General features: G+C 63.5%; 6 protein-coding genes across 8 annotated transcripts in view; 4 read left to right on the forward strand and 2 right to left on the reverse strand.

The window, feature by feature from the left end:
• The first annotated feature begins 5,237 nt into the window (after positions 1–5,237).
• Positions 5,238–7,001, forward strand: NTMT1 (N-terminal Xaa-Pro-Lys N-methyltransferase 1). 2 transcript variants are annotated; one of them, XM_054174398.1, is made up of 3 exons: positions 5,238–5,426; positions 5,798–6,050; positions 6,613–7,001. In XM_054174398.1, the coding sequence occupies exons 1-3, from the start codon at positions 5,265–5,267 to the stop codon at positions 6,867–6,869; spliced, it is 672 nt and encodes a 223-aa protein (XP_054030373.1). In that variant the 5' UTR covers positions 5,238–5,264; the 3' UTR covers positions 6,870–7,001. The 2 variants fall into 2 exon arrangements, with proteins under 2 accessions (XP_054030373.1, XP_054030374.1); XM_054174399.1 differs by having other exon boundaries at positions 5,891–6,050.
• A 1,841-nt stretch (positions 7,002–8,842) lies between these two features.
• On the reverse strand, positions 8,843–12,113 carry ASB6 (ankyrin repeat and SOCS box containing 6). The gene is made up of 6 exons (XM_054174356.1): positions 11,879–12,113; positions 11,044–11,225; positions 10,630–10,736; positions 10,173–10,281; positions 9,738–9,824; positions 8,843–9,595 (listed from the first exon to the last, which is right to left on the reverse strand). Exons 1-6 carry the CDS (start codon positions 11,989–11,991, stop codon positions 8,919–8,921), a joined length of 1,275 nt encoding a protein of 424 aa, XP_054030331.1. The 5' UTR covers positions 11,992–12,113; the 3' UTR covers positions 8,843–8,918.
• On the forward strand, positions 11,990–13,108 carry LOC128898634 (basic salivary proline-rich protein 1-like). Its single transcript, XM_054174166.1, has one exon. The coding sequence runs from the start codon at positions 11,990–11,992 to the stop codon at positions 13,106–13,108; it is 1,119 nt and encodes a 372-aa protein (XP_054030141.1).
• Positions 13,109–19,662: 6,554 nt separating this feature from the next.
• On the forward strand, positions 19,663–36,905 carry PRRX2 (paired related homeobox 2). Its single transcript, XM_054174358.1, has 4 exons — positions 19,663–19,906; positions 34,579–34,763; positions 34,920–35,098; positions 35,607–36,905. Exons 1-4 carry the CDS (start codon positions 19,663–19,665, stop codon positions 35,740–35,742), a joined length of 744 nt encoding a protein of 247 aa, XP_054030333.1. The 3' UTR covers positions 35,743–36,905.
• A 4,687-nt stretch (positions 36,906–41,592) lies between these two features.
• PTGES (prostaglandin E synthase) lies at positions 41,593–47,587 on the reverse strand. Of its 2 annotated transcripts, none has more exons than XM_054174490.1 (5): positions 47,140–47,587; positions 46,528–46,709; positions 45,049–45,131; positions 42,984–43,229; positions 41,593–41,832 (listed from the first exon to the last, which is right to left on the reverse strand). In XM_054174490.1, the coding sequence occupies exons 2-5, from the start codon at positions 46,633–46,635 to the stop codon at positions 41,682–41,684; spliced, it is 588 nt and encodes a 195-aa protein (XP_054030465.1). In that variant the 5' UTR covers positions 46,636–46,709; positions 47,140–47,587; the 3' UTR covers positions 41,593–41,681. The 2 variants fall into 2 exon arrangements, with proteins under 2 accessions (XP_054030465.1, XP_009894490.2); XM_009896188.2 differs by having other exon boundaries at positions 47,089–47,587.
• Positions 47,588–63,678: 16,091 nt separating this feature from the next.
• Positions 63,679–65,037, forward strand: part of TOR1B (torsin family 1 member B) — a 3,009-nt gene continuing 1,650 nt past the window's right edge. The window contains exons 1-2 of the mRNA XM_054174167.1: positions 63,679–63,868; positions 64,365–64,630. Coding sequence (XP_054030142.1) covers positions 63,688–63,868; positions 64,365–64,630 — 447 coding nt within the window. The 5' untranslated portion in view covers positions 63,679–63,687. The remainder of the gene's footprint in view (positions 63,869–64,364; positions 64,631–65,037) is intronic.

Consider the following 65,037-nt stretch of genomic DNA (forward strand, 5'->3'; position numbering starts at 1 on the left):
CCTGGAGTGCAATGCAGCTCCTGCAGCTGGGAGCAGTTGTGGCCTTCCTCTTCCTCCCTGCTGTGTGCCTTCCTCTGCATCACTCTCCCTGTCCCTCCTCTCTCTATCCTCTCCCTTCCTTCCCTCCTCTCCCTTCCTTCCCTCCTCTCCCTCATCTTCTTTCTCTCTCTTCCTATCACTACAGGCCCTTGTCAGGAGCCCCTTACCCAGCTCTTCCCCTCACCCTGTTTCTCACACGGTGCAGAGGATGCTTACACAAACACTGCCACACACTCTGCTCTCTACCACCCAGCAGCTCCAGCACACAGCTCCAGCAGCCTGGCTGTGGCACCCTGGGTACAACAAATACATTCTCTGTACTGCTGGGGGGTTCCAGCAGTGCCAGTGGGGCTGCCTCAACCTCCCAGTGAGAGCCAGCAGCCAAGGGAGCGAGGTGAGACGGCCCAAGCCATGCTGGGTGGCCACCTGGCCAGCAGAATTGCCTGACAGGCATCACCTGGGGACAATGACAGGTGACAGGACACCCTGACAAGCTCCTGGGGATGAGCATGGCACCCTCCCCCCAGCTTAGCCCCCTCCTCACCGGGCACTAGGGACCTGTGTTTGCTTTTGGGACAAAGAGGGAAGTGGTGCTGGCCTCTGTCCCCAGGACACCTGAACTTCTTTTGGGGGCAGGATCACCCAAACCACTTCAGGCTTTGGCTCCAAAGGCCCTGGGTGATGTGGGCTGCATCCTGCACCAGTACCCAGCAGAAGGCTGGCACCAGTGCTGGAAGATGAGTGATGAGAAAGCATGGCCAGTGCCAAGGGACACACGCCTCTGCCACCCCTCAGAGCACCTCGGTGGCTCTTGGCAGAGCGAGGAGCAGCCCTGACCTAATTCCTTCTGACTTCCCGAGCCTTGGCCAGGCCGTGGGGGCAGCTGAAGGAGCCGGGTGGACGTGGGCAGGTTTGGCCAGGCTCAAACCCTGCCACCTTGGCGGGGCCAAGTAGGTGGCAACATCTTGCCTGGGTCCTAGCAAAGGACCTCGGGGCTCTGCCCCGGGCCTCGGAGCTCGATTACTCGGCTAATTGCCCTTAACGGGCAGCGGGTGCCCGGCGGGACCCGGGTCAGTCGACACCGAGGGAAGAGCAGTGCCAGCGGCAGGACCTGCCTTGCAAATCACCTGCGACAACATGTGCCAGCCTGGTCACCTCTCCTCCAAAATGATAGTGCACAATTAATTAGAATTAATTAATCAGAAAAGGGTAATAAGGGTGATTAAGCACCTGGGGAAAAGAATTTAACCCCCGCCTGCTCCCGCGGAGCACCGGCAGCGCCGGTGATTGCCCCGAGCCACGGCCAGCGGGCGGGAGGAGAGGTGAAGGGAAAGAACTGGGCTGGGGTCCGGGGGGGTGTTTCTGTCTCGGCACGCAAGGAATGACCCAGGGACAAGACTGAAAGTGGGCCGAGAAGAAGCATTTCCCAGCAGCAGCGACCGCGGGGAGGGGAGCAGACAGCCCCGCGGCGCGGCCAGAGCTGCTGCTGCTGCCACATGGACTTGCAGAGCTGGCTTGGCACAACCTGCCCCCAAGGGTGGACCTGTCCCCAGCAGAGTGGGACTCAGAAGGGTGTCCTCCGTGGTAGAACTTCCTCTCCAGCCCTTTGCTGGGCTCAGGAGCGCGGTGAGCCGAGGGACACCAACAGAGCTCCTTCACTCTCAAATTTCCAGCTGCAGGCTCTTGCCGCAGTGACAACAATCACACAGACCCAGAGGGGACACCGCAGGGGACATCGCCCCCACGGAGGGGCCAAAGGGAAGCCTCAGCACCAGAGCCGGGGCAGGAGCACAGACACCTCCCTACCAGCACGAAGGGCTCTGGAGTGGGGAGGGAGGGGGGTGGCTGGAGCTCAGGGGAGGTGATGGACTCTGCTGTCATCCCGCGACTGGAGACCTTCACCAGGGAGGGTGGCAGCAGCCCCAAAGGGAGCGGTGCCGATGACACAGGGAGAGCACAACTGAGGATGAGCCCAGAAGCTCTCAGCATGCCCGGTTGGCGGGACGGGGTGAGTGGGGTGAGTGCGGGGTGAGCGTAGGAGCGGGCACAGAGGTGGGCACAGGGAGGTGCAGGGGTAAGCACAGTGCTGGCGGGGCGCAGGGGTCGGTGCGGATCCGGTTCCCCCACAACGACGCACCGAAGTTCCCGCGGCGGCCGCAGCGCAACAGCAGGACAACAGCGCCGCCGCGCGGCCGTGGAGGGAACAGGAGGGACCGCCACGGGACAGGGACAGCGGTGGGACAGGGACAGCGGTGGGACAGGGACGAGGAGAGCAGTAGGACCAGGCCGGGGCAGGGAATACAGACGGGCAGCCGGACCACGACACCCCCCCTGCTGTCTTGTGCTGCTCACCCTGACCCCGCCGCCCTGCCCCGTGCCATCCCGCCGTGGCCCTGCGGGCACCGGCCCGTGGGAGCCACCAGTGCCAGGTGGCGGACCGGAGCCGGGGGCCGTTCGTTACACCGTGCGGGCACACACGGGGCGCGCTGGCCCCTACACCGGGGCGGAACGGGGACCTCCCACTGCCTTGGAGCGAGCTGCGGCTCCTACCAGGGCCACCCCGGTCTGTCCTGGCCGTCCGCGGTCTGCCCCAGCGCTACCCAGTGCCAGTGCTCGCCGGTGTGTCCCAGTGGCCCCTGGTCTGCCCCAGTCCGCCCCTGCCTGTCTCGGTGCCCCTCGACCTGCCCCAGCGCTCCCCAGCCTGTCCCAGCGACCCCGCTCCATGCCGCCCCCCAGCGGACACGGCCAGTAGGGCACAAGAGAAGTCCCACCCCCCGCGCTGACCTCACATTGACGTCATCGCGAGCGCTGCCGTCTGGTTGGTGGCCGCAGCCGCCCGTCACGGCCGGGGCGGGGCCACACGGAGCGCGGCCGCCGGCGGAGGTAACCGGGGGGCGAGCGGCAGGGGGGACTCGGGGGTCGCGGCAGGACCAGGCACTGCCCAGCCCCGGGGGCTGCTCCGCTGCCGGTGCCCGCAGCTGCCGGGGCACCAGGGAAGCTGCCGGGGCCGGGCCTGGCCTCCCCCGGCTGGCGGAGCCGCGGCCTGCGGAGCTGCCGGGAAGGGCCAACAGCACAGCGGTGTCCGGCCCCGGGAAGCGGCGGGGTTAGGCCTTGGACCAGAAGCAGCCCCTCGTACCCCCACCGGCAGGGCTGCTGGACTCCTCCCAGCCCTTGGAGGTGATTCCCCCCGCCCCCCGGCAGTGCAGGCCTCCTAGGGAGCACTCCCAGCCCCTGCCCCCCCATTCCCTACCGCCCCCCAGGCTGCCAACAGCCCCACGGGTGGGGAATGGTCCCCGCAGAGGGGCGACACCCCCACGCCCTCCCCCCAAAAGCGAGCAGCTGCCCCCTGTGCTCCGGGGAGCTGCTGCCCTCCAGGGGCTCGCAGGGCAGGGGGCAGCTGCCCGCACTGGGCTCTGGGCTTGGGTCACCTCGCTGGGCGTTTTAGCAGTGGCCTGTGACACCCTGGAAAACGGCACCAGGGGGTCACCAGGAAGGGGTGAGGCTGCTGGGAGCACAGATTGGGGTCCCAAGGTATGGCATCAGGCAGCAGTGCTGCTAAAAGGGGGGGGGCAGGAGGCTGAGCGTGGGGGCACCTGCCCCCCCAGCTGCCCCAGGAGGGTGCCCGCAGGGTGGGGGTGGCTCTTACCTGGGGCTCCCCGGGGCTGTGGTCGGCCTGGCTGCCCCTGGTGGGGCTGAGGGGGTGGTTTGGGGCTGACTCCCAGCTCTTCATCCCTCAGCTCCCGGCGCAGAGCAGCTCCCGGCCTCAAGCCAAGCTGGATTTCCCCTGGTGAGCTGAGGTGAGCTGCTGTGGCCCCAGCACTGTCCCCAACACTGTCCCCAGGCTCTGCAGGGCCCCCCAGGGCCACCCAACCTGCCTGAGCTGCCCTGGCGAAGGTTTTGTGCCTGAAGGGACATTTCCAGCAGGCTCAGGCCCTGGCTTCCAGTTCTCTCTCTCTGTGTAGGGATGGTTGAAGTCCTCACATTTACCCTGTGGCCACCTCAGATCCAGTTTCTAATCCCCAGTGCAGTTAATCAGCTCCACAGCAGTTTGAATTATGGGATGCCTGGGGAGGGGGAGGCTACAGCTGGCATTGCTGACTGCACCCTGACTTTGTTAGGTTGCAAACCCCTAGCCTGGGGTCACAGCTCGGATTTACACTCCTCAGGTAGCTGCTCAGGGTCACTTTTTAGCAAGGCAGAGTGTAATTGGGGGTGACTGATGGGGCTGTCACCACAGATCACAGCATGGTAGGGCTTGGAAGGGACCTCTGGAGCTAAGTCAAATGCCCCTGCCAAGCCAGGGGCACCCAGAGGAGGTCACACAGGAACACATCCAGGCAAGTTTGGAATGGCTCCAGAGATGGAGATTCCAGCACCTCTCTGGGCAGCCTGCTCCAGGGCTCCCTCACCCTTCAAGTACAGAAGCTCCTCCTCCTGTTCAGATGAACCTCTGATGTGCCAGTTTGTGCCCATGGCCCCTTGTGCTGGCACTGGGCACCACTGAAAGCAGACTGCTGCCACCCTGCTGCCACCCACCCTTGAAGTGTTGCTCAGATCCCCCCCAGGCAGATCTTTCCCAGGCTAATCAGCCCCAACCCTCTCAGCCTTTTCCTATCAGAGATGTTCCAGCAAGTCCCTGAAGCTGGCAGCCCAGAACTGGGCACACTGCTCCAGCTGTGGCCTCTGCAGGGCAGAGCAAGATGGCATTGGTAGAACATGAGGGCAGGCAGAGCAGGAGAACAGAATAGGTTGGAAAAGACCTTTGAGATCACCGAGTCCAAGCTCTCCCCCAGCACCATCTGACCGACTGAACCATGGCACCCAGTGCCTCCTCCAGGCTCTGCCTACACACCTCCAGGGATGGGGACTCCAGCACCTCCCTGGGCAGCACATCCCAGTGGGGGAGGCAGCCTTAAAGAGCTGGGTGCAGAGCTGAGCAAGGCTGCAGAGCTGGGCTGGTGCAGAGGCCCAGGCTGGCTGAGCCAGCCCTGCCCAGCCTGGGGCTTGGTGCTCCCCAGGAGGCACCAGGAGTTAGATCTTGCTCTCAGCTGAAGGGGTGCGAAGGGGCCCTGGGCAGGGGGAAGGGGCGAGCAGCAGAGCTTTGGGTACTCACAGAGCTGGCTGTGCCTGGGTCTGGGGGGGCTGTGCCGTGGCTCTGCTGGCCCTGAGCCTGCTCTGTCCCCCCCCGGAGGAGCGGCGAGTGCCAGGCGGGCCCCCGGGGCAGCATGACCAGCGAGGTGGTGGAGAACGAGCTGGAGTTCTACTCCAAGGCGGAGAAGTACTGGAAGGATGTGCCGGCCACGGTGGATGGGATGCTGGGGGGCTACGGCCACATCTCCAGCATCGACATCAGCAGCTCCAGGAAGTTCCTGCAGCGCTTCCTGCGGGTAGGTGCCCCAGGCCGGGGGGGGGGGCGCTCCGGAGCCCTGCCCCCCGCAGGCAGCTGGCCTCTGCCGGCCCGGGGGGGGCGCTGTCTGCGTGCACTGGGGGAGCCTTGCCCTGCAGTGGTGCCAGCCCCCCCCCCGTGGGCGCCCCGCAGCGGTGCCCAGCCCCCCGTGGGCGCCCCGCAGCGGTGCCAGCCCCCCCGTGGGCGCCCCGCAGCGGTGCCAGCCCCCCCGTGGGCGCCCCGCAGCGGTGCCAGCCCCCCGTGGGCGCCCCACAGCGGTGCCCAGCCCCACCCCCGTGGGCACCCCGCAGCGGTGCCAGCCCCCCCGTGGGCGCCCCGCAGCGGTGCCAGCCCCCCTGCCTCTCCTTGCAGGAGGGCCCCAACCGGACGGGCACCAGCTGCGCCCTGGACTGCGGGGCCGGCATCGGCCGCATCACCAAGAGGCTGCTGCTGCCGCTCTTCCAGACTGTGGACATGGTGGACGTGACAGAGGACTTCCTGACCAAGGCCAGGAGCTACCTGGGCGAGGAGGGCAGGAGGGTTCGCAACTACTTCTGCTGCGGCCTGCAGGACTTCATCCCTGAGCCCAACGCCTACGACGTCATCTGGATCCAGTGGGTCATCGGTGAGGGTCGCTGGGGGTCCTGCCAGCCTGGCCTCTGGCTGCCCCCCACGCTGGGGAGAGCGGCTTGAGGGCTGCCCCCCGGGGCTGCAGAGGCCAGGGCAGAGGGGAGGGGTGGAGAGAGCACATGGACACAAGTTAGACACCCCCCAAGCTCAAGCTGGCACCTGCAGGAGCCTCGAGTGAGAGCCACTCTGTTGCTGGGGGGCTCCTGCAGACCCTCTCCACTGAGCCACCTCCAGCCCTCCCCACCAGCAGGGCCCTTGGTGAGGGCAGCGAGGGGACAGGGGCTCTGAGGCCTCGAGCAGGGGACAGTGCCACCTGCAGTGCCCTCCCTGGGTTTCTGTGGCTGGTGCCAAGGCCGAGAGCCTGCAGCTGGAAATGGGAGGAGCAGCTGGGTTGGTGTCCCTCAGCTCAGAGCCCAGCAAAGAGCCAGGGCTGGGGCTGTAAGTCCCGCCCCAGAGGACCCCTTTTGGAGCCCCACTCTGCTGGGGACAGAGCCAACCTCGGGGCCACGCTTTGTGCCCTCCCCCCCAGCCCCCTAAGCGCCGCTCTGCCCCCGCAGGACACCTGACTGACAACCACCTCTCCGAGTTCCTGCGGCGCTGCCGCGCCGGGCTGCGGCCCAACGGCATCGTGGTGATCAAGGACAACATGGCCCAGGAGGGAGTGATCATGGACGATGTGGACAGCAGCGTGTGCCGGGAGCTGGCCGTGGTGCGCAGGCTGATCCGCAGCGCCGGCCTGCGCCTGCTGGCCGAGGAGCGCCAGGAGAACTTCCCCGACGAGATCTACCACGTCTACACCTTCGCCATGAGATGAGCCCGGCCGGGGGAGGGGCGAGGACGGAGCCTGCCCCGCGGGGAGGGTCCTGACCCTGCCCCCCGCCCCTCTCTCTCCAGGGCTTTGTCTTCCGAGCTGCTGCTGGTTGTGGTTTGCCAAATACATTCTCCTGCTGTTGCAGCTTCTGCACCTGGCCTTTGTGGGACAGGGCCCTGGCTCGGTGCCACCCTGCAGGGGCTCCCTGCCAGCCAGAGCAGAGTTCTGTGGGCACCAGCTGGTTGCTGACCATGGCTGCACAGGGCTCCTGCAGGAGCTTGGGGCTCCTCTGAGGGGCTCCTGTTACAAGAGCAGGAGCTAAGAGCACCTCTGAGGGTCTTGGGCTCCCTTCCTTGCTTGGGTGCTTGACCCCTTCCTGCCCCTGAGCTCACTGCTGCTCACTGCAACACCCTGGGCAGGGCAAGGTGGAGAAACCTCAGCCCCCCTCCCTGTGCTGGGGAAACACCACCAGGGTCTGAGGCTTTGTGGGGACCTCTCCTTTAAAGCCATGAGCAAGTGCCCCCCATGTGCAGCAGCAGAGGAGGTGGCTGTCACCTGGGTCCTCCACATCCTCCTCCAGGGACGGGGAGAGCTTGGGAGGAGCTGCTGTGCTCTGGGTGTTACTTGGGAGCCACTGAGCTGCCTCTGACCCCCACCTCCTCCTTGGTCACCTCCACAGTGAATCCAGCCTTGGCCACAGACTTGTGCCAACCTAACTCCAGCACTGGCACCACTGCTTGCCAGAGCCCACACAGACCCCAGCCACAGCCTGTGCCTCCACCCAGGCTCACACACAGCCCCCTGCTCCACCCCAGCTCTCCCCCAGGAGAAAGCAGCTCCTTTTGTTGCAAAAGGCCTCATTTAATTGCTCACTGCCCACTGCAGACCCCAGGGGAGTTCTGATCACATTATGGAACAGCTCCAGTTCCAGGGGAGGGGAGATGCTGCCAGGAGGGCAGTGGGGGGGAGACAACCCATCCCAGACCCACCTGCTATGAACTGTACCTGCTCAGAAGAGAGTTTTCCTCCTGCCATCCTCTCTTGCATCTGTCCCCCCTGAGAAACCAACCCCAAAGCAGCACAAACTGGGGGCTCAGCTCTGTGGCCAGTCTTTGGCACGTCACGAGGAGGCAGGAGCCAGAAGCTGTGGGACATGGAGACCCCCAGGTGCAACCCCCAGGATTTGGAGCTTCCAGTAGCAGCTTGGGAAGAGAAGTCTGAGTGGTGCTGCAGTTCCTTGTGGCTGGACAGGAGGCACTGGAGACCAAGGTCCTGGGAGCAGTCAGTGAGGAGGGAGGGAGGCCCAAGGCACTCAGCAGCCCCCTGCCCCTTCCTCCATGCACAGGGAATGACCACGAAGCCAAGAAACTTCCACTTGTGTGTCCTGGAGTCCAGCACCTGAGATGTCCTTTGTGGAGGGTGCTGTGTGCCAGGAGGATGGGATGCTGCCAGCAGAGCTCAGAGGGTGCTGAGCAGCCACCCACCATGGCCAGCCCTGCCCCTCAGCCCTGCCCTGCTGCTGCCTGGGCGAGCAAGGAAGGCATCCACGTGGAGATGCTGGACCTGCCTGCAGCACCAGAGAGGAAGCCAGGACAGGGATGCCAGCAGCCTCTTGGCACAGGAACATCTCCCAGCACCCCAAGGCATCTCCTGACTCCATCACTTGCCTAAGGCACTGCAGCACCTGCCCTGGACCTGGCAGGGCTAGTGCTGCCCATCCAGTCCAACCACCCCAACACAGCCCCCCAGCTCCTGTCCACCAGACACTGACCAGCACCCTGCTCCCTGGTGCCCAGGGACTCCACACCCCTGGGCGGCCACAGGGCTCTGCCCACCCTCCCAGAGAGTGCCACAGAGCCACCAACCCCCAGGTGTGTACCCAGAAAGCAGGCCCCCAGCAGCAGCAGCAGGCAGGGACAGCCTGGGCAGCACTGGCCAGGTGTGGGCACAGGGGCGGCGCGGGGGCAGTCCACCCCCTGCGGGGCACAGAGGTGGTGGCTGCAGGCACCCCCACGGCCGTCAGGTGGGCAGAGGGAGAGGCAGCAGTCGGGCTCAGAGGTCCTCGTGGCCAGCAGCAGTGTGGTCGATCAGGAGGTACCACTTGAGCCTGTCTGGGAGAGGCAGAGCCTTGATCTTGGCGTCCACCGGCCAGGGCTGCAGGCGCTGCCGGATGAAGACCCTGCAGAGATGCTTCAGCGCCTGCGGGGAGCGCTCCAGCTGCTTCAGCCAGCAGAAGAGAGTCCTGACCTTCTCCCCGTGGTACCTGCAGCTGCTGGTGTTGACCTCGAAGTTGGTGGGCAGCTGGATGGCCTGGGAGCTGGCCATCATCAGCTCCAGCAGGGTCTGGCCCTTCTGCAGCAGGTCTGCCGAGAAGCCGTCGTCCTCGGGGCCGCTGAGGTGCGAGCAGAGGCACTCGAAGACGATGTGGAAGCCTGACCAGCAGGAGGGGCCATGCAGGGAGCAGTTGTAGGCAGCCCCCGACTCCAGCAGGAAGCGCAGCAGCGGGAAGTGGCGCCGGAAGCTCTTGAAGCAGAGGTGGGTGAGGGACTCGGGGGCCGGGCACTCGCTGGGGTCGGCGCCGTGGGCCAGCAGCAGCTGCGCCACGCGGAAGCAGAAGCGGCTGATCAGCTGCGCCTCCTCCGCGCTGCTGCAGACCATCTCCCCCAGCAGGAAGATGACGTAGGTGAAGACGGTGTCACCCTCCTTGGTGGTGGCCCTGACGTCTGCACCTGCGGGGGGGACGCAGGCCGCCGCTGGCACCCCGCAGCCGGCACGGCCGGGCGCTGCTCTTGCCCCAGCAGGAAGGGGGGAGGGGGCCGGTGCCTGGGGCTGCGCCTGGAGGGAGCAGCTCTCCCTCTCCCTCTCCCTCACCTCCGTCCAGCAGCAGCCGAATGCTCTCAGTGTTGTGGATCTGGACCCCATCGCTGCTGGCCAGGGCGTGCAGCAGGGCAGTCTTGCCTGCAAGGCAGCACCAGGGCAGTCAGGGGGGAACACAAGGCACCCTGGCAACCAAGCACAGGCAGAGACAACCCTTCTCCTCCTGGCAGGCTTCTGCTGCCCCTGTGATGGTGGCACGGCTGTGGGGGCAGGGTCACGTGTGCCGGGGTGGTGGTGGCCACAGAGGGCACGTGTGCCACAGCAGAGCTTTAGGGAGTGTGGGCACCACCCATGCAGAGCTGCTTTCAGCCCCCTCCTGCCCCAACAGCCAGAGCAGGAGAAAACAGGACAGGGAGGGCCTGCAGCCTCACCCATACTACACCCCCTGCACCCCCAGCCTGCAGCCCCCCCCAGCCTGCAGGCCCCCACCGTTTTTGTCAGCTGCATTGACATCAGCTCCCAGCTGCAGCAGCCTCTGGAGGCAGGGCAGTCGCTCAGGCTCCTCGCTGGCCAGATCCAGGGGGCTGCTCTCATGGATCTGCAGAACAACAGGAGGGGAAAACCCCACAGCACCACTAAGTGCTAAAGACACCCCACGAGCCCCCAGAATGGAAGTGAACTTCCCCACAGGCAGAGGTTTGTCTGCCCCAGCCCCCTGCCACCCACCGGAGCCAAAGGCAGCCCCACGGCACTGGAGCCCTGCAGACACAGGAGGTGACCGAGGGGCCCCAGGCGAGCACAGGGGGTGGGGAGCAGGGGGGGCTGTGCCCACACACGGGCCCCTTCCAGCTGCGGCTCAGGGGCGCGGCGGGGCCGGGCGGCCGGGGGGCGGGCGGCCGGGGCCGGGGGGCGGGCGGCCGGGGCCGGGCCGGGGGCGGGGCCGTACCCGGTCTCTGCGGTTGATGTCGGCGCCGTGCTGCACCAGCAGCTCCACCATGTCCGGCTGGTTGCGCAGCACCGCGATGTGCAGGGAGGTGTAGTAGGTGACCGGATCTGAGGACAAAGCCCCCGGGCAGAAAGAGCTCAGGGCAGGGCTGGCACAGGCACCCCAGCTCCTGCTTTGGCAGCAGCTCCATCGCTGGCAAAGCCTCCCCCCCCAAAAGCTGCAAATTGGCCCCCAAGCCTCTGGGTACCCCCAGAGTATCCTCATGGCTGGGCCTGGGCCAGGCACACCCCCACTGTCCCAGCAGGGCTCTGGTCTGCACCTCTCTCTCTGCCCCAGCGGGCACCACCTCCCAGGGCAGCTTCTCACCAGCTGGCTCCCCCTAGCCAGGCCCCATCCCCTTGCCCCCAGCCCTACCTTCAAAGCTGAGGTCGGCTCCAAACTCCAGGAGGATTTCTGCAGCAGGGACGAGCCCCAGCTCGGTGACCTTCAGCAGGGTGTAGCTCACACCCTCCTGGTAGAAGGGGGAGTGGGTCTCCCTCTCCAGGACTCGTCTGACAGCCGAGAGCTGGCTCCTGTCACTGCCCAGACAGGCAGGGCTGGAGGGGCACAAAAACCACCAGTCAGTCACCCAGCTCATGGCACACATCCCAGGGGGGTGCCAGGCTCAGAGCAGCAGCAGGGGGGAAGAAAAGTCACTGGTGTCCTCTGCTGTGTTGCAACCACCAGGTGTGACCTGCTGGCTGTGGGGTCACACAACAGCAGCAGAGCACAGCTGAGCCTCTGGTTCAGCTGTTCCTGGGGAGCACACAGCCCATGCCTGCTCTGCTCCATCCTCTCCTTCCCCAAGGCCAGCAGCCAGAGGAGAGGCTGTGGGACCAGCAGGGGGCTTGCTCCCAGCCAGGGCTGTGTCTGAAGGGGCTGTGGGGGAGGATGAGAGGCAATGGAGAGATTGAGGCTGGACAGTGGAAGTTCTTCAAATCGTGGGTGGTGAGACACTGGCACAGGCTGCCCAGGGAGGCTTTTGAGGCCCCATCCCTGGAGATATGCAAGGTCAGACTTGCTGTGTCCCTGGGCAGCCTGATCCAGTTGGAGATGTCCCTGCTGCCTGCAGGGGGGTTGGACACGGTGACCTTCGAGGGTCCCTTCCAGCCTGAAGCAGTCTGTGACCCGGATCACATCACTGAGCTCCAGCCACCACACCCCCACCCGCGAGTGGCCTCTCAGCCCCAGAGCTCTGCCCCAGCCCTACCTGCCCAGGCTGCTCTGCTGCTCCGTGTCCTGCATGGGCAGCAGCCCCAGGATCTCGTCCACCAGGGGCTGGTACTCGAAGATGATCCTGCGGAAGCCGTGCAGGAAGGGCATGGTGCTCTGCTCCGCACAGCCGCCCGGGGGCCCGCAGCATGGCACTGCCCTCCTCCCGCTGGCAGCCTCCGGCGGGCAGCCCCTGCCGCTGCCTGCGCTCCCGCGGGGCTTTCCCCTCCTTTTAAAGCAAAAAAGCCTTTTCAGCAGCTCTTCATTTACGGAGCCCCACAGCCCCCCTCCTGCATTTCTAAACGCCGCTGCCGCCCACTCCTCCTCCCACCGCCGGCGGAGCTGCGCCAGGATTATCTCCGGCGGGCAGAGCCGCGGCCGCCGTTATCGGGGCGCAGGCACCACCGGAGCCCGGCCCGGGGCCCACCCTGCCCGCAGCGGCGCCGCCACAAGCCCCCCAGGCTGCAGCTCCACGGGGCGGGCCGGGGGGCTGCGGGGTGCCTGCGGCCGGCAGCCCCCTGCCCTGGGCGGGGAGCGCAGGGTCGGAGCGGTGCTGCCCCTAACCTCCTGCGACCGCAACCAGCCCGGGGCACAGCAACCCCCCGGCGGCACCCCCGGGACGGGGCCGAGGCCGCTAGACCCCGCCGCGCCCCACGGGGCAAAGCGCAGAGCTCCCAGCACCGCCTGGGGCACAACGGCAGAGACCCCCGGGGCCCCCCGGGGCGTTCCCGGGACCCCTGCCCGCGGGGGGCGGCACCGGCGGCGCCCGCAGAGCCCCGAGCCGCGCGGGGGCAGAACCGCAGACCCCAACCAACCTTCCTGCCCTCACAGAGCTCCCGCCGGGACCCGAGCCCCGCCGCAGGCCGCCGCTCACCTGCCGCCGCCGGAACCGGAAGTAGCCGGCGGTACCGGGAGGGGCGGGGCTTCCCGGGGCGGGGCAGCACGCGGCCGGCAGGGGGCAGCACGCGGCCGGGAGCGGCGCGGCCGGGGGGAGGAGCCTGAGGGGGCGGACCGGGAACCCCCGGGACACCCCCTCCGGGACACCCCCCCCGGGACACCCCGTCCGGGACACCCCCCGGTACCCGGCCTGGCTGCGTCCTTGGGTGCAGCCTCTCCCGGCTCAGCCTCTCCCGGCTCAGCCCCCGGTACACGCTCCCGGTACACGCTCCCGCTGCCCCGCTGGGTGCAGGCCCCCCGGCACACGGCCCCGGTGCAACCGCTCCGGTGAAACGCCCGGAGCGCCACCCTCACCCGGACAGCACCCTCCTGTGTAACCCCCATAATAACCCCCCCGGGGCACCCCTCCCGTGCCACCTACCGGGGTACATCTCGGTGCAACCCCTCCGGTGCACGCCCCTGCTGTAACCCCCGCTCAAACCACCGGTGCACCCCCTCGGTGCCACCACCCGGTGCCCGCCCCCGTGCCCGCCCCCGCACACGCCCCGTGCACGCCCCCGCACTACCCTCAGAGAACGGGCAGAGCCTTGCGCGCTCCCGCGGTGCTCGCACCGCCCCTGCAACCGTGGGTGTGGTTCTGGGTGTGGCTGCGTGGGTGTGGCTCCGTGACGTCACGCAGCCCAGCTCCCCATGCCCCGGAGCACCCAGTCCCGGGGCTGCTCTAAACCAGCACAGCCCGGCCAGGGGTCGCCACATGGGGTGGGCTGGGCTGGGCAGTCACGACCCTCACCCCCGCCCTGGTTACCTCCTCGCCGCTGGGCAAACCCTGGACCCTCCCGCTCAGGGTAAAGCCCAAAGCCTCCGTGTAAAGCCCTGGACCCTCTGCAGCTGGGGCGGCAGCACCGGGCACGGTCACCGTCGCCAGCTGTGTGGCACCGCTGGGGACTGCGCAGGGTCCAACCCTCCACCAGGCGCCGTTCCTGGGGGGAATCCTCCCTGCACTCCCCACTGCTGGCTGCGAGAGGAAGGCTGCTGAGCGTGGGACACCTCACTGACACCGCCGGGACCAACCGTGCTGGCCCCGGCGAGGAGAGAAGACGTCGGGGGTGTTCCAAAGGGCCCCAGCAGCCTGGCTGTGTCTCTCCCCACCCTCCCCGGGGGTTAAAGGAGGCTCTGGGGGTGCAGTGTGGGGCCAGACCAGCTCAAAACTTGCCCAAGAGGGGAGACCCAAGGGCTGAAACCCTCCCTGGCCATCAGTACAGAGAGCCTGGGGTGGGACAGAGCACAGGGAGCCCTTCCTGGAGCGTTCTGCCGAGGTCGTGCCACAAGCCACAGCCTCTGGGGAGCTGACTTCCCATCCCCGCGATTTTTTTTTTTGGGGGGGGGGGAGGGTGGGTGAAAAAAAAAACCAAACCCACCCCGAGCCGTTTGCAAAGAGGGCCGTGGTGAGCCCAGGCTGCCTGAGTGCCCGCTGGAGCCCCAGCTGGGCCCTGCCCCCCGTGCTCCCCCGGCCCTGGCGGGGCGGGTGGGAAGAATGCAGGCTGGCGATCCATCAGGGAGCCGGAGCGCGGCCAGCCAGCGGAGAGGGGCAGTTTAGGAGGAAAGCCAGGGAAATTTGATCATTAAGAAATCCTCCTGGCTGTCTGGGGGAATTTAATTAAATTGCTGGAAAGGGCTGTGAGCACATCTGGATCCAATATGTGCAGCTTTGATTTTTTTTCTTTCTTTCTTTCTTTTCTTTTCTTGGTTTTTTTTGTTTTTTTCTTTAGTTCACTCTTTTCCCATCTCGCTCTTGAAGGCAGGGGGGGGAGGAATAAAAGGGAAATAGCAGAGCCACAGAGTATTGGTTCATCTGGGACCGGGATTCCTGGCAGGGAAAGAAAGAGAGGGAGAGAAAGCAAGCACAAGAAAGAGGCAGAAGCAGAGGGAATAAGAGAGCTGGGAGAAAAACCTTCACCAAGGGCCTGGCTGCGGTGGGTTTAGTGCCAGCGACCACAAAGACAGGGAGCTGGAGGGGCTGGGGGGAGCTGGGGGGCCTGGGGGGAGCTGGAGGAGCTGGGGGGAGCTGGAGGAGCTGGAGGGAGCTGGGAGAGCTGGAGGGAGCTGGGAGAGCTGGAGGGAGCTGGGAGAGCTGGAGGGTCTGGGGGGAGCTGGGAGAGCTGGGGGGAGCTGGGAGAGCTGTGGGGAGCTGGGAGATCTGGGGGGTCTGGGGGGAGCTGGGAGAGCTGGGGGGTCTGGGGGGAGGTGGGACAGCTGGAGGGGAGAGGAATCACAGAGTGACAAAACCGTTTTGGTTGTCAGATCTCGGAGTCCAGCTGTTAACCCAGCACTGCCAAGGAGCCAGCGCAGGGCACTTGGCACTTTCAGGGCCTGGCAGGGATAGAGAGGAAAAGAGGAATTTTTCAGTGGATGAAGGGAGGGACCAGCAGGGCTGGGCATGGGGGGGCTCCTCCAGCAAGAGCCCCCCACAGCCACCACCCCGCGGGCAGTGCTGCTCTGACCCTGCCCAGCCTGATGCTCCTGGGGAGCAGGATGGGGATGCTCTGGTCCCCAGCACCAGGCATGATGTGGGGCTGGGCACAGCTCTGCTTTAAGCAGAGGGGGCAGGCAGCCTTGACCCCCAGTGCCAGAGAAGGGACTGACCCCTGGGCATCTGCCCCCAAAGCCAGCCAGACACCTCCAAGCCTCCATTGTCTGCCATGCTCTGCTCCTTACTCTCTCCTTACCCCAAACATCCTCCTCCCAGCGGAGCAGAGGAACATCTCCATAGTAAGAAAACTCTTCCCAAGCCAGCCTGGTTTCTCTGCACGAATATATCCCCTGGGAAAGGCTCTGGGAATACCCAGGACAAGGAGCAGCTGGGTACCACGGGGAGCAGCACCAGCCCAGGCAGTGCCCCAGCGGTGCTCCACTGAGCTCACATCCACCAGCACCATCTGAGGGTGGGCAGGAGGGCTGGGGCTGGCAGAGCACTTCCAGATCTGTGCTGTGGTGAATGCTGTGGAAGTGTGAGAGGAACCCCAGGAGCCCCCCAAGGGGACACAGCACAAAGAACACCCAGACACCAAAAGCCTGAGGGACAGGCAGACAGCATCGCATCAATCCCAGGGCTCCACGCTGCCAACCTGGCAGGCTCTGGCCATATGGATCCTCACCCCAAGGAGCCTGGCACCACCCTGCCAGGTTGGTGATGGTGATTGTGCCAGGTTGGGCTTCAGCAGCCCAACAGCCCCAGCTCAGCAAGCCCTACTGGCTTGGCACTGGGCAAAGCAAACCTGCTTGGCTTCACCTCCAAACCACCCAAGCTTTGCCCTCAGCATGGCTGAGAGTCACTTTCCCAGCTCCAGGGCCCAGTTTTAAGTACTTGAAGCACATGTTACACCCCCACCCCCACACACATTCACACACCCCCCCACACCCCCCTACACCCCTGCTCCAAAATCACAGACTCACAGAAACATTCAGGTTGGAGCAGACCCTCAGGATCACCAAGTCCTGAGTCCATGAACCCTGCTCTACAAGGTCCACCCCTAAAGCATATCCCCAGGCACCACCTCCAGACCACCTCTAAGCACGTCCAGGGTTGGCAGCTCAACCACCTCCCCGGGCAGCCCGTGCCAATGCCTGACTGCTCTGGCCGTGAGGAAGAGCGAGGAAGCACCAGGAGAGAGGGTTCCAAGCAGCCAGGGCTCGCTGCTGCTGCTCGGTGTGGCTGGTGGAGCTGGGGGGGAAAGAAAGAAAGGGGAAAAAAAAAGATGCTGAAAGGGGAAAAAAGAAAAAAGGCCAATCCTGGAGCTGAGAGGAAATTGCATTAATGCAGACTGTTTGATTTAAAAAAAGCAAAGCCTGACCTCTGCTTCAGAAAAGTCATTAGGCAGTGGCCTTCTGAAGGGCCGGCAGGGGGACGGCGCTGCCAGGGCAGTTAATTTCCCAGCCAGTGCTGTGCGCCGGGAGCGCCGCGGAGAGCCGCAGGGCCATCGAAGGCCCCCGCGGGAAGGTGCGCGGAGCTGTGCGTGGCTAAAGAAACCTCAGCAGGGTGCTCGGAGCGGGGGGAAGGAGGAAGAAAATGTTTGCCCTCCGCTTGGGGTTTTTGCAGCTTCTCTCTCTTCATTTTTTTCCTCCCTCTGTCTCTTTATTTTTCCCCCTCTCTTTTCCCAGCTTCTCTCTCTTTATTTTTCTCTTTTCTTCAACTTCTCTCTCCTTAGTTTTTTTTTCTTTCTTTTTATTTTCAACTCCTCTCTCTAATCTTTTTTCTCTCTTCCCCCCCCCAACTTTTCTCTCTTTAATTTTCTTCTCTCTTTTTAAAACTTCTCTCTCCTTATTTTTTTCCTCTTTTTATTTCCAACTTCTCTCTCTTTAACTTTTTTCTCTTTTTTTTTTTAACCTCTCTCCTTACTTTTTTTCCCTCTTTCGTTTTTATTTTCAACTTCTCTCTCAATTTTTTCTCTATATTCCTCCCAACTTCTCTTTATATTTTCCTCTTTTTTCCCCCAATTTCTCTTTCTTTATTTTTTTCCTCTTTTTTTTTTGTTTTCTTCCCCAACTTCTCTTTCTTTATTCCCCCCCCCCCCCCTTTTTATTTTTTTTTTTCTTTTGGTACTTTCCTTTGGAATTCTGATCCCCTTTGATCATAAGAAAAAAAAAAAAAAGAACGAAAAAGGTCATATTTCACCCAAAAAAAATATCAGCAATCACACAGGGCCCGAGGAAGTGCGAACCCAAGGGGGTTCCACTGATGATTATTCCCTCCCTTTAATTATTTAATGCTGCGGACTTGAGGGACCGCCGCCCTGCCCTGCCAGCCAGCCAGATCAGCACCGAGGGCTGGCCCCAAACAAGGAGGAGGAAGAGTTATAGATGGGGCTGGGGCTGCTCCCCCTCCCGCCCTCACCCTTCGCGGGCCAACACCAGCCGCCCCTCCAAAATAATCACAGCAAGATGTTCCCAGCCAAGGGGGGAAGCTGGGGGAAGGATGGGGGCTCAGCTGCCCTGCCCAGCCAGGCTGTGTCCCCAGCGGGGAGCACCTATGGGCGGCTCTGTCCCCCACATTGGTCTTTGAGCAGCTCTTCCTGGACACCCCCAGCCTGGGAAGTATCCATTCCTGCAGCCATGGGGGAAAAGCAGGATCGGGCAGGTACCTGGGTGAGGAGGGGGTGGCACAGGGCTGCCCACAGAGGAGGGGACAGCTCCCCTCACCCCAAAAGCACAGGGCAGGGCAGGAGGGCTGAGGGAGTCAGCCCATGGTGTAGTGCACGCACCGGGTGTGTAACCACAGCGCGCCGCATAGCCCTGCGCCAGCGGGGACACATCCAGCTGGGTGCTGGGCAGGGGGAGAAACTCCCATCCCCGGGGAGCAGCCCCCGGGGAAGCAGGAGCAGAAAGTGGTGTGACACCAGCCCCCGACTGACACGGCCACGGGGAGCAGGACCAGACGCCGGAGCTGACTCCTAAAGTAGCCCGAGGGCAAATAAACGGAGCCAAGAGGGCCAATAAATGGACCGCAAAGCGAAACCGGACGGGGAAGGGAGGCTGGGCTGCCTTGTTTGCACACCCGGAGCCCCCCGCGGAGTCAGAGAGAGCCAAAATCTGCCTTCAGCTGCACCCCTTCCAAGCTGGAGAGCTCTGGGAAGCCGCTTCCCCGTCAGGAAGATCAGATTTGGCAGCTCTGGCTGGCTCCAGGGTCTGCAGGGCTGGGGCTGGGGGCGGACAAGAGACCAAGAAATGATTCAGCAAATGTGAAAATGACCCCGGCAGGGGTCTGCCCCCCTGGGCTGCCCTGGGGCCAGTGGGGCTGAGCTCAGGGCTGGGCCCACCTTGCCCAGAGGCTGGGCGTTGAGCTCTGTGTGCCCACAGCCCGTCCATAGCTGCCCACGGCCCGTCCGTAGGTGCCCACAGCCCATCTGTAGGTGCCCATCATCCATCCATAGGTACCCGGGTGGGAGAGCACACACACTTCCATCAGGGAGAAATAATAACCCAGAACCTCCTCGACTGCTGCCCACCACCCCCAGCCCTCGCTGGGCACCAGCTCCCAGCCCCAGCTCTGCCCCCTGCTCCACTGCCCCCTCCCCGTGTCTGTGCATCTCTCTCTCTAAACCTATCTCTAATTTTGAGGAGGAAAAGCTCCTTTTTCCTCTCCTGGCGGCTGGTTTTCATTAGGGAGGTTTCTCTCTAAGCCCAGGGGAAGCAGCCCCTGAGTTTTTCGCTGTGGTGCAGGACGTAATTATCTCATTAGGAGGAGAGAGCCAGGCTGTTCCCAGGGGAGGTGACCTTGCTCGGGGGTTGATGGGGACCAAGGGGGGCATTCTGGTGGTGGAGGGGGGCCGTGTCCCCCGCTAACCTGCGGGTCACCTCTCCCTCCAACCCCACTTGGGGCTGGGGAATCTCCCCCCACGTCCCGCCCCAAGGAGCGGAGCCACTTACACTTGTTGATAGAAGCACTTAAAGCAGGGGCTGGGGGGATGATGTGGATGGGGTGGGGGGGGGAAAGCGGGTCCCCCCCTTTTCCGCGGCTTGGCTGACGGCGCTGCTCGGCCCCTGGCAGGGGGCAGGTCGCCGGGCCCGGGGGGGTGGCGAGGGGCCGCCCCGCTCTGCTCGGGGCAGGGGCGTTTGTTTGAGCAGCTCCAGAGCAAGGAGCAGGGGAAGAAGGTTGGGGCTGGGTGCGTGGCTGTGCCCCAGACGTCAGCGCAGGGCGGAACGGGGGCTGGGAGGGAGCCGGGCTCCCGGGGCAGCCGGCAGCTTCCCCCCACACCTCCTTGTTTTTGTTTTTCATTATTATTATTTTTCTCTCTTTTTTTTGGCGGGGGGGAGGGGAAGCCGGGAAGGGGAAGGGGGCCGGGGAGCAGCCCCGCACCTCGGGGTGGGCTGCGGGCCGAGGGGGGAGCCATGGACTCGGCGCCAGCCTTCGCCATGGACAAGCCGTTCGCCCCCAGCGCCGCACGGGGCCCCGAGCCGCCCGAAAACCCCCAAAGTCGGAAAAACTTCAGCGTCAGCCACCTCCTTGACCTGGAGGAGGTGGCGGCCGGGATGAACGGGACCCCCCCGGCCGGTCCTCCACCCGCCGGTACCGGTAAGGCCGTACCGGAGCCGTCGGGAGGCAGCAGCGGCAGCGAGGCAGCGCCCCAGGACGGTGAGTGCCGCCGCCCCGGGATGGGCCCCACGGGTCTGGGGCAGTTTTGGGGATGGGGTGTCCCCACCGTCCCCCCCCCAACACCCCTGCTCCAGGGCCAGTCTGCGCAGCACCAAGCACGGCGGGCAAGGGGCGGTCGGTGTCACCCGGGACGGGGGACACACGGAGGAGCAGGCGGGCGGATGGAGGGTCGGGGCGACCCCGTCGGGGCGAGCGGCGAGGGTGCCGGCACCCGTTAGACTGGGGCAGAGAGATCCCGTCCCGGGGGACAGGGACGTTGTACCGTCGACTGGGACACCGCACCGGGGGACGAGGACATCGCACCGCGGGACGGGGAAGTTGTACGGGGACGGAGAAGAGTGGGCTCTAGGACATCGTACAGGGGGACAGGGACAATATGCCGGGGAGCGGGAACATCGCATCGGGGGAGAGGGACATGGTACCGGAGGAGAGAGGGCCCAAGGACATTATACCGGGCGCCAGACACAGCGGACCGGGGTACCGGGACACCGTACCGAGACAAACAGGGCTCAGGGGCATCGTACCGGGGTAAAGGAGCATCGCACCGGGGACAGTGACACTGTACCGTAGAACGGAAGCATCTCATCAGGGAACAGGGACATCGACTGCGGGAGAGGGGGCTCAGGAACCGGCTGTGTCCTCGCCGCGGTCGGAGGTGCCGGATACGGGACGGTCCCGGGCAGTCGGTGCGTCCCGGGGCTGCGCGGCCTCCGGGGTCCTCCCCCTTTCCCTGGGGTTCTCCGCCCCGGTTTCCGGGCCTGAGGAGCGGAGGCGGCCCGGTGGGGCCGGAGGGACATGGACGCATCGAGTCCTCTCCTGGTGCGCGTCGCAGAGCGTCTCCGGTAACACCGGCGGTACCGAGCCGGCGGGAATCAAAGCTAGGGCTGGGAGAGGGCACGGGGACAGCCCCGGGACCCGTCTGGGTGACGCTGGGTCCCGGGCAGGAGGCACGTTTATAACGGGACAGTCCTGCCTGCTCGGGGCTCTGCCGCTGCCGCCCGGCCCGGGGCCGCGCATCCTGTCGCGCATCCCTCCGCGCAAGTCCGCCGGCCTCCGCGCATCCCGGCCGCGCTGCTCGGAGCGGGGGGCAGGAGGATTCGCCCTGCCCCTACTTCTAAGCCCCTGTGCGGAGGCATCCGACGGCCCCCGGAGCCGGCGTCCCCTCGGGCAGGGATGGGGAAGGAGAGGGCAGCAGGGCGGGAAGTGGAGGTGCCCCAGCACACCTCCGCGGCCCGGGCTGCGATGCCTCCTCCTCGAGGGGACCCTGGAGGAGGCTTTCCCCAGAGCTGCCCCTCTGCTGGGTGTGGGGTACCCGGACTTGTTTTCTGCAGCCCCAGGTGCCAGTGGCCCTGCTGAGGGGAGCAGAGCCCACGCAGGGGGCTGTGCAGGTGAAAGGTGCTCAGCCCCCCCCAGGAGGCTGCCCAGACCTGCAATGAGAGGCTGGCAGTGAGAATCCCCCTGCCCCAGGGTGCTGCCTCTGTCCCTTCCCACATTCTGTGCAGGTCTGAAGCATCTTGTTTCACCCACATCCCACTCCTTGCACAACTCCTTCCTCCACAGACAAGCCCCCTGAGACCCCAGCCCACCTCAGCTTGGCGTGCTGAAGGCTGGGGGTGGCTGGGTGCTGGTCTCTGGGGGGGGGTCTGGTGGCTTGGGGGTTGTTTTCCATTCACCCTCCCCTTCCCTTGAATTCTGGTGAGTTGCTTGGGGTCTGTGGGGAGGTTTTGGCCTGTGCATGGAACCATACAGGGGACAGTGTACTGGGGGGGGGGGTGCACTAGCACAGCTTGTGGAACCCAGCTCAGCTCTCACAGGGCTCTTTGCAAGACAGCAGGGGAGAGATAACCCTGCTGAGCTTCTAATGCACCCCAGAGAGGCTCAGTGGGGAGCAGGAGTGATGCCAATAGCAGAGAGAGAGGCAAGGGAGCTGGCTGATCCCTGCAGCCCCATTTTTCACCCAGCCTGTTCCTCCTGGGACAGAGGCCCTGTGGGGTTTGGCCTGCTGATGCCAGCACCACTGGACCACGGAGGATTGTTCCCATTAGCAGCTGCTCCTGTGAGGTTGTGGAGATGAAGACACCACCGGCAGCTGGGAAGCTCTGACACCTGTCTGAGAGTGGGGAGAGAGATACCTGAGCAGTGGGAGCAGAGACAAAGAAACCTTCTGTGTCTGCAAACAGCAGCTTGTGGGAGCTGTTACCTGCGCTCTGAGCTGGGCTGCAAGTTCCTCAGTGGAGGTGAGGAGGCTTGGAGCAGCAGGCAGGTGCCCAGCCCTTGGAGCACCCAGCAGGTGCCCAGCCCTTGGAGCACCCAGCAGGTGCCCTCCTCTGCGAGCTCAGCCTCTCGCTGCACATCTGCAATGCTTTTGGCATCAGCGTGATGACAGCAGAGGAACTTTTACTGGCAACATTATCTTTTACTAGCAGCCTGAAGTAAAACAGCCTCTCAGTGCTTTCTCTTGTCCTCCTCTTCACCACCATGGAGGGTTTTTTCCCTGCCAGATGCAGGTTTGGAGCCCTGCAGGCCAGTGGCAGGGGGCTTCTAACCAGGGCAACTGGATCCTGGCACTCTCCGTGGGATGTGGCTCTGTGCTCTGCAGGGGAAACTGCTTTCAGCATCACCAAAAGAGCAGCCTGGGGCTTGTTGTAGTGTTCTAGCAGCCCCTTCACCAGGAAGGGCTTGCTGTGGTCTGGGGGAGCCTCAACAAACCCCCTTCCCCTTCCCCAGGCAGCCACAGCAGGATGAGTTCTCTGTTCCTGAGCCTGGCAGAGATGGATAAGCTCTGCCCTCACTGCCACCTCTGGTCCCACAGCGCTCCCAGCTGGGGAGGGTGGCAGGGGACAGCCCCATGGCCAGGGCACTGGGCACATCTCTCCTTCAGGAGCAGCTCCTCTGCTAGTCCCCGGCAGGGCTGGTACCTCCCTTCCTGCTGGCACTGAGGACCGGAGCCATCCCCATCACCCTCCCCAGCCAAAGTGGCTGCTCAGCCCCTGCCTTGGCCCCAGCTCCGAACCAGCCCTGAGGGCACCCAGAGCATCCTCGTGGGAGGATGAGTACAAAGATCATCTGCGCAGCTCACGGCACCCAAAAATGAAGAGGCAGAAAGCCTACGAGCGAGGCGAGAGCGTGGAAGCACGGCCAGGCTGAGCAAGGGCTCGTCCCCATCCTCCTCTTCATCCTCATCCTCCCCTGGAGCGGTGCAGCAGCCTCCCTGCGAAAACCTTCCGCACAACTTCTGAGGTCTTGAAAGCTTGTTCACCTCCTTTCATTAGACTAACAAATAACGTGTAACGCGAAACATCTGTTAACAACAGCCCTTAATGTTCTCAAGATGATAAAGCGGGAGGGTAATTTTAGCCAGCAGCCCTTGACTGATGGCTTTTCAAACAATGAACTTACTTTTGGTGCCGCCTGGGGATGGGAGAGGGAGCCGAGCGCTGGCTCCGGCACCGCTGCGGGGCTGAGAGCTCAGAAAGAGACACTTCTGTCGTGGCTGGGCTCGGGGGGGGGCATTCAGCCCCTCCCAGTCGGCTGCAGCCGGTGGGACTGGGCAGCGGGGTGGGCAGATGTGGCGACCCCCGGATATCCCGTTTGCAGAACAGCTCCTGGGGCCCTTGCCTCACCCCCGGGGTGGCTGGGACCCTCCACCCCCGCTGGGGCTGTGTGGGTGCTGAGCAGGGCAGTGGTGGGGAGAGGCTGCAGCCGAGGGGTGGGGGGGGGCTAGGATGTTGTTAGAGCAAATTGGTCTTAATTATGCAAACGAAGGCAGCTGAAAAGGAAGAAGTGAGGCAGGGACCTGGTAACAGAGTAGGAGAGGGGCAGGGACTGATTGCCCCAAGCAGCCCCCAGCTGCTGCCAGGGTTTGGGCACCTTCCCCAAGGCAGAGCCATCCCGGCTGATGCCCAGGTGGCAGCCCAGCCCGGGGGCTGTGCTGGTCCTGGCTCACAGGGCACATCCCTGCTGTGCTTCTCTGCCTTCCCAAGTGCCACTTGTCCCCTCAGGGACACCTCCTCCCCTCTGGCTGCAGGTACAGGAGGCAGCCTGTGATGTAACACTGCTGGGAAAGGAGCAGGATATGTCCCTGGGGATCTGCTTTCCCTGGGATGTCCATGGCTCAGCTGCAGTCAAGCCCAGCGTCAGGGGCGGGTGGCCACTCCCTGGGCACGGCCGCGCTGGGAGCTGTGGCAGCCGAAGCAGGGGGAGTGAGCTGGCTCGGTCCTTGTATGGCCAGCACAGCCTGGCTGGGTGGCACTGGGACCGGAGCCATCCATGCACAGCCATGACTCAGGGACCAGGCCTCACCTTCCCTGGCCCCAGCACCTGCCTGCCACACGTCCACACCTGTGCTTAGCTGAGGCTGGCGACAGGTGAGGGAGGGAGGGAGGGATTCATGGATCCATGGAGGGGTGCAGGGGGAGCCTGATGTGTCCCAGCTTGCTGAAATGATTTCCAGTCACTCTCAGGGAGCTCAGCTATGAGGGTCTTGGGAGGGACCCAGCATGCACCCCACTGAGAGGTAGGGGACAGCTGCAGCCTGCAGCATGGTCCCTGCTGCCAGGCTTCCCCTGCCCTATTTGGGGACTTCCCCCCACACCTACACCTGAGCTGCTGGTGAAGACCAAGCACCCCAAAGCAGGGCCTGGGGAGGTGGATTCCTTTGTGCTGTGGAGCAGCCTTGGCTGGATCAGGAGAATCTCTTCTCCTCACTGCTGCTCGTGCTGGGGTCTCCCTCCCCTCAGCACCCTGGGGAGCTGGGTTTCCCCCAGCTGTGGGGAATGCTGCTTCTCACCCCTCTTTCCATTAGGGCAAGGGCACAGGAGCATGGGGCAGAGCTGCCCCTTGACAGGCTCTGGAGGGGTCAACAGCGGGGTCCTGTGAGTGCTGGGGACACAGAGCTTCACCCCATTCCCTTGGGAGCTCCAGCAGCACCCAGGGATGTGCCTGAAGCCTCCTTGGCAGCTCCAACACCCCAAGGCACAGCCATGCCCGGCCCAGGAGGGTGCTGGGGCACAGGGTCACCTTCCCCAGAGCCCCCCCAACCCCAGGGCTGTTGTGTCTAACTCGACCAGGAACAGCTCAGTGCAAGACTATTTCCCCTCTGCTTTTGGGCTGTTATTGCAGGGAACAGGGCTGATTCACAGGAAAACTATGAAATTTCGGCTGGGGGCAGCCAAGATGAGAGAATTTCAACGAATCAGCATTTTAAGAGGGCCTGGGCGTGTGTCTGCAGCTGAGAGGCTGATGAAATGATTTGGGGCTTTGAGGCTGTCTCAGAAACCCTCCTCTCTCCCAGGGAGCAGGGCCGACTGCCTCTTCTCCCGGGGCCGATTTCCTCTGGCCGCAGGGAATCATCCCATCCCCCCCCCCGGCCCGGGGCTGTGAAATCACAGAGCCCAAGGCATGAGGCTTGGAGCAGGATGGAACCTGGGTGCTCTGGGGCTGGCAGAGGCTCGGTGTGCCCAGGCTGGCACCTTGTTCCCTGCCTGCAGTGTGGGCAGCAGCTGGAAGGAGTTCTCCCCAGATGGCATCCCTGAGGCATGGGGCAGACTCTGAGCATCATTTGTGGTGCCAGGGCAGTGCTTTGCAGGGCTGAGCTGGGACCAGGCAGGGATTTAGACCTGGATTAGTGCAGATCTGTTTTTTCCTGCCTGGAAAAAGCAACTGGGAAGAGAGTGAAAGCACAGTGGCAGAGGCAGCCGACCCCTGCCCCGTCCTGGTGCCTGCAGAGGGGCAGCAATGCCCAGGTGGATCAGGCAGGATGGGCAAAGGACTGATTTGGGGCAGTCCCTCATCTGTGGGCATCCCGTGCTGGATGCCCTGGAAGGGAGCTGGGGGGCAGGGGGTGAGTGGGATGCTGATGTCAGAGGGTTTGGGGGAAGCTGTCCCAGTCTGAGAGGAAAGACATTCTTCTGGGGGGCACTGGGGTCCCCTTTGCCACCCCCAACCCCTGCAGCAGGACTGCCCCATCCGTGCACATTGCCAGGGTGTAAATGGCAGCTGGGGGGTGGGGGTGGTGTGTGTGCTGCAGGCATGAATTGATCAGGAGGCATTAATTGATCAGGAGGCATTAATCGATCAGGAAGAATTAATTGAGCAGCAGGCATTAATTGATCAGCAAGTGCTAATTGAGCAAGAGGCATTAACAGATCAGGAGGTGTAACAAGGCCTCAGTGCTGCTCCTTAACTCCGGGTCTGGGGGTTGAACTGCCCCCAGAAGCTGGGGCAGGACTTGGGGGGGGACAGCTCAGCTCTTGGGTGAGGCGGGGGGCGGGGGGGAGACGTCGGGCGAGCTGGGAGCCTTCAGAGAGCAGCAGCGCCAGCCGCCGGCCCCCCTCCCCTTCGCGCCTCATCCCCTTTGGAGCTGGTCTCATAAAGCAGCTTTTCAGCGGGGCCGCGGCGATGGCTCGGGAGGAGCCGTGCGGGGCCGTTCCCGGCTGCGTGTCTCAGGCTGCAGCCTGCGGCGGAGCCAGGCGCCAGCCGCGCGCCCCGAACCAGATGTGCAGCGGCGCCGAGCGGCAGCCACCGGCGAGAGCTTCACACGCGAGGGGACTGCGGAGCACATGGCAGCGACGGCACAGGGCAGGGGAGCCGGGGGGCACAGGGCAGGGGGACTGGGGGAGAAGGAGGCAGAGGAATGGGGAGAGGACAGGGCAGGGGAACTGGGGGGAGGGGGCACATGGCAGCGAGCTGGGTGCCGGGGAAGGGCACATCCCAGGATGGGGCTGGGGCAAGCAGAGCTGGAGCAGAGGGGTGGTGGCAGCAGCTCCATGCTGGCCCAGAGGTGCCAAGCTGAGTCCGTGGGTGCGGTGCTGAGGAGGGGACGTGGGCGGCGTGGTGACAGCCTCTGCTCTGGTGCTGCTGGGGGCTGTGCTGGGCTCAGCTCAGGCCGGAGTGGACACCATGCTCCTGCCTGACAGGTTTCCCTCTCAGCTGGGCTGGCCACAGGGCTGTACTTTGGGGACTGCAATACCTCAGGGGAAGGTTTACATGAAAAAAAAAGGCAGTTTTGCTTGGCACCTCCTGACAGTGCTGGAGGGGCACAAAGCTCAAACCAAGCCACCAAGCACTGTCCACTTCAGAAGCCCTTGGGATGCTCAGCCTGAGCTGGTTGCCCATCCTGGGGGCAGTTTGAATGGGATTTGCAGGAGAGTGCCCAGGGGTCCCTGACTCACACTCTGGGACCCCAACCCCGGTGCCAACATGCCCCCCCACTCTCCTCGTGGCTGTATTTTGGGGTTCCTGGCCAGCTGTGTGCTGGGGTCAGGGTTCCCAGTGCAGCAAGATGGTGCCATGCTTGGGACCTGAAGGGGATGAAGGCTTGGGGGGATGAAGGGGAGGGTCTCAGCTCCTCTGGGCTTTTCTGAAGCAGGATCCTGATGCAGCTGCCCTTACCTTGACACCTCCAAGGTGCCCTCTGGTATCATCTCTATGGCTGGCACTTACCCCTAGCAACCTGCCTGCCACCCCATGCCCACCCTCCCTGCTGTGCCCCCATGCATGGCTCTGCTTCAACCTGGAAAGAGTTAACAGGGCTGGGTTTAGCCAAGCCCTGGTCTGGGCCACTTATTAAACCGAAGGTTTGACAATAAATCTGGCGAGAGGCCACCGACCTCAAATGCAAACCAGGCTGGAGGGCAGCTGTGGGACCCACCAGGGCCCTCCTCGGGGCTGGGCTGGGGTCCCAGCAGGGGACTTGTGCCCATCCCATGTCCTGGCCAAGCAGAACAGAGTCCCCAGTCCAGGGGATGCCATGGGATGGGCCCTCAGCAGGTGCCAGCACTCACTTGGGTGCTTGGTGGCATCTTGGGATGGGTATGAAAAACACCCAGGGGGGCAGCCCCCTGTGTCGGGCAGCTGCAGCCTGACCTGAGCTCACAGGATGCTCTTGGCAGCTCCTGGAAGCCTGGCAAAGGGCTGGGGTCACCCTCTGCATGGGCACAGCCCTGGGAGGGGATTTTTGGCCCACAGCTCACTGAGCCCCAGGGATGTGCTCAGTACCCCAGGTCCTGGGCTGGATGCCCTGGGCCAGTGCCAGGCAGTCTGAGCCCTGCTGCCCTGCACAATGGCCCTGGCCTCGGTTCCTGGGGCGTGTGGGAGCCAGGGTGGCTGGGAAAGCACAGCAAGAGCTCTGCTGAGCCCTGTGGTGGGTGCCAGTGCCAAGGCAGGGCTCTAAAGGCTGCTGTGGAGCAGTTGTTTGAAGGGCTGCTGGTGGTGCCAGGCTCTGTGGTCTGGATCCCACTGCAGGGCTGGGACTGGGGCCAGGGTGCTGGGGCTGGGATGCTGGGGTGCATCCTGGAGCTGGTGAGCCTGGCAGTGGGGGCTGTCCTTGTCCCTTTCTCCAGAGGTCTGCCCCATGCAGGCAGTTCCCATCCCAGAGTGCTGGCATCATCTCCTCCATGCACCTGGGATGCCCTTGGATCCTTCTGTGGCTCTCACCAGTGAGTCTGGGGGCTGCTCTTGGCTGGGACCATGCCTAGGAGGGGCAGCATCCCTCAGCATGGGGCTGCTCCTCTCCAGGTTCCTTCTGGTCCCCAAACCCATCCCATTCCCACCTCTTTTGCTGCACTAAATGTGGTCCTGAACCAAAAAACCCCAAAGCTTCAGTGCTGCAGGCACAGGCTGGGCACATCCTGCTGGGATGCAGGGGTGCTGCTGGCTCAGCCAGCTCCCCAGCACCTCCTCAGCATGCTGGGCTCGCTGCGAGGGGGCTCAGACACCCCCACCCTCAGCAGCACCACCAAGCAGCTGCTGGGGGTGCAAGGGAGAAGCTTCTCAGGCTCAGGGAGCGCAGGCTGAGCACAGAGCTTCCCTGGGGGTGCAAGGGAGAAGCTTCTCAGGCTCAGGGAGCGCAGGCTGAGCACAGAGCTTCCCTGGGGGTGCAAAGGGAGAAGCTTCTCAGGCTCAGGGAGCGCAGGCTGAGCACAGAGCTTCCCTGGGGGTGCAAGGGAGAAGCCTCTCAGGCTCAGGGAGCGCAGGCTGAGCACAGAGCTTCCCTGGGGGTGCAAAGGGAGAAGCCTCTCAGGCTCAGGGAGCGCAGGCTGAGCACAGAGCTTCCCTGGGGCTGCAGCACCGCTGGGCAGGATGCCCCCAGCCCTCCCGGTGCCCGTGGCAGCGCTGGGTGGTTTCTGGCTGCCGCAGCAGCAGCTCCATAACCATAAAGCAGGCTGTCAGTGAGCAGGGGGTAGGGCCCCCCCGGGGCAGCCTTGGCCGCTGTGCCGGTCCAGGCTTCTGCTGCGGCGTTTTACCGGAGCCGGCCTCCCCCGGCGCCCCCGGCCGGCGGTGGAAGCGTGTCAGCGTTTCAGCTTGTTCACAATTAATGAGGTGAAACATCCTCGGAAACATTTCGCTGCGATGTTTCTGCAGTAGCTGAGCCCTGCCCCTCTCCTCTCTTAAATTTTTCATGTACAGCACTCGAGGCGAGAAAGTTTCCTTTGGACTAAGCACATTTGGACCCCCCCAGCTTCCAGCCCCTCGTCCTGAGCCTCTGCTGCTCCCAGGGTCTTTGGGAGGCTGGGGCTGGGCTGGAGGGGGAGCAGGGGGCAGCAGTGGGTTGGGAGGAGAGGCTCAGATCTGCTCCTGGAATCTGGGGCTGGGGGCCGCTGTTCCCCGGGGGTACCCCACACCCTGTGGCCGAGGGTTGGTGCCAGGAGGGGTCTGGAACTCCCAGCATGGTGCTGAGCAAAGCTGGGAGCAGTGTGGCCCCCAGGGGCTGCAGCCCTGGGTGGTGGGGTGAAGGCACTCAGAAAAGGGAGCTGCACCCAGGTGGTGATGCCCTGAGATGCACTGCAGTGGGTTCGGGTTAGGCTGGGCTCAGTGGAGGTGCAGGAAGGGCACTGCTGCTGGGTGAGCCAGCAGCCCCTGGAAAGGGGCTTCAGCCACACTCCCAAGGGCCCCCTGGGCTCTGGGCCTCTCAGGTGCAGCTTAGGGGATTCACAGACTGCCCTGGGCTGCAAGGGAGCCTCCAAGGGAGCCTCCAAGGTCACCTTGTCCAAGCTCTTGCAGGCAGCAGGGACAGCTCCAACCACAGCAGGCTGCCCAGGGACACATGGAGTCTGGTCCTGAGTGCCTCCAAGGATGAGGCCTCAACCACCTCCCTGGGCAGCCTGTGCCAGTGTCTCAACCAACCTCACTGTGCAGAACTTCCTCCTGATGTCCAACCTCCCTCTGCCCTGCTCCAGCTTCAAACCATTGCCTCTCGTCCTATCCCCACAGCCCCTCCCCAGCTTTCCTGTAGGTCCCCTGCAGGTACTGGCAGGCTGCTCTGAGCTCTCCCTGGAGCCTTCTCCTCTCTGGGTTGAACAGACCCAACTCTCCCAGCCTGTCCTTGCAGCAGAGGCTCTCCAGCCCTGTGGTCATCCTCCCGCTGGTCATCTTCTCCTCTGGACCCTCTCCAGCAGGTCCCTGTCCTTCCTGTGCTGGGGGTCCCAGAGCTGGACACAATAAAAGCCCTGCAGATAAAGTGGATCTGGACACCACAGGGAGGGGGCCACAGTTCCCAGACCCGGGAGTTTTGCTCACCACAATCCAAGGGGAAGTGCTCAGAGGTTGGCACAGGCTGCCCAGGGAGGTGGTGGAGTCCCCATCCCAGGAGGGCTTCGAGAGCCGTGCGGCCGTGGCACCTGGGGCCGTGGTTCGGTGGCCGGGGTGGTGCTGGGTTTCTGCTGGGACCGGCTGGTCTCGGAGGGCTTTTCCAACCCAAACAATCGATTCTGTGACTGAGAGGAAGAAGTTAAAGAGCTGCAGATGCGCTCCGGCCGGGACGTCACTGCCGGCGCTCCCCCCGCCTGGTGGCCGGACCGGGGGCAGCGCAGCTGCTGCCGGAGGAGCCCAAGGCAGGCACCGCAGACATTGTTTTCCCAGAGCATTTCTTGGCTGTAAACGACCTCCACCGCCCCTCGGCCCTCCCTGATGAAGGCCGAGCGTTAATTTGTTAAATCCACATCGAGTGCCCGCAGAACCCCTTGTTTATTTTTGCTAATTCAGCCGCTCCTCCCCGGCCCCTCCCCGGCTCAACCCGGGGGGAGGGGGCGGGGGTGGGGGGGTGGTGTTATTCGTTAAGGAGAAACCTTAATTAATAAAAGTTATTTATTTGCCCAGAGCCGGCCGCGGCCCCGGGGTCAGCTGTGCCCCCGATCATTATTTCAAGTAAAACAAACCCAAAAACGTCTCTCAACGGCTTGCAAAAGCCCAGAAACTCCGAGGGCTGAATTTATTTGTCTTAGGAAGAATTTACAGCTAATTCCCTCCAGGCTATTTCAACCCTTGAATTATACCCAGGAAGGGGGGGCAGGGGGGGAAGAAGCCATCGCAGGCAGAGAAGGAAGGCAGCAGCAGGGCAGATTTTGATCATTTGGCATTGGTTGGTTGGGGGGAGGGGGGGGCGGGGGGGGGGGGGGGGGAGTGTGAAAAACGTAAAGGTTCAAAGGATTTTGGCAAAGTGCTCACAAATGAATGGGAGGTGTGAAAGAATTCCGTGGCAGAAAGGTGCTGGGGGCTGTGGGGAGTGGAAAATGAAGCAGGCTGGAGCCCAGGCTGCCTGCAGCAGGGGGCTCAAGGAAGTGAAGCAGGCTGGAGCCCGGGCTGCCTGCAGCAGGGGGCTCAAGGAAGTGAAGCAGGCTGGAGCCCGGGCTGCCTGCAGCAGGGGGCTCAAGGTGCCATCAGAGCTTCCCCAACAGGAGCAGCCAGCCTGAGCCTGCAGCTGTGAATCCCCTGGGCACACCACCAGCACCCAAGGTGCCACTTACCTGGGTCCCACAAGCCCTCAGTGCTGGAGCAGTGGGGGAAAGATGTTGACCTGGTACCAAGGCTCATCCTGGGGCAGAGCAGAGGACCCAGGCAGGCAGCCCAGGCATGCAGCTGCCTCCCTGCAGTACCACGGTGGGGTGAAATGAACCTAGTAGAGAACTGGGATGGAAAGCAAAGGGCTTCTGGGGGGCTGGGGAGCTCTGAGCTACACCCAGGTGCAGTGTGGTCTAGGAGAGGTGTGAGTGGGGGAGGAAGGAGCTTTGACCACCAGCATCCTCCAAGAAGCTCCCTGGAGCACCCCACAGGGTTGTGTGGTGCAGGAAAAGGTCCTCCTGTTAAAACCAGCAGCAGGAGCTGATCCAAATGCCCCCAGCTCAGGCACAGCCCAGGGCTAACTGCTCCCCAACCACTCACCCAGACACAGCCTGACCCAGCTCCATCCCAGCAGAGGCACTCAGCACTTCCCAGCTCCTGTGGCCCTGGGGAGACAGAAACCAGCCCAAAGTGAGACAGATCCTATGGAGCTGCTCTGAGGGTCAGCTGAAGGAACCTTCCCTCCTCCTCCTCCTCACTTTCATCCAAATGAGAGTGGTTAGGAGCCACCACGTGTGGGAAAGTCCCCGAGCTGGATGCTACACTGGGGACAGAACCAAGGGAGGGCTGTAAACGTTATTTATACTTTTATTAGGGCTCTGTTGAAGTCACTGCTGGTTTGGTGAGGGGCAGGGGGTGCCCTTGGAGGCAGCCCCTCCTGAACCAAGCCCTGGGCTGTAATTTCCCCAAGCCGCTCCACGGTGTGGCCACAGCCCTGCAAGGCAATGTCCCTCACCCTGCTGCAGCCTGTAGCTCTTTCCCAGCCTGAGGGCTTTGGTCCCAGGCTCCTGGAGAACCGAAGGACAACCATGGCTGGACTTGGTGTACTTTCACCCAGCAGCTCATTAGCTCACTGAAGGAAAACAGGACCAAAAAAGGAGCTTAACTAAAAGGGGCAACTGGAAAGTGGAGACTGGCAGAACCTTAGGAGCTGCAGGGACGAGGGCTGGAGGGAATCCTGAGAATTTTGTTTGAGAGCCTTTAAACACAGCCAGCAGTGAGGGGCAGCTGGAGGGGTCCCTGGCTGGACAGAGAGCCTCAAACCTGCAGGACTTCCAGGTGTGGCACCATCCAGCGTGGCTGTGCCCAACCAGGATGTCCCAGATACAGGAGCACGAGCTGCTGCCAGCCCAGGAGGTGCTCAGCTGAGGTCCAGAGGGCACATCTAGAGCAAAGGACGCACCTAGAACACAATAGAAGACCCAGAGAAGAGCCTGCAGCAGTCCCTGGGAGGTGGGCAGAGCTCCTTCCCATTCCCTTCCCCTCCCATGGTGCCCCTGTGCCCAGCCAGACCATGGTCAGAGTGCTGCAGCATTCCTGCATGTGCCTGGGGCCCGGGTCCCATCTCCACATCCCTGCTCCCCTTCCAGCCCAAGGCTTCATCCCTGGGGCAGGGTGTGGGAAGCACCCAGAGCTCCCTGCCACTGGTCCTCACCACAGCAAAGCTCCAGAGAAGCCATCTGCTCTTCCAGGAGGCCACTGCCCCCCGTGGGAAGGAATTTAACCCTTCTCTGTGACATCCCCTGGCACAGCTCACGTTTGGCACTGGGGCATTGCTGGTGGCAGCAGCCAGCAGATGGCTTTGAGGGAAGGCTGCAAGGAAGCTCTGAGTCTGGGCTCTGCTTTGGGCAGAAGAGGATTAGTCCCAGGGACAACCTGGCAGCAGGTTGGGGTTTCTCTGGTCCTCGTGGCTCATCTCAGGATGGGGCAGTCCTTGAGCGTGGTCTGCTTGGGCACAGAGACAGCTCAGGGGGCTGAGGAAGGCCTTGCTGGAGGGGGTGTCGTGGTTTGATTTACTCACAGTTAAGGTCCCAAAAGGTTTTTCTGGCCCTAAAGATCCTGGAGCTCCGAGTCTCCCCCTGCTCAACAGCCTGGTGGTGTCTTGGAGCAGCAGATCTCTTCCAGCAGGTTTTGTTGCTCGCTGGAGCAGCCTCTGGCCACCTCACAACCCTTCAGTGAGCACCAGGATGGTTCATTAACAGCTGTTAATTTCTTGAGCTTATTCCTGGGCTCTGGGGAGCACAGAAAGTCCCTCCCCAGAACCCTGCCTCGATCAGAGCATCATAAACCCAGGCACATTTCAAGCCTTTCCAAAGCCCCTTCCCCCCAGTAGGTGCAGATTGGATCCAGATGCCTTATTAACAGGCAGGATAATTAGGCTGAGCCTCCATGGGGAGGGCTGACAGTGAACCTCCCTCCCCAGGAAGCCTTTGTGGGCAGCTGGTTGGGTGTCTTGGAAGAGGACTTCATAAACTTGCCCCAACCTGATGATATCAGTGCTGAGGAGGAGATTAATCTCAGCCTGGCTGAAAGCCCAAGATCAATACTGAGAAACCAAACTACAGCCTCAGCTTCATGTTTCCATGAGCCAGAAATAAACCCTGCAGAGGCTGAGCTCTGAGCTCTGCCAGACCTGGTGGCCTCCTCCTGGGCTCTGAGGAGCAGGGTTGGATGAGCAGATGCTTGGCTGCTGTCCTGTGGCACCTCAGGGACATGCCACAGCCTGGCTTTGGGGGGTGCTGGGCCCCTCAGGGAGCTGAGATCCACACCTCACCGATGCTTTGGTGTTGAATTTCCATCACCATCTGCAGAAGCTTGACCTGAACCCTTAGCAAGGGCCAAGCCCAAGGCACCCTGCAGATGTGCCCCTGCTGGGTGGGGGCTGTGAGGTGCAGTCCCTCAGAACCCGCTGAGACTGGGCCCAGGTAGCTTTGGCTGGAAGTGGAACGGCCCCAGGTCTCTGCAGACGCCCCCACGGGGGGTCTCCCACGGGGGCTGCATCTCACATGGCCTCTCCTGTGCTTTCCCTGCAGGTGAGAGCCTGAGCCCCAGCCGGGGGGCGGCCAAGAGGAAGAAGAAGCAGAGGAGGAACCGCACCACCTTCAACAGCAGCCAGCTGCAGGCGCTGGAGAGGGTGTTCGAGAGGACTCACTACCCTGACGCCTTCGTGCGGGAGGAGCTGGCCCGGAGGGTGAACCTCAGCGAGGCAAGGGTCCAGGTGAGCAAAGGTCTGCGTGGGGCAAGAGCCCCCCGGCCCCGTGCCCAGGAGGGAGCAGGGGCTGCGCCCTCTCTCCCCTACGTGACCAGGATGGGTAGGACAGATCCCAGGGGCATCCCTGCTGACCTCCTTCCCTCCCTCCCTGCCCGCCCCCAGGTCTGGTTCCAGAACCGCCGCGCCAAGTTCCGCCGCAACGAGCGAGCGATGCTGGCCAACAGATCGGCTTCACTGCTCAAGTCCTACAGCCAGGAGGCAGCCATCGAGCAGCCCATGGCACCACGACCCACCACGCTCAGCCCAGAGTACCTCTCCTGGACCAGCACCTCCCCATACAGGTAGGTGCAGGCGCTGCAGCCGCGGGGAAGGAGGCTGCCCGGGGACGGTGCCCACGCCCTGGGAGTGCAGCTCCGTGCCCCTGCTGAGGGCATGGGGAGGGAGCTCCTCCAGCTTGGCTTTGGGAACCTGTCCCAGCTGAGCAGGCTTCCCTGCCTCCATGCATTGCTTCCCTGCCTCCATGCATTGCAGGGCTGGAGTGGGGGCTCTGGTCCTCAGGAGGGATTCACTTGGCCCCATGCTGACCCTTCCCACATCTCAGCACAGGAGGTGGCACGGGTCCCTCCTTGTTCCCAGCTCTCCCCACCCAGCCATGGCATCCAAAAGCTCAAGACAGGGCCTCTTGGTGCATAGTTTGAGGGCTTCCCACATGCATCCAGCCACATAAAAATGCTGAAGCACTTGTGGGAGATGGCCAAGAGGGAGCAGCCAGCCCGGCCCGGGAAGCTGCTGGGCACGGGGAGCCCTCGGTGAGCCATGCCTCATTCCTCCCCTGCTCCCTCCCCACAGCACTGTGCCCTCCTACAGCTCCAGTGGGACTGCAACCCCCACCCAAGGGGTCAACATGGCCAACAGCATCGCCAGCCTGCGCCTCAAAGCCAAAGAGTTCAGCCTGCACCAGAACCAGGTGCCCACCGTGAACTGAGCAGGGCAAAGCCCACCCCATGGCCTCACCCAGGGCACAGAGTGGAGCTCCTGTGCCAGCCCAGGACAAACCCACCACCTGCACACCCCACTGCCACTCATCCAGCATCTCTGCACCTCTCCTCTCCTCCTCCCTTTTGAAGGTAGAGTCAGTGCCAAGCCCAGGTGGCACAGCAGTCCCAGCCCCACCTGCAGCAGCTGGGTCAGAGCCCCCCTTGCCCACAGGCCCCGAGCTATATTTACACACAGGGACCCCCTGCCAGGGCAGGCACTTGCCAAGGAACAGGAATTTGCTTCCAAACATGGAAGGATCTTGGACTATTGGATTTGACCAATTTGGGTATCTTGCCCAGAGAGCCAAAGAGTCACTGAGGCTTCTCCTCCCACCGGGGCAGCAGGGCACTGGGGGCACCACGAGCCTCCTCCCTGCTGCCACTCATGGTGCTCAACCACACCTTCCCCTCTTGCTGCATCCTCAGCCAAGGTGCTTGGGGGAGGCCTTGGGAAGCTGATGGTTTCCTCCTGCCACGGCTGGACCCAGCCAGAGTTCAGGAGATGCCCACATAAGTGGCATTGTCCCTTCCCAGAGGGGTGAGGAGGGCTGGAGCACCCTGACAGCCTCACTCAGAGCCTGTGAGCTCTCCCACAAGCTTTGGGGAGCATGCCCAGTCCCCACAGGGGGGGCTGCAGTGACTCTGCAGAGCCCTAAGGTCATTGAAGCCTCCCAGGGAAGGAGGAAATTGGAACAAGCTGCAGGGCTGGAGCTGAGCAGGCAGCTCCCAGCACCCTGTGCCAAGGCACTGCCTGTGGGCAAAGCCCCCTGGAAACCAGACCACCCTCTCCTCACCCAGTGCAGAGAGCCACCAGCAAAGTGCAGGGACACCAGCAGCTCAGGAGGGTGGAGAAGACATCATTCAGCTCACCTGGAAGGGTTCAGCCCCACTGGGGCCTGCAGCAGGAGATCCAAGCAAGTGATGCAAGGACAAACACAGCACTGGCTGAGAAGCTTCCTCCAGACAAAGATCCTCCAGAGTGTGACACCAAGGCTGGAAGTGTCTCACCCACACATGTCCTGAGTCCCCACCACTCCCAGGACCATCCTCTCCCTTCCCAGCCCCTCCATCCCACCCTCCTCCTCTGGCACAGGGCATGGAACAGGCACAGCCTGACCAACTCATCCAGGGAGCAGTCTCCTTGTCCTGAAACTGTGCCAGGGGGAGGCTTAGGCTGGACATGAGGAACAATTCCTTCACTGCAGGAGTGGTCAGGGATTGGCACAGGCTGCCCAGGAGGGTGGTGGAGTCCCCACTCCTGGAGTGCTTCAGAACCCTGTGGCCATGGCACTTGGAGCCATGGTGGTGCTGGGCTGGTGCCTGGACTTGCTCTCCGAGGGCTTTTCCAACGTTTGTGGTTCTAAACACCCACCCCGTGCCCCCCACCCCTATCTGCCCCTCTGCCGTGCCAGAGGGGAGCACTCAACTCCCCATCCCATGGCAACTGAGCAGAGACCTGGCAAAAAGCTGGGAGGTGCCAGGCTGGGGGACACCAAATCCACCGCGGATCAGATCATCTGCCATGAGAAACAAGGCCGGGGGCAGGGGGAGGGGGCCGGGGGGGGCCGGTTCCCATGGAAAGCAGAGAGCTCATTTCGTTGTTGTTGTTGTACAAGCTGAAACCGCAGGGCCAGAGCCGGCGCTGCCTCCTCGAGAGCCTGCGTGAAAACAAACCCCTAATGGTTTGCAGATGCCCCCTCGGCAAACCTAAACAAAGCAGGGAGTAAACATTGCCCCCCCCGAGCACCGATCCGCGCAGCCGTGCTTGAGAACATTCCCTCCGCAGCCCCCTCCCGCCCCCGGGCAGCCCGAGCCTCCCCCAGGACCCGGCACCGCCTGCAGCCGGGCAGGGGCGGCGGGAGCAGGGGCTGGGGGAAGCCAGGCTCCCTCTCACCCTCGGTCTGTCCCTTTCGGTGGCTTGTCACAGGACCCTCCCGGGGGGGCTGTGTCTCTTTGTTCCTCTGCGTGCGGGGGGCTGGGAAGTTGGTGTCAAAACAACTCTTGTGAAATACTGCAGGAATAAATATTTTACTGAGTGGAGAGCTGGCCCTGGGCACCGCCAGCCCTGGGCACCGCCAGCCCTGGGCACCGCCAGCCCGGGGCTCCGGGCACCGCCAGCCCGGGGCACCGCCAGCCCGGGGCACCGCCAGCCCGGGGCTCTGGCCCTGGGCACCGCCGGCCCTGGGCACCGCCAGCCCGGGGCACCGTGCACCGCCAGCCCGGGGCTCCGGGCACCGCCAGCCCTGGGCACTGCCAGCCCGGGGCTCTGGCCCTGGGCACCGCCAGCCCGGGGCACCGGTCCCGCTGCTCACTGCACTTTCTCCCCCTGCCCTGGACGGGCAGCAGGGGCAAGGAGAGAGGAACCTAGGCAAGGGGAGGGGAGCCATGGCCTGGCCACCTTCACCTGGCATATTGGTGGCAGCTGGCAGCTTCCCCCCAGGGCAACATCCTGGGATGCTGGGGGTTGGAAGGGACCCCCAGGGATCATCGAGTCCCAACCCCCTGCCTGCAGATCCTGGGGCAGATTCCTCCAGCGACTCGTGGCTGCTAGCTGCTGGAAGTATGTCACTTATTTCCTGCCTGGACTGTCCCAGCTTCAGCTCAACTCCCACCAGAGCAGAAGGTCTCCAGCAGGGGTCTGCCAGCTCCCAGGAGCTGCTGGTCTGCAAGCCAGGAGACAGAGAAGTGTGGAGAGCTGCAGCTCCCCTGGCAGGGTCTGTACCCCGCAGGGGAGGGACGTGCCAGGGGGAAGGCTGGCAAGGAAGAGGAGCTCCGAGGCACTGTGCTACCTCTCCTCCCCTTCCAGCAGGGGGATTTTCCCTCCTAGGAAGCGGTCGTGGACACACATCGCCAAACGGCGTCTGCGGGAGAGCTGAGCTCCGGGCACCACCACCGCAGCTGGGGAAGGGTTGCAGGAACAACACCTGCAGGGATGCCAACCTGGTTATCCCAGTCCTGAACGGATCGCACGGGGAGCAGTCGGAGCATCCTCCTGCGCCCTTCCGCTGAGCCCTTCTCCCTCTGGCGGCAGCAGGAAGGTCCAGAGCCCCCCCGAGTCCTGCTGACGCCCCCTACCAGCTGCAGAAACAGGGAGAGGAGAGAGACGCAGAACCAAATGGTTCGGGATGGAAAGAACCTTAAAGGCCATCGAGTCCCAACGCCACCGCCATGGGCAGGGACACCTCCTGTCCCGGGAGGAGCTGTCCCGGGGCTGCCGTGGTCACCCCAGACTCTGCGCCGTTCGGAAGGAGCTTCTGCTCCCTGCCGCTGCTGTTCTGCTCACTGCTGCTCCCTTCCAACCCCCCCAAGGAAGCAGCCCAAGGTGGCAGAGCCTTTGGGAAGCTGGGTGGTGGCTGCCTGCTGGGGGTGTGAGGGTCGCTGACAATGTGGGAAGGAGAATGGGACGAAAGTTCCTTTGCGGTGGGGGCTACAAAGCAGGAAGAGACCTTGCGGGCAGGCACGGAGCGAGCATGGCCAGGAGCGACGCAGAGCAGCCCCTGCTCCTGTGCTGGTGGGCACAGGAGTGGACCTGAGCCTCCTCCTCGGCCCACGCCCCAGGAGGGGCAGGGGCAGAGCCCCCGCAGGGTGCTCGCAGCCACACGAGGGTGCTGCAGCCCCGCGCAGCGCAGCCCGCGGCGCCCCGGGACAGGGACCCTCTGCCGCCCTGGGGCTGCCACCCACGCCACGAACAGAGGACATCTCGCAGCTCAGCTCCGGAACCGGGCAGAAGGGCCCCGGTGGATCAAGTTTTCCTTGTGCCAACCTGACCCTGGCGCAGAGGGGCAGGGACAGAGGGGACAAACCTCTGGGATGTCCGAAGGCTCTTCTGGCTCTCCCGAGCGAGGGGACCTGCGCCACAGGAGAGTGCCCAAGGGGGGTCTTGGTCCCAGACCCTCCAGGAGGAGAGACCTGGGAACGTGAGGGACCCTGGGGCTGAGCTGGCTGGAAGCCTGCGTGGGCAAGTGGCTTGTGCTGGGTCTCCACTTGCTGGTCCCTCACCCCCAAGCACTTTGTGCTCAGCAGGCAGGGGACAGCTCCTGGTGGTGTGAACCACATCCAGATGCCTGAGCCCCAAAGCCCAGGGCTCTGCAGCCCCAGGGGGCTTCCACACCGTTGCCATCTCAGGCTGGAGCCTGGGGTGAATGCCAAGCTGTTGGCACATACAACGCACCCCAAACCCCACAGCCTGGCAGAGGCACCCAGCAGCCACACTCACCTGGAGCTGGGGGAGACCCTGGGCACAGCCTTCCCCCACACCAGTGCCAGAGAAAGGAGGTGGGAGCCTTGGGATACGACTCGGGAGCAGGCAGGGGATGCTTCGGCTCCTCAGTCACACAGACACCAGGGGCTGTGCCCGGGGGAGAGCCAGCAGCTTCCCACCCCCTGGGTGCTGGCAGAGCGCCGCTGGGGTGGCGCTGAGCAGGGTCCATCCTGCCCCCCACCGAGCTCCGCGGCGCTTCCAAAGCGGCACAATGGTTTGGCCGCTCCGAAGCCTGCCCTGGGGGCTCTCTCTGTTTGTTTGTGTGGAGCCAGGAGAGTTCACGTTCCCAAGCCTTCCCCCGCAGCCACTACAGCAGGGCTGCTTGGGTTTTTTGTTGGATACAAAAGCAGCAAGCAGAGCTCTGCCTGTAACCTCAGCTCCCCTGAGCAGGGCACCAGCCCCAGGCACCAAACAGGCTGCTGAGGAGAGGCTGAAGGAGCTCTGGGAGCCTGGGGGTGGGGGTTCTGCTGCCCCATTTCTTCCTTTCCAAGCCAAGAATTTCAGCCTGAGCTCCATTTCTAACCACAGCAACGTGCACTGGGGAGAGGCCATCTTGGAGAGCCTCTGCCGTTCCCGTTTGAAAGCAAAAAGCACAAGGGAGAGGGCAAAAAAAGTCATTCAAACCTACCCAGTGGAGTCATTGAGTCCATCTCAACGCAGGCACCGCTGGGGCAGCACCTCCCAGGCACCAGCAGCTAAAGAAGGCAGCACAAAGCCCAAGGAAATGCCCAGTTCCCAGCAGCCTGCAGCCAGGAGAGGGCTGCTGAGCAGAGACCTCGGCCTGAGAGCAACCAGATCCTACCTGCGCTGCTCCTGCTGCCCTCCAGGGCTCAGGCACCGGCAGGGTGGGAAGGGAACTCGCTGGGACCAAGCATCTCACACCACCAGCCTGCTCTGGGGGAGCTGGGGGGGGGGGGGAGGAGGGTTGGGGGAACACCGAGTTTTGGAGCAACCTGCTCCTCCAGGAAGGTAAACCCCAGCAGGGCTGCCCAGCAAGCTCCAGCTTGGCTGCATTTAAAGGATCAGCACCAATGACACACACCTGGGGGAGAGCTGCCTCTGCGGGGGCAGGTGAGTGCTGGGGCGAGGAGCCAGGGGGGCTCCAGGCTCTGGGGGGGGGTTAGCAAAGCCCCCAGCAGCTGGGGACCCATCCCCCTGGGGCTGGAGCCAGCTGCTCCCCAGCTGCTGCTCCCGAAGGAAGGATGGATCAGAGCACGAGGAGTTGTTTTTATTGGGAGCGTTTGCTTCCTGCCACCAGGACGCAGCAGCAGCAGCAGGGACACGTACAGGGGCTGGAGAGCTTGTGCTCCGTGTGAGGAGGGCTGTGCACGGCCCAGACTTCTGCTGAGCTCAGCAGAAGTGGCCAAAGCGCTGGAGCTGCAGCCCTGCCCATGGCAGAGCAGAGCTCTTTGCTCCAAGCCTCACCCCACAGCTTAGCCCAAGGCCACCTCTGCACCGGGCTCAGGAGCCCCTGGTGCAGAAGCTGCTACCCAGGCTGGGCAAGGGCTCAGGGCTGGTGTTTCAGCCCCCACTTCATGCACACAGGAGCTCAGTGAGGTCTCAGCAAGAGCATCTCCAGGGGGTTAAGGGAGCAGCTTTGGTGCTTGGGACAGCTGGAAGGGGAATTTATTCTCTGTCCATCCTGGTTTCCTCCTTTGGTCCTGGTGGAACTCTTGTGTTGTCCTCTGGGCAGAGAGAGAGCAAAACCTTCCTCCTGCCTTCTCCTCTGTAGGGGAGCTCTACTGTGTGCTGCTGCTGCCTGGACCAGCCCCTGGCACTTGGTGACAGCAGTGTGGCAGAGGAGCTCATGAGTGGTTGGCATCCTGCCACACCCTGGTCCCAGCCTCTCCTCTCCAACAGAAGACCTCAGGCAGTGCCACGGAGCAGCAGTGTTCTCCCGGGGGGCAGTTGAGGGCCACCAGCTCAGCCAGGCCACACAGCAGACAGCAGGAGACAGCTGAAAGAAACCTCCCAGAGCAGCCAGGGCACATTCCCCAGGTAGCAGCAACCGTCCTGCAGCCAGGGCAAGGCTGGCACGGGGGCAGAGATCCAGGCTGCTGCCCTGGGAGCCTTCTCAGGCTTCAGCAGCAGGTGAAGGCAGGTCCCAGCCTCGGAGAGAGCTCTGCCTGCAAACCCTGCTTGGTGTGGGCACCTCGGGCTCCCCACAAATCCCAGAGCTTTGTGCCTGGCTCCCCGTGGAGGGGGCCAGGGATTCCTGCTGGCTGCTCCAGGAATGTCCTTTCTGCACCCTGCCAGGAGCAGGGAAAGCTGCGGCTGGCCGGGAGCTGCCGAACGCTGCCCGCGGGGCTGCTCCCGGGGGCCAGGGGCACCGAGCACTGCGGTGGCTGCCACATCACCCCTGAGGTTTCAGCTTCCAGGAGCCTGATGGGCACCTGCCTCCTGACCCCCTCGTGGGAGAGGGAAGCTCAGGGAGCCCCCTCCCCACTGACCCCGGGGCTGGTTTCTAGCCCCCTCTGCTGCCACCCACATCTGCTGACCAGGAGGCTGGTGGGACCCTCGTGATTTCCCCTTCCTGATCCAAAGGCTATTCATGACCAAGGGCACAGCTTCCCCTTCCCAGCTCCAAACTGGCCAGAGAAGCTTCCTGCCTCCAGCGAAGCCCCTCCCGGAGGGGCAGTCCAGCTGCTTTCCCCCTCCCACCCTCGGCAGGACCAAGCCGAAGCTGCCTCTGCATCCCCTCCCTGCCCCGTGGTGAGGTGTGCCCCTTCTCTTTGGCAGCTCCCCTGCCCAATGTCCGCAGCGCAGGGACGTTGCCAAGGCTGCACTGAGCATCCCCGGGGCACAGGTGGCATCCCCGGGGCACAGCCCCCGTGCCCACACACTGCTGCACGCTCCCAGGCAACACCCAGCCCAGCTGGGGGGACCAGGACGAGGGGGTTGGGAGGGTGGGGGCTCAGTGGGCATTACCAGTACGGGGTGGTGGCAAGGAGGATCTGCAGAGCCATGGAGAAGCAGGGCAGCTGTGCCAGGCTGTATGCCAGGGAGCGTGTGGGGGCCCTCAGCTGCAGCAGGTAGGCGACGGTGTGGACGATGCGCCCCAGGCAGAAGATGAGGAAGTGCATCCTGGCCACCGCGGGGCTGGGATCCAGCAGGGAGTAGATGGCTCCGAGGAAGAGGAAGGGGAAGATGTTCTCCATGTCATTCCGGTGTGCCCTGGGAGGGAGATGAGGCTGCTGCTCCCCACCAGGCTGCCCTGCTGCCGCCCATCCCTTCCGTGCCCACCCAGCCCCAGGCAGCAGGATCCCAGCCCCGGGCCTGCCCCTGGGGGGCTGCACGCCTGAAGCTCACTCTCCCCCCGACAGCTGACAGCTCGAGGGTTGGAGCCCTTCAGCGAAGCGAAGCAGAGAGCCCAGGGAGCTGTGAAAGCCCCAAGCTGGTGCAGCTCCTGCTGCTGTAGCAGCCGTGCCAGGAGGGCTCGGTGGGGGTGGGAGCCTGCAGAGGGAGGAGCTGCATCCCCTGCCAGACCGACAGCATGGAGGGGAGGTGCAGGAAGCTCCTCCTGGCCAGACAGTCCCCGGGCAGAGCCAACCCTTCCCAGACACAAGCACAGGCTTGCTGCTCACAGCCCCCAGCCCAGGGCCCCATCTGCCATCCCAAGCCAGCATCAGCTCTGTGGGCACCACCACAAACCCCTCCTGGGGCCATGGGGATGAGACCCTTGCTTTGTGGTCAGCAGTGCGGGGACAGGGCAGCTGCCAGACCCCCACCACCCCATCCTGCAACAGCCTCTGGGGCCTGGGGGTTCAGCAGGGCTGGGAGGGCAAACAGGAGAACAGGGAGCAGGAAGGGGGGAAAAAAGCCACTTGTGGTTCCAGAGCTGAGCTGTGGCCAGGGACCCCTCTGGGAGGCGAGGGGGGACCCTCCCTGCCCTGCCTGCCCTGCCCAGACCCCACAGCCTGGCCATGGCTCTGCTCCCCTCCTGGCAGCACCTGAGCATAAACCCCAACCCCAGCCTTGCTGAGGGCAGCACCTCAGGCTTCCCCTGCCCTGCCCAGGGCTGTGGACAGCCAGCCAGGACCAGCTCCTTGTGCTGAAATTGCTCAAGTCAGACCCCAGGCCCCCCCAGGTCTTGGCTGCAGCTCCAGTTCTTTATTTCTATGGAAATTCACTTTCTGACTAAGCAGAGGAGGAGGAGGAGGAGGAGGAGGGGGAGGAGGAGGAAGGAAGATTATGGGCACTACTATTTTCTTTTTCCTAGCAAGGAAGCAGCTCATTTGTCATCCTCCTCCCCCTAAGCCTGGGGATTAGGTGGCACTGGGTGGTTTGTGGAGCAGACCTTGCAGGCAGTGGGAGGTGGGAGGTGAGGTCCCCACCCGCAGCAGAGCTGGTGGCTGAGGGCTCAGTGACAGCCAGGCACAGCTCCAGCCCCTTCCCTGCACGTCCCAGTGACTCAGCCCAGCATGAGGGGCACCTCCTCTGGGTAAGGGGGGCTGCAAACCAAGCCTGGGGCTGAATCTCCCCTTGGTTTACCTCTCGGACACTGTGAGCCCCATGGGAGAGGGCTATAGGAGGCAGATCAAGTGCAGGCTCTTCCCAGCCCCCCAAAGAGGGCAGCTGCACACAGCACTGGGACCAGGCACACAGCTCCCTGCCCCAGCTGTGCAGGGGTCTGGGGGGGTCTGGGGTCTGTGCCAGAGCAGGGCACAAGGAGCCCAACCCTGGGATACCAACCTGCAGCCTGACACCACCCTGGCCACTAAACCCTGGCCCCAGGTGCCATGGCCACAGGTTTCCTGAAGCCCTCCAGGGACAGGGACTCCACCACCCCCCCGGGCAGCCTGTGCCAGTCCCTGACCGCTCCTGCGGCACGGCAATTGCTGCTAACCCCCAGCCCTGCCCTGGCACCGTGCTCCTGTTAAAGATTAAGCTGCTCTGGCGTGCAGAGCGCCAGAGCCCAGCTCCAGGCATCCCCTGCTCCGTTCGGGAGCCCTCCTCGCCCCTGCAGCCGCCAGGGCTGCCCCGCGGTACCCACCTGCGGCAGCGCTCCACGGCGGGGTCCTGGCGGCAGAACTGCAGCCCCCCGTTGCGCAGAGCATCCTCGGGGTTGGCAAAGGCCTGCAGGAGACAGCCCCACACCTGGGCACTGAGCTGGGCTCGGCAGGAGCTTTGCTCCGCAGCTTTAAGAGCGGGGGGAGGGGTGGGGGTCTCTTCCCGCCCCAGTTTCTCTCCACCCTTCACCAACAGAGCTGCCCCTGCCTGTGCCTGGGGCTCAAGCCCTGCACCCCCGCAGGGGTTTTCCCTCTCTCTGAGGAAGCCTAAGCCTGCCCCCTGAGCAGGTCCCACAGCAGGGGCTGAAGGGGGCCCCAGCCTGATCCCAGTCCACGGCTCCCAGGGAAACCGTTTAACTTCGGCAGCCCCCAGGCAGGATCCGTGCTGGCACAGAGCTGGCAGGCACCGGATGTGGCACCCAGAAGACAGCCCTGGTTGGTTCCCCCTGGCGAGGAGGAGCACTCCCCGGCTGCCTTTGTGGCAGTGGCACTGTGACTGCAGCCAGCCCCGAGGAAATCAGATCCTGACCTAATGAAGTTACAAACAAAAGTGATTTACAGGAGCTGCCCAGCTCTGCTCAGAGGCTGCTCCTGGGGGACAGGCAGCAGCTTCCCTCTGCAGCCTGCACAGGACCCTGGTGCTGCCTCTAGTCATTAACAAGCCCAGAGTGCCCCAGGGCTGCAGCATCCTCAGGGGAGAAGCCAAATCAGCAGCTCCAGTGACACTGCAGCACGGGGATCACCCCCGGCGTTTGAGCTGAGAGCAGCAAGCTCCCTCCTGCTCCACTGATGCAGCTGGAAATCCATCAGGTACCTCGAAACAGCTCCTGCTGAGCTCTGCCACGAGTTCAGTTTAGGCTGTGGGTGATAGAGGTCCAGCTGCCCCCAACTCCTGCCAGCAGCCAGAGCTCCCTGGACTTCCCCCTGTGCCCAGGAGCCATTTCCTCCACCTCATGTTTGCATTCCCCACGGCTCTCTGCCCTCCTGGGGAGTTCACAGGCACCCAGCCCCTGAGAGCTCCAAAGCTTTCTGCTCCACTGCAAGTGGCAAAGCCCTGTTGCAAAGATTTCTTCTTGAACCTCTTCTCCTCCTCCCTTTCCCCCCTCCCAGGCGCAGTAACTGAGCTGCGAGCAGCCTGTTTGCAGAGGCAGTTCACCTGCGTGGCGAGTTGGATCCCAGCCTGCTGTTTAGATTGGGAGTCAGAAAGCACAAACATCAGGCTGCAGATGGCAGAAACAAACACAAAGAGCCCAAGAGAAGTGAGATATTTATCTGCTGCAGCTCCCAAACATGTTTTGCTTTCAAGTCAGCTCAAAGGAAACTCAGCTTGCTGCAGGAAAACTTTGTTGGCCCTTTGGAGGAGTACAAGAAGAAAGAGAAACCACAGAAACCCAGGGGGGAGGGGGAAGAAAACCAAAAACCACACAGAAAGGGAGAAGAAGGCAAAGGAAAGTGGCTCTCACCTTCTTTCTGAGCCTGACTTGTCCCGTGATGATGGCAACAACGAACATCTTCACGATCAGGACGGTGCTGTAGAAGGCGAAGCACAGCAGGACCTCGTTCTGCAGCATGCTGCGGGAGCTGCCGCTCGGTCGCCTGCAGCCCTGGGAGCCGGCGGAGGTCTTGCCGGTGCTGGGAGAGGGCTCTGCGAGAGGGGCAGGAAGAGCCGCGCTGGAACAGCACCAGCCATCAGCTCTGCCCTCAGCCGGAGCCCACAGCCCGGCACGGCCCCGGCAGGACCCTGTGGGAATGCTGCTGGGGAGCCGAGTCCGGAGCAGGACGTCGCAGGCTGCTTCTGCTCCTCACCCCCTGCCACCGGCAGCTCCCTGAGGATGTGAGGCCCCAAGCTGGGATGCAGCCCCCTCGGCAGCGTGGGCCGTGGTGAGGCTCAGCCTGGGCACAGCTCAACCTCTCACCTCCCAAACCCAGCCCCCCAGGGTGCCCCTGCCCCTCGCCCCCTCCGGCTTGTGCCCAGAGGGATGGAGCTGCGCTGAGCATCCCTCGCCCAGCCGGGCAGTGCTTACCCACGGACTGGAGCTGAAGAAGGAGGAGTCAGGAGGAAGGTAGGCACCCACCTCAGCCACATCCAGCCCTGTGCTCTGCTCTGCCTCTGTCCCAGCTCCAGCAGTCCACTCCTCCGCGGCCTCGCTTCCAGTACTCCCCAGTCCCGCCCAGCGCCGGCTGAGCGCCGCAGTGGTGCAGGCAGCCCTGCCCTGCCCAGCCACCTGCCCGGGGATGGGCACTGCCTCCTCGCCCCAGCAGTGCCCAGCACCAGGAGTGTCCAGCCTGGAAGCACATCTGCTCATGGACCCCAAAGCTGCAGGAGCAGCCTCCCCCCTGCCTGGCCCCGCAGAGCCCTGGTCCTGCTGCTCCGAGGGGCTGGCTCGGGGCAGCTGGAGGCATTTTGCCCTCGGTCTGGGAAGTGGCCTTGGAATTTGGAGCTGGCTCTCTGCAGCCACCAGCCCCTGGTGAGGGCAGAGTGGGATCTAAGCCTCTGCAGGTAGCTGGGCTGCTCCTCCAGTGCAAAGCCTTTAACTCCTTCTTCCCCAGTCCTGGCCCCAGGGAGCAGGAGCAGGGAGGCTGGCAGCAGCCCCCCAGGGCTGTTGGTGCTGAAGGGATGGACCTGAGCTTTTTCAGGGAAGTGGCAGCTGCCAGAGCTGAAGTGGGACATGGGCACTCTGAGGAGTTCCCTAACTAGCTGACATGTTGGGATAAAAAACCCCAAGCAGTTCCAAGCCACAACTGGAAAAGAGCAATGGGCAGTGAGGAGGCTCTGTCCTTCCCCAGCCACCTCCCCAAGCCATCTGCCCAAGCCTCAGTGCCTCCAGGGCTTAGCAACTTCTTAACTGCCATTGAGCAAACCCATCCTGCCCTGCCCCAGAGGGTCCAGAGTCACCCCAGAGCAGCACTGTGCCCAGCTCTGGTCCTGGCATCAATAGAGGCTGTTGCACAAGGGCAGCGATGGGCTGCTGGTGGCATCCTGCTCCCCAGGGTGCTGGAGTGAAGCTAAGGCAGCCTCCTGCTGTGGGCACAGTGACCCAGGGCCAGGGATGGGGGCAGGAGCTGGGTTGCATGGGGCAGGAGCTGGGTTGCATGGGGCAGGAGCTGGGTTGCATGGGGCAGGAGCTGGGTTGCATGGGGCAGATGCAGGCTGGCTGCTGCAGGAGCAAGCTCAGAAGGACACTCACCTCCTGGGCAGCCTCATCCCACCAGCTGTGGAAGAGTTTTTCTCCTGCCACTCTCAGCTGGGACAGGAGCTGTGTTCCAGCCACCCCAGCCAAGGGCTGAGCTCCTCCTGTGCCCATCCAGAGCAGCTGAGCTTCCCCCCTGCAGCTCCAGTCCCTCCCTGCCCCGTGCTGCCCCCAGCCTGCCTGGGCAGGGCTCAGAGCCAGAAGCCCCCTTGAGCCCTGCACCTCCTTTGTGTTTGCCCCTGACCCTTCCTCCCTGCAGCTCTGCTGCCCTGCTGCTGCCAGCCCACAGCTGCACCACTCACCACGAGGCACAGCTCAGCCCCAGGACACTCTGCAGAGCTGAGAACCTCAGACTCTTGGCTTCAGGAGGTGGTTGGCTGCTGCTGGTCACCACCAGCCTGGCGTCAGGGCGGCTGCAGGGCAAGTCCCAGCACAGCCCAGCGTGGAGCAGCACAGCCCAGCAGGGAAGGCCTCCACTGGGCTGCTCCCCGGGCTGGGAAGGGGGACACCAGGACCCCCCCTGCCGTGTGGATTCACTGTGCTGCCACCAAGCAGTTTCCCAGCCCCCCAGGGCCCCTGGAGGCAAACTCCAGCCCAAAGCCTGCTCCCTCCACAGGGCTGAGGCTCAGAGTGGAGACCTCGGTGGCCACAGATGGGGTGGTGCAAGGGCCAGCCCAGCCCTGCAGCAGGGAGCAGACTTTCTCCAGCAGCCTCCTGCCAGCTCCCCTGGCAGCCCAGGTCTGGGGCAGGCAGCACAGCAGAGCCTCCATGGGGGAGGATGCAGCCCAGGGGCTCCTCAGCAGCGAGGCCTTTCCCTTCCTGCACCTCCCTCCCCTCCTGGGGCAGTGCACTCACCTCAGTGAGCAGCAGGAATATGCACAAGCCTGGTACCACCTGCAGACATGCCAGGGCCTCTCCTGCCAGGGCCTCTCCTGCCAGGGCCTCTCCTGCCAGGGCCTCTCCTGCCAGCCACTTTCTCCTCAGTGTGACTCAGGCTTGGCTGGGAGCCCTGGACACTTGGCACCAGCAGCACAACTTGGCTGGGCACAGCCCACTGGGGCAGCCCCAGGCAGGGGTGCTGAGTGGGTGCTGGGGGTGCTGGGTGGTTCTCTGGGCAGAGGAAGCTGGGGGCTGGGTTGGGTTTTTTCCTGCTGCTTGTGCATTTCAGACACTTTCAGCAGCACTGAGGGCTGTGGCTGGCACTGCAGCACACTGGGCATGGGCAGAGGGGCAGAAGGTGCCTGCCAGGCAGCTGCAGTGCCCCTGGAAGGTGACTCCTCCCGTGGAGGGGTCCCACACAAGGCAGGGCACAGCCCCAGTGGCACCTTCCTGGCTTTCCTGACCCGAGGCAATGCAGCTGGCAGGAGCTCAGCCACCACATGGACCCTGGCAGAAGCAGCCTGCTGATGCCAGCAGCCTGATCCCCCTCCAGGGATCACATCCTGCCAGGGCAGGGCCATTCTTTACCCACACCAGGTCCTAGGGGCACTTTGCCTGCAAACTACAAGCTGTGCCTCGAAGCCTTTAGCACAGGAGGGCTCAGCCCAGGACCAGAGCTCCCCAAAGCCAGCCCCAGGAGCAGAAAAGGCTGCAGTGGGCAGAGAGATGGTTAGCAAGAGCCAGGGGCAGGCTTTGAAGGGTTTAGTGACCAGGTGAGGCTGAGCCCAGGAGCTGTGGGGAGCAGAGGAAGGCTTTTGCTGGAGGAGGAACCAAGCTGCAGCAGGCAGAAGGAATGAAAAATCCATGGGAGATGCTTGAGCAAAGCACTGACAAATAGCAGCCTCTAATGCCAGCCTCTAATGCCAGCCTCTAATGCCAGCTCCCAGTGCCAGCTCCTAGTGCCAGCCCCGCTTGGGAAAGCTCGTGGGAAAAACCCACCCTTGGTTCCTGCAGGGCTGGATCCTCACCTGAGCAGCTCAGTGGCACCCCAGGATTACAGCTCACTGCTGCCATGCTGGAGGATCTCCTGGTGCCAGCTGCACAGAGGGTTGGTTGTGTAAGCAGCTGGCAGCTCTGCTGGGGTGGCACAGCCTGGGCTCCAACCTGACCTCAAAGGGCTCAGACTTCCCAAAGCTTTCCCAGGTGAGCAATTCCATCCCACAGCCTGGGCTGAGCAAAGGGCCCCAGGGGACCACTCCAGGCTGGAGGAGACAGGCAGGCAGTGGCACATCTCCAGCCTGCTCCCACAGGCTGCTGCAGAGGGTGCAGAGCCCAGCTGGGACCCATCCTGCCTGCCCCGGGCCCACAGCTCCCACTGCTGCCTGCTCCCAGCACACAGCCCTGGGCTCTGCAGTCATGCCCTGCACCCAGGGCCCCCCAGGCTGTCTCCACTTCTGGGCACTGCAGTGTAAGAAGGACACTGAGGGCTGGGGTGGGCACAGGGAAGGGCAACAAAGCTGCAGAGGGATCTGGAGCACAGGGCTGGGGAGGAGCAGCTGAGGGAGCTGGGGTTGGTTAGTCTCAGGAGGCTGAGGGGAGACCTCATTGCTCTCCACAACCTCCTCTCCCAGGTACCTAACAACAGGACAAGAGGAGATGGCCTCAAGCTGCCCCAGGGGAGGGGTAGGGTGGAGATCAGGACCAAGTCTTTGCTGTGAGAGTGCTCAGGGACTGGCACAGGGAGGTGGTGGAGTTCCCATCCCTGGAGCTGTGCAAGGAATGAGATGTGGCACTTCAGGACAGGGTGCAGTGCTCATGGAGCTGCTGGGCAGAAGGTTGGACCTGACCTCAGAGCTCTTTCCCAACCTTAATGACTCTCTGACTCCGTGAGCCCCTGGCTGCAGCCAGCCCTGGGAGATCTCTGGAGCCCAGGGGAGGTGTGAGAGCTTTGGGGGATCACTGAAGGTGTTCTCCCCATGTCCTCTGCTCAGCCAGCAGGGAAAGTCACAGCACTGCGATGCAGCTTCTCCCCCAGAGGGCTGAGGTCCCCTTGCTTCACCTGCAGCCCCCATCTCCCACCCCCTGGGCTCCTCACTGCTCCTTGCAGCATGCAGAGGGCAGAAGATGCTGCAGAGGCACCCAGCAGTGCAGCCAGCACCAGGAGCAAAGGAGATGCTTCAGGCTGAGGCAGATTTGGTCTGGTCTGCATCCTCCACTGGCTGCACTGGAGCTACCTGAGAGGCAGCAAGCAGGAAGAATGTGAGCTCAGACTCTCCCCAAGAGCCCTTCAGGCTCAGCAGCACGGCTGCCTGCAGCAGGAGAGGCCTGGGGCAGGGGGCAGCAGCTCTGGGGCTCAGGCAGAGGAAGCTGCTGCTCCTCAGCTGACCCTGGGACAGGGACCAGGCCCAGGGCCATGTGAGACTCACTGATACTTCCTCCTGCATTCTCCATCCAGCTCCAGCCCCAGTTCCAGCCCCAGTTCCAGCCCTAGTTCCAGCCCCAGCCCCAGCCCTGCTCCAGCCCAGCCCCAGTTCCAGCCCCAGTTCCAGCCCTAGTTCCAGCCCCAATTCCAGCCCCATCCCCAGCTCCAGCCCCAGCCCCAGCCCCAGCCCCAGCCCCAGCCCTGCCCCAGCCCCAGTTCCAGCCCCAGTTCCAGCCCCAGCCCCAGCTCCAGCTCCAGTTCCAGCCCCAGCCACCAGCCCTTCCCATGAGCTCCCAGGCTGCTGCCCTGCTCTCAGCCACCCTCCTGCCCCACTCTGTCCCACCCAGCCTGGCTGCAGGGCAGTCACTGCACCCCTGGCTGCTGTGGCAGCAAAGGAGACCCTGGCAGAGAAGGCAGCAGGCTGGGAGTGTGTGAGGCAGACCATTTGCTCTCTCCTGAGCCTCAGATGGATTCCTGCCTGGACTTTCTCTTAGAGGAAGGAATTCCTTGGCTGTGCTCCTCGGGGCCTCCAGGGACATGATCCTGCTGGGAGAGGGAGCAGGCAGGAGAGAGCAGAAATGGCTTCCTCAGCCCCAGCTGGCTCAGGAGCTGCTTTGGTAGAGCTGCACCTGCCACGGGTGCCACAGGGCAGTGAGGGGGCACAGAGCTGGGGGGGGAGGCTGGCACCTCTCACTGAGCCACACCACAGCAGCTCCTCCCAGGAACCAGACTCCCTCAGCTGTAAACAACAGGCAAGAAGCTGAGGCTGCTCCTGCCCCAAAGCAGAGAGTTTCCCTGCCAGACTGGGACAGAAGAGAAACAAAACCTGCTGCCAAGAACGTCAGAGCTGGGAAAGGTTTCCAAGGCCTCAGGCTCTGCAGAGCTGTGCAGGCAGCAGAGGAGGTCTGGTGGGATGCAGAGGAGAAAGTGAAGGATGCTGAGGTCCTGCCTGCCCACACTGGGCTCCAGGGAGCTCAGGGCAGTGTTCCACAGCTCAGAGCAGGGCTGCAGCTGTGGGCCCAGGTCTCAGCCTTGTGTTCAACAGCAGGAGGAGTGCAGGAAACCCAGGGTGGCCTTTCCTCTCCTCCAGTGCCTGACCAAGGGCTGTCACCTCCTGCTGTGCTGATGCACAGGGCTCTGCTCCCCCCCAGCAGTGCAGAGGAGCCCAGCTGAAGAGCTGTGACCTTCTGTGGCAGCTGGTACCTCTCAGCTCCTGGGCTCTCAGCCCTGAGACTCAGGACAGGCAGCAGGCTCCAGAGGTCATCTCCCTGGAAGCCTTCTCAGTCCTCTTCCCAACAGAAAAGCCTTTTCAAGCTGTCCCAGAGACATGGAGACACAGGACAGGAGGGAACTGCCTGTCCCTGACCCCCTCTGAGAGTGGCTGCACCACCCTGGTGACACCAGCTCTGAGGACAGCCTCCCTGCTGGCCCTGCCATGGCTTTCCCACCCCCAGGCTCTGTGTCCCCTCCATCACCCCTAGACTAAACAGCAGCATTTCCTCCCTCCCTTCCTCCAGCTCATGTTTGCCCCAAGCCTTTATCACCCTGGCTCATCTCCTGCACGCTCTCACTCCTCACTGCAAGGTCCTCAGCAGGAGGGTGGCTCAGCTCCTGGGGCAGCAGAGCAGAGCCTTCTTCTCACCAGACAGGACCTGAGGCAGAGCTGCTCAGCAGGCTGAGGTTTGCAGCTGAGCTCACCCTCAGCCTGCAGCCAGGCTCCAGGTGCAAGTCCAAACGTTCCCTTGGCCCTGCACAACCCAAGACATCTGCTGGGCTTGCTTCAGCATCCCAGCAGCCAGGAGAAGGTGGCCCAGTGGCTCCCAGTGGTGGGAGCACCTCAGCCATCCAGCAGCAGGACCCTGCTCAGCTCCCATGCCTTGGTTCTCTCCTGGTTTGCAGGCTGTGTCCCTGGTGCCCCTGAAATCTGCCCTCTGCAGCCCTCCACGAGGAGATCCATGCTCAGCACCAGCACTGCCAGAGCAGCAGGAGGCAGCTCCCTAGCACAGCACACTCCTGCTCCCACAGTGCCAGCAGCTCAGCCACAGCTCAGCTGGGAGGGCTCCCCCAAGAGCAGGAGAGAAGCTGGATGCAGGCAGGAAGGTGGCTGTGGGGAGGGGGCAGGACCACGCTGGGAGATGCTGCACCCAGGTTGGCAGGGCTGGAGCTGTGCCACAAGCAGTCAGGGGCAGAGAGCAGCTGCACTGCACCAGCCCAGGCAGGGCTGTGGGGGTGCTCTGCTGGCAGGGGGGGGGCAGGGAGCCTGCAGGGGGGGTCCAGGGGTAGCCAGCACAGGGCTGAAGCTCTCTGGCCTCACAGACCCCTGGTTCACCCTGCCCCCAGGAGCCTGAGCTCTGAGTCACAAGGTTTAATCCTCCCTTGCCCAGGTGCTGGCACAGCCAGTGCCAGGCAATTACCCTGCAAGTCTCTGTCTGAGCTGTTAGCTCCTGGGACAAGGAGTCCCACGGTGAGGCACGAAGCAAACTCAGCTCCTGACGAGCACCATAAATGTTTTATGGGCTCTGCTTCCCCTCCTGGTGGTGTCAGAGGCACCCAGGGGCTGGGGGAGAGCAGCAGCTCTTGCTCAGCTCTGTCCAGCCTGCTCCTCCCTGTGGCTGTGGCTGTGAACCAGCTCTTACTCACAGCTTTACCGCACTCCCAGTGGCTTCCAGCCCTCTTCAGAGACTCCTCACTGCTTTTCCTCATCCCAGTCATGCCTGCTTCACCCAGCACTGAGGCATGGAGGTGACCAGCCCCTGGCTGCCAGCTGCTCCACCCCTTGCACCCCAGCCACCCCTCGGCCTCCTCTGAGCTCATTTTCCTCCTGAACAGCACAAGAGCTCTCTGGGGGGCTGGGATGACTCTGCACCAAGTCATTGAGTGCTCTGGAGGGGCTACTCCCAAGCTGCAGGAATTCCAGCTATGCTCCTACAGGAGACAGCCTTGGGACACTGCAGTTAGCCAGCAGCAGACCTGGCTTGCTCAGCTCCCTTCCTCCAGGGCCCCTCTGGACCCTCCAGCAGGGTCTCCTCTCCCTGTGCTGTTTGCAGGGACTGGAAATTGTTCTTCAGAGCACGTCCAGCTCCAGCTCCTTCCAGCTTGCTGCTGGCCTCAGGCTCCCCAGCTCCCAGGCACACATCTTAACAAGAGCTGGAAGCTGAAGCCCTGCACACAGCCTTCCTTGAGGCAGAGGACATTTTCCTTCCTGTTAGATAACAGCTCCTGAACAAGGACCCTGAGCTCCCTCCCCTGAGCCTCCACCCCAGCTGAACAAGGACCCTGAGCTCCCTCCCCTGAGCCTTCACCCCAGCTGAACAAGGACCCTGAGCTCCCTCCCCTGAGCCTCCACCCCAGCTGAACAAGGACCCTGAGCTCCCTCCCCTGAGCCTTCACCCCAGCTGAACAAGGACCCTGAGCTCCCTCCCCTGAGCCTTCACCCCTGAGCCTTCACCCCAGCTGAACAAGGACCCTGAGCTCCCTCTCCAAGACACTGAGGGAATGGAAGAGCTAAAAGAGGTCCCAGCTGGTCCTGCTGCAGCAGAGGGACACACTGCAGGCCCCTGGGACCCTGTCTGAGCAGATGGAAAGCAGCAAATGGTCTCTTTCCCCTGGTGCTGCTCCTCCACACCAACAGGCAGAGGTCTGCACTCAGCCATGAGCTGCAGGCAGAGCAGCAGCAGGCAGAGCAGCAGCAGGCAGAGCAGCAGCAGGCAGAGCAGCAGCAGGCAGAGCAGCAGCAGGCAGAGCAGCAGCAGGCAGAGCAGCAGCAGGCAGAGCAGCTTGGCCAGGCTGACTTCAGTGACCTGTGTCAGATGTAGGGGGAGGGAGGTGCTGGGGTTTGCAGACCCCAAGCCAAACACAGCCTCTGGTTCTAGCCCAAGCCCAAAGCCACTGAGCACTGTTGAATCCTCTTTCACCTGAGGGTCCCAAAGCAGAGGATCACAGAATCCTAGAGGAGATGTCTGCCTAGGATCACCTCCCCCCTGTGTGCTTTGGATCAGACACAAGCCACTGGCCACATCAGAGCCCATGGCTGCAGGCAGGGCACAGCATGGCTCATCCTGCAGCAGCCCTCCCCTGCCATGCCAGCAGAGCTCTCCTGCTCCACCAGGACTCAGCCTCCTCACAGGTTTGCTTCCCAGATTATATTCTGCAATAGAATTCCAGTTGAAGCCTTCCTGCTGTTTGCTTTTCTCTCAGGGAGAGCTCTTGCTGCAGCAGCACAGCCTCACACCAGAGCTGCTGCCCTCCCAGCACAGCCTCACACCAGAGCTGCTGCCCTCCAGCACAGCCTCACACCAGAGCTGCTGCCCTCCCAGCACAGCCTCACACCAGAGCTGCTGCCCTCCAGCACAGCCTCACACCAGGGCTGCTGCCCTCCCAGCACAGCCTCACACCAGGGCTGCTGCCCTCCCAGCACAGCCTCACACCAGAGCTGCTCCCTTCCCAGCACAGCCTCACACCAGAGCTGCTGCCCTCCCAGCACAGCCTCACACCAGAGCTGCTGCCCTCCCAGCACAGCCTCACACCAGAGCTGCTCCCTTCCCAGCACAGCCTCACACCAGAGCTGCTGCCCTCCCAGCACAGCCTCACACCAGAGCTGCTGCCCTCCCAGCACAGCCTCACACCAGAGCTGCTGCCCTCCAGCACAGCCTCACACCAGAGCTGCTGCCCTCCCAGCACAGCCTCACACCAGAGCTGCTGCCCTCCCAGCACAGCCTCACACCAGGGCTGCTGCCCTCCAGCACAGCCTCACACCAGAGCTGCTGCCCTCCCAGCACAGCCTCACACCAGAGCTGCTGCCCTCCCAGCACAGCCTCACACCAGAGCTGCTCCCTTCCCAGCACAGCCTCACACCAGAGCTGCTGCCCTCCAGCACAGCCTCACACCAGAGCTGCTCCCTTGCCAGCACAGCCTCACACCAGGGCTGCTGCCCTCCAGCACAGCCTCACACCAGAGCTGCTGCCCTCCAGCACAGCCTCACACCAGGGCTGCTGCCCTCCAGCACAGCCTCACACCAGAGCTGCTGCCCTCCAGCACAGCCTCACACCAGAGCTGCTGCCCTCCAGCACAGCCTCACACCAGAGCTGCTGCCCTCCCAGCACAGCCTCACACCAGAGCTGCTGCCCTCCAGCACAGCCTCACACCAGAGCTGCTGCCCTCCCAGCACAGCCTCACACCAGAGCTGCTGCCCTCCCAGCACAGCCTCACACCAGAGCTGCTCCCTTCCCAGCACAGCCTCACACCAGAGCTGCTGCCCTCCAGCACAGCCTCACACCAGGGCTGCTGCCCTCCAGCACAGCCTCACACCAGAGCTGCTGCCCTCCAGCACAGCCTCACACCAGAGCTGCTGCCCTCCAGCACAGCCTCACACCAGAGCTGCTGCCCTCCCAGCACAGCCTCACACCAGAGCTGCTGCCCTCCCAGCACAGCCTCACACCAGAGCTGCTGCCCTCCCAGCACAGCCTCACACCAGAGCTGCTGCCCTCCAGCACAGCCTCACACCAGAGCTGCTGCCCTCCCAGCACAGCCTCACACCAGAGCTTCTGCCCTCCCAGCACAGCCTCACACCAGAGCTGCTGCCCTCCCAGCACAGCCTCACACCAGAGCTGCTGCCCTCCCAGCACAGCCTCACACCAGAGCTGCTCCCTTCCCAGCACAGCCTCACACCAGAGCTGCTCCCTTCCCAGCACAGCCTCACACCAGAGCTGCTGCCCTCCAGCACAGCCTCACACCAGAGCTTCTGCCCTCCCAGCACAGCCTCACACCAGGGCTGCTGCCCTCCAGCACAGCCTCACACCAGGGCTGCTGCCCTCCAGCACAGCCTCACACCAGAGCTGCTGCCCTCCAGCACAGCCTCACACCAGAGCTGCTGCCCTCCCAGCACAGCCTCACACCAGAGCTGCTGCCCTCCAGCACAGCCTCACACCAGAGCTGCTGCCCTCCAGCACAGCCTCACACCAGAGCTGCTGCCCTCCCAGCACAGCCTCACACCAGGGCTGCTGCCCTCCAGCACAGCCTCACACCAGAGCTGCTGCCCTCCCAGCACAGCCTCACACCAGAGCTGCTCCCTTCCCAGCACAGCCTCACACCAGAGCTGCTGCCCTCCAGCACAGCCTCACACCAGGGCTGCTGCCCTCCCAGCACAGCCTCACACCAGAGCTGCTGCCCTCCAGCACAGCCTCACACCAGAGCTGCTGCCCTCCAGCACAGCCTCACACCAGAGCTGCTGCCCTCCAGCACAGCCTCACACCAGAGCTGCTGCCCTCCAGCTGCTCCCAAGCCAGCAGAGCAAAACCAGAAGGCAGGTCCCAGAGCCAGGCTGGAGCCCACTCGAGGCCACAGGAACTGTCTCCCGTTTCAGATTCTGGGCTCAACTTGAAAACAGAAGGGAAAAGCCCGAGGGCAGGGTTGGGGTGGATGAAATCCAACTCTCACAGCATCCCCCTCCTGCCAGTGAGGAGCAGCAGCAGGTTTGGTTCTCTTCCCTGCCAATGTGCTGCCACACACGGTGGGAGCCTTGGTAGCCGCCTGTGTCACTGCCCCAGCTGTAAATTGCTTCCTGGGACAAGAAGTTCCACACTGAATCATTATTCAAATGAAGGCAATAAGGATAACGACTTCCTGGGACCTCCCTCCCTTGCTCCTGTCACAGAGGGAGGCTGGGACCAGGAGCAGCAGATGCTGCGCCTTGCCCGGCGCTGCTGGCAGCTGGGTGCCAGCACCTCGGCCCGACCGCCGGGGTCCCAGAGCAGTGCGCAGATGCAATCAGCGAAGCACAGAGCGTCCCTGCAGCAGCAGCGGGGTCGCAGCAGAGCCTGGCTGCCGGCACGGAGGGCTGCGAGCCGGTCGCTGGTCGCCACCACCTCATGCATTATTCATCGCCCTCTCGCACAACGCCAGCCTGGAAGTCACAAGCCAGAGGCCCCAGGGCAGCAAACTCCTTTGCTTGCCCCAGGCCCTGCCCCGAGGCTGCTCCCCTCCGCTGCCAGCCGGGATGGATTTGCATGGTCCCGGCGCGGCTGGGGCTGATTTGCACCTGGCTTTGGGTGGCAGCAGCAGCAGCAGCAGCAGCAGCAGCAGCAGCAGCAGCAGCAGCAGCAGCAGCAGCAGCAGCAGCAGCAGCAGCAGCAGCAGCAGCAGCAGCAGCACCTCTGCTCTGCCCTCCTGCCCTGCCACGGCAGGCACCTGAGCCCGCAGGCAAACCGCTCCCCCCCCCCCCCGTGCCCTCCGTGGGAGCTCCCAGCTGTCCCCAAGCTTAGGGGTAGCTCCTTCACCCCTGGCACCAAGCCCTTCCTCAGCTCGGAGCCTGTCTGTGCCATAAAGCCCAGCTCAGAGGTGGCCACCAGTTAGGATCACCCAGGGACAGACCCCAACCCCCTTCTGCTCCAAGCCCATCGCTGAGGCACTCCTGGCACCTCCTGTGCAGAAGAAACCTCTCACACAGAGCTGCTGGGCACTCAACACCTCCCTCAACACCCAGCACTGCTTGATGGAGCTGCTGTGGCCAGTGCCAGGTTGTCACCCTGTGGACAGCAGAGGAGGGCCCTGCCAGCTTGTCCCCTTGCCCTCAGCTGTAACCCAGCACCTTTCACACAGGTTCCCAGAAATGTGAGCTGCAGCTTCCCCACCACAGCAATGCTGCAGCCCAGGTGTGGCTGCCAGCACCTCCTCTGCCTCCCTTGCACTGCTCTGCCAGGTAACACAACCTGTGTGGCTCCTCCCTGCTGCAGCCCACTCGCTGTCACATTCAAACTGCCTTTTGTTTCCCTCTGTTCACCGTGGCCAAAGGGCAGCAGCAGCAGCAGCAGCATGGAGCAGCCTCGGCTGAGCCTCCCCAGAGAGAGCAACCAGAACAGAGCAAACCCTGCTGCTGCCTCAGGAGGATGTTCAGCCACGAGCAGAGAGCTCATCCCACACAGGTGGATTCATCTGGACAGGTTAATGGTGTTCCACATCACCCAGATCCTGAGCCCATCCATGCCTGTCCTTGCTGGCCTGTCCCTCTGTCCCAGCAGCCCCTCTGACCCGAGGGACTCAGACTGGGTGCCCTGGGCAAAGATTTTTAAGCCTGCCCAAGGCAAGTCATGGCTCAAGGATAAGGACTCTTAAGCCTGCCCAAGGCAAGTCATGGCTCAAGGATAAGGACTCTTAAGCCTGCCCAAGGCAAGTCATGGCTCAAGCTCTCCAGTGAAGGTTCCAAAGACAGAGCAGAACTGCCCAGCCCTGTCCACCTCCAGGTTGAGGAGAGCTTTGCTCACCTGCAAACCTCAGCTTCCCTACCTGCCAGAGCAGGGTGGTGGCCTCCTGACCCCCTGGGTGCTGCTGGGAGCAGGCAGTGTTTGCTCACCACCACGGCAGGCTGTGGTGTGCTGTGTTGTGGCTGCTGCCACATCTCACAAAGGTCAGGACACAGATCCCAGTGAGTCAGAGCCCCACACAGTGCAGGTCCTCAGAGCTCAGCCAGGCTCTGTTTGCACAATGCCCACCACAGTCCCACCCTCAGCAGAGCCCAGCCTGCGTCAGAGAGCCCTTTCCTGGGGCTGCCTCCTCCCTCTGGTTATGGGAAGGGGAATTTGGAAGATGATGCTGAAATTGAAAGGGGAGAGGAAAACAAACCCAAACCACACAGACAGGGGGAAAAAAAACCCAAACCACACCACCCACCAACAGCTAAAAATAACCCAAAGTGCCCTCAGAACAACTCTGAGCCTTAGGAAGTGTCTAGCAGGAGCAGGGAGAGGTGTTAGGGAAGAAATTAGGGGAAAAGGAGGCTCCCGTTTCTTCTTCTCCAACCAGAAGCCTCCAGTGAGCAGCTCTCACCAGCAGCTGTGCTACCAAACCTCCTTAAAGCTCTTGGAGATGCTGAGGAGCTTCATTCCGCTCTCCAGCAGAGCACAGACCTTGCTCTGGGACCAGCAGTGCTTCCCTGACCCAACAACTCCCACCTGGAAGCCTCTTGCACTCCATGAGCCCCAGGCAGGGCTGCATCCCTGATTCCCAGCCCCCTGGCCCCTGGGGGGATGTTTCTGGGCTCAGCTCTGCTGCCTGGGGAGCAGCCAGATCCCAAATTCTCCAGGCTCTGCCCTGGAGCTGTGAGCCCCAGGTCCCAAGGGTGCTGACATCCAACCAAGGATGTACAGACCAGTGTGTGGGTGGGGGGCAGAGAAGTGCAGCACAGCCAGGGCAGAGGCCAGGCAGGGCTCTCCTCTGGGGCTCCTCATCCCTGAAGTGCTCCCCCCCTGCGCCCCTCATCTCTCCCCTGCAGCCCCCACCCCCCTCACAGCTTGAGCTGCTTGGGCTTGGAGAGGCTGTGCTCTGCCTGCACACTGCAGGAGCTGTGCTCCACCCAGAGCCTCCTGACAGCTGTTGAAGGAAATTGCCACCACTGCCAGCCCCAGCACCGCTCCCAGACAGCCCAGCCACGGCCAGGCCCAGCTTGAAGCCATTTAGGTTGTAAGGGATAAGGAGATAACAGCACAACATGCTGCAGCTGAGGGTTATTTAAACACCCATCTGGTACCTGTTAGGCAGCACACATCCCACTGCTGTAAAGGAAATCTGTGGCACCTCCCTCCCATGTGGAGAAGATGCAGAGATGTGTCCCACCCTGCCCCTTCTTCTCCTGTGCATGAGCTCCTAGGACACCACTTTGCATCTCCTGTCTGTGCTTTGGGAGCTGCAGTCCCTGACAGGCTGCTGAGACCTCATGAAAGGACACAAACCCGCAGTGAAACACTGACTGGGGCAGCACAGCAGCCAGGGGAGGCCCCAGAGCAGCCAGGGGAGGCTCCAGGGCAGCCAGGGGAGGCTCCAGGGCAGCCAGGGGAGGTTCCAGGGCAGCCAGGGGAGGCCCCAGGGCAGCCAGGGGAGGCCCCAGGGCAGCCAGGTCTGAAAGGGTGGACCACAAACTGTGGGACTGATTCAGCCCTTGCAAGACACAACTTGCACTACACTTAACTTGGAGCTTAGGAGCAACTTCTTTACTGCAAGGGTGGTCAGGGATTGGCACAGGCTGCCCAGGGAGGCGGTGGAGTCCCCATCCCTGGAGGGGTTGAAGAACTGTGTGGCCATGGCACCTAGGGCCAGGGTTTAGTGGCCAGGGTGGTGCTGGGTTGAGGGTTGGACTGGGTGGTCTCAGAGGGCTTTTCCAACTCAAATTATTCCATGGTTTGTCCCAGGGACATCCCGGGGTGATGGCCGCTGCAGTCTGCATGGGACCACACTGCCTCTGCGCAGGCAGAGTGGGAAGTGCAGCAGCTGTGAGGTGAAGCAAACTCCACCTCAGAGGCACACGGAGAGCTCCCGGAGCCCTTTGCAGGATGCCTTTGGCTGTTCTCTGCCCCTGCTGACGATGCCCTTGCTGCCTGTGCCCCCTCAGCTGCCGGGGGTTCTGTGGCACCCCAACACGTCCCCGTCCCTAGCAGGAGGGGGCTCTGCTCCGGGCTGGGTTGGCTCGGCCGTGACTCAGTTCAGTGCAGCAGCTCCGAGCCCTGCGCCAAGCCTTTGCCTGCCGCCCCATCTAGCGCTCGGCACGGCCAAGCGCAGGGGGCAGCAGCCTCCCCGCCCGGCTGCGGCACCGCCAGCCCCTTTCCAGAGGTGCTGACCCCCTTGGTACCGCTGGCATCGGAGCGGAGAGCTGCTGAGGCTGTGGGAGACCTCGCAGATCATCCAGCCCCGCCGCCTGCCTGAGCCTCACGATCCCACCGCCGCTGCTAAGCCACATCCCTCAGCACCACATCCAGGGGGCTTTGCAACCCCTCCAGGGATGGGGGCTGCGACCCCTCCCTGGGCAGCCTGTGCCAGGGCCTGAGAACCCTTCCTGGGAAGGGATTTTCCTAATACCCAACCCGAGCCTCCCCTGGCACAACTGGAGGCTGTCTCCTCCTGCCCTGCCACTTGCTGCATGTGAGGAGAGCCCGCCCCCAGCGCGACCAGCAGCGAGGTGCCAGCCCCGCTGCCCTCGGAGCTGGGCTGTCCCTGCTGCCACTCGTGTGGCACTGCCCTGCTCACAGCACTTTCACGTCTCCGGGAGTGACGTGATCCCTCTGTTAACCCTTCAGCACCCGCAGCGCTTGGCTCCCGTCCCTCTGGCCTCCTGCTCCAGGAAGTTCCTCAGCCCCTCGACTTTTGCTTTCCTTTCCTGCTGAGCCAGGCTGCTTTTCACTTGGCACCATGAAGCTCCTGAACGCTGCTGCTGCCTTCCTTATTCTTCTCCCCGCCTTGGCACCAGCTTTGGACCCTCTCAGCGCTTCACTTCTCGTGGCCACTGCTGCAGTCACTTGGGACCTCCTCAGCCCTCAGTCCTGGCTCAGGTGCAGTCTCCTGGAGTGCTGCCATGTGAACCACACTCTGAACTCCTCCGGTAAGGCAGTGGCAAGGGCACCTTGAGCCAGGTTGGCAGCGGGGCCGGCCGGTGGCCCTTCCCGGTGTGGTGAGGGCTTCCTTTTTAATGCCAGCCTTCTCTGGGGGGGTTGTGGCAGGATTAGTGCCCGCAGTGGCGTGGTCCCTGCGGGCTGCTGACTGCACTGGGGTGGAAGGGACACTCAAAGGCCATCTTGTCCAAGCCCCCTGCAGCGCGCAGGGACAGCTCCAGCTAGAGCAGGCTGCCCAGGGCCACACCGAGCTGGGCTTCATCTCAGTCTGACCCAACCACCCCTGCCCGCTGGTGTGGCACCAGCCTGCCAGCCCCATCCACGCGTGGGGAAGGAGGGAGAGGAGGCTCATGCTGGCAGCACAAGGCAGGGGCCAGCATCCGTGCCCAGCACCCGTTCGTGCCGGTGTCTTGCACGAGCACCCGGTGGGGCGGAGGGACGCAGCCAACAGATTGGGCCAGGGTCGCCCCGGTGGGGAGTGGGTGGGGGGGCTCTGAAGTGAAGCAGGAGCAAAGTGAGCATCCCCCGGCGAGCAGCCCCCTGGCGAGCAGCCCCCTGCTGCCCTCCGCCTCCCCACCCGAGCTGTCCCTACCGGCGCCCCCGCGACGGGCACGCCCCGGCCCGCTGACGTCATCAGCAGGGCAGCCAATGCGGGCTGTGCCCTGCACAAAGATGGCGGCGGCGGCGGCTCCGCGCGGGCAGGGCCACTTCCGGTCCGCGGGCTGCGGCGGGCGGAAGCGGGGTCGCGCGGGAGTCGCCATGCGGAGGGCGCTTGGGTTGCTCTGGCTGCTGCTGCCGGGGCTGGCGGCGCAGGAGCCGATCAGCGTGGGCCTGGCCATCGGCGTGGCCTGGGCGCTCACCAGCTTCCTCTCCCACCCCCGCTTCTACTGCAGCTACGTGGAGTGCTGCCCCGCCGCCGAGCAGCGCCTCAACGCCACCGGTACGGCGGGAGCGGGGGGCGCCCCGGGGCGGCCCGCGGCGTGTCTGGTACGGGGCTGTGCCCTGCTGAGCGCTGTGCCCTGCTGAGCGCTGTGCCCTGCTGAGCGCTGTGCCCGGCAGTGGCCGTGCTGAGCTCCCCTGGTGCGCAGCCGGTGACCAGCGCCGTTGGTGGTGGTGCTGAGCTCCCCTGGTGCGCAGCCGGTGACCAGCGCCGTTGGTGGTGGTGCTGAGCTCCCCTTGGTGCACAGCCGGTGACCAGCGCCGTTGGTGGTGGTGCTGAGCTCCCCTGGTGCACAGCCGGTGACCAGCGCCGTTGGTGGTGGTGCTGAGCTCCCCTGGTGCGCAGCCGGTGACCAGCGCCGTTGGTGGTGGTGCTGAGCTCCCCTTGGTGCACAGCCGGTGACCAGCGCCGTTGGTGGTGGTGCTGAGCTCCCCTTGGTGCACAGCCGGTGAGCAGCGCCGTTGGTGGTGGTGCTGAGCCCTCCCTCTCCCCGCAGCGCTGAAGGTGCAGCTGGAGTCCAGGCTCTTCGGGCAGCACCTGGCCAGGGATGTGGTCCTGAAGGCGGTGCTGGGCTTCAGCACCAACCCCGGCCGCAAGAAGCCGCTGACGCTGTCGCTGCACGGCTGGGCTGGCACCGGCAAGAACTTCCTCAGCCAGCTGCTGGTGGAGCACATCCACCCTGCTGGCCTGCGCAGCAAGTTCGTCCACCTCTTCCTGCCCACCCTCCACTTCCCCCACGACAGCCAAGTGAAGCTCTACAAGGTGAGGAGGGCCGGGAGGAGTGCCCAAACCCCTGGGTCCGGGGGGGGCTGCAGGGGCTGGGGGATGCCAGAGCTGGTGCCCGGGGGGGACGAAGGGGGAAATGGCTGCAGAGAGGGAAAGGCACAAAGAAATCCCAAGCCAGGGCAGTGTCCTGGTGCTGTCCCCTCCCTGGTGCTGTCCCCTCCCTGGTGCCAGCTGCTGCTTTCCCTGCTGCTTGCTCCTGGCAGGGCATCCCCCTTAAAACCCCAGACTGGCCAGGCTGGGCTGGGGGTTTGTGGCTGGAGCAGTCCTGTGCCACACTGATGCTTGGCTGTGTGGGACAGAGCTGGGGTGGGTGAGGGCTGGGAGGGGACACAGCCAGGACAGTTGTCCCAGTGAGCCCCAGGGATGTCCCCTCCCATGATCTG

This window comes from Dryobates pubescens, chromosome 29 (assembly GCF_014839835.1).
Source record: "Dryobates pubescens isolate bDryPub1 chromosome 29, bDryPub1.pri, whole genome shotgun sequence".
NCBI classification, from domain to species: Eukaryota; Metazoa; Chordata; class Aves; order Piciformes; family Picidae; genus Dryobates; species Dryobates pubescens.

Bases quoted from the DNA above. Each gene is read 5' to 3' on its own strand.
- NTMT1 (XM_054174398.1), top strand. From the start codon at position 5,265: ATGACCAGCGAGGTGGTGGAGAACGAGCTGGAGTTCTACTCCAAGGCG. The intron at 5,427-5,797 runs GTAGGTGCCCCA...CTCTCCTTGCAG, and splicing joins TCCTGCAGCGCTTCCTGCGG to GAGGGCCCCAACCGGACGGG. The intron at 6,051-6,612 runs GTGAGGGTCGCT...CTGCCCCCGCAG, and splicing joins CTGGATCCAGTGGGTCATCG to GACACCTGACTGACAACCAC.
- LOC128898634 (XM_054174166.1), top strand. From the start codon at position 11,990: ATGGTGCTCTGCTCCGCACAGCCGCCCGGGGGCCCGCAGCATGGCACT.
- ASB6 (XM_054174356.1), bottom strand. From the start codon at position 11,991: ATGCCCTTCCTGCACGGCTTCCGCAGGATCATCTTCGAGTACCAGCCC. The intron at 11,226-11,878 runs GTAGGGCTGGGG...GTGCCCCTCCAG, and splicing joins CAGCAGAGCAGCCTGGGCAG to CCCTGCCTGTCTGGGCAGTG. The intron at 9,825-10,172 runs GTGGGGGCCTGC...GCTGCCTTGCAG, and splicing joins CAATGCAGCTGACAAAAACG to GCAAGACTGCCCTGCTGCAC.
- PRRX2 (XM_054174358.1), top strand. From the start codon at position 19,663: ATGGACTCGGCGCCAGCCTTCGCCATGGACAAGCCGTTCGCCCCCAGC. The intron at 34,764-34,919 runs GTGAGCAAAGGT...GCCCGCCCCCAG, and splicing joins TCAGCGAGGCAAGGGTCCAG to GTCTGGTTCCAGAACCGCCG. The intron at 35,099-35,606 runs GTAGGTGCAGGC...CCCTCCCCACAG, and splicing joins ACCAGCACCTCCCCATACAG to CACTGTGCCCTCCTACAGCT.
- PTGES (XM_054174490.1), bottom strand. From the start codon at position 46,635: ATGCTGCAGAACGAGGTCCTGCTGTGCTTCGCCTTCTACAGCACCGTC. The intron at 45,132-46,527 runs GTGAGAGCCACT...TGTCTCCTGCAG, and splicing joins AAGTCAGGCTCAGAAAGAAG to GCCTTTGCCAACCCCGAGGA. The intron at 41,833-42,983 runs GTAATGCCCACT...GCTGTCACCAAG, and splicing joins CTTGCCACCACCCCGTACTG to TGCCAGGGGCTGGTCCAGGC.